Genomic DNA, 72089 nt, shown 5'->3' on the forward strand with positions numbered 1-72089 from the left:
GAACTATTTAGGTTTTTTTCTTCACGAAAATTTTAAAATAATATTTAGGGAAGAAAACAATTTCTCTCTTCAAACTTGATAGAGTTAATCAATTTTTAAAATAAAATTTCACTGTTATCCAATTAAATGAAAGACTTGTATAAGCTAACTTTTATGACATCTATTCACTAATTTTTTTTCCCAAAAAGAACATGGTAAATATTTCACATGACTACTAATTTTTATATAATTCAAGCAATACATTAAATTAAGTGAAGTTAATGTACAAGATTGACCATTTATTAAATCTTTCCAAACTTATAAATTTCAACAACATTAATGCATAACCTAATCCACCCATCAAATTCGTGTCCTATATGTGTTTTAATTCATTAAATGTATGTGAAATTATATAATTTTTTTAATGATTTTCGAAGAAAAAAATCTATCAAAAAATAAAAATTTATATTTTTAATTTAACCGGTGAGATTAGAAGATTCAAACCTCTCACCTTTTATACTATATAAGTTAGTGGTGATGTTAATTTGCAATAATAATTAGAACATTAAATTTTAATTTTATAGAATTAAGAGTTTGTCATGATTTTTTAAATGGTAATAAAAAATAAAGTTTGATACATTTTGCAAGGTAAAAAATGGCTCGTTTTCCCCTAATATTTATTTCTAAAAAAATCCACCATATAAACGTTGAATCATAAATTGTAGCCGTCAGTTTGAAGTCGTCGCATGGCTGCCGTTACGGGAGGACTAACTGGCACCCGTTTTGTCGTGGAAGTCCACGCGCATTGATTTTTCCTTTTTGGGTGAAAATTAAAAGTTGTGGAATTTATAAAGTTTTAAATTTAATATTTGCAAAAAAAAGAGGGAAAAAGATATTTGTTATGGTTTAAAATGTACATTTATTTTTTGTTTTACTTTGGTTAGTATTGGACCCATTGGTCATTGTACTTTCAAAATATTTATTTTGATCCATATATTTTCAATTTTAGTTCATTTTAGTCTATTACTTTATTTATTTTAGTTCTTGTACTTTCAAGTTTGATTCATTTTAGTCATTGAGTGGTCGTTTTCAACATTTAAAAATGAAAAATAAATGGATTAAAACAATCGATTTTTTAAAAGTACAAAAACCAAAATGAGTATTTTGAAACTACATGGTCCATAATGAAAACTTTTCGAGAGAGATAGACAAGACTTTTCATCATTGATACATTGAGAGAACAAGAGAGAAACGGAGAAGATAAAAAGATGGAAAATATTAGAGATTTTCATATTAAGAATTTACAATCAATCATAATAAGATTGAAATGATGCCCAATTAACTCGTACATATGAAATAAAGTTAAACTAAATAACATAACGTAACATGCTACTATACAATATTACATTCTAACACATAAAATAGAAGTATGAGAATCAAAATAAACTAAAAATAAAAATAGTGACTAAACTTAAAAGTAGTATTTGAAGTTTTTTTTTATAAGAATATGTAAGTTTGGATTTGGATGTTAAATAAAATTTTCCTTTTGGGGGGTTAAAACCTTGACTTGGGTAGGTCTTTGTGTGGACTTGGGAGCAACTAGACGTCTTCTTTTGAATTGTCATACACAACATGTACTTTCATTTTCATTAATTTCATCCTCATTCCCATCCTTATCTCTCACGTACTTTGCATACTTTTTCCATCCTTATATTATATTTTTATAACGTTAACGTCATTATTTTGTTCTTTTTCCCTACAAAGTTCTCAAGCTTTTTTCCTTCCAAGAATTAAATATTTCCTTATTTGGTTAATTGACTTCAAATAATCACTTTCGAACTATCTTCTTTTTTTACTTGTAATTTGGGAGGTAGGAAGAAGTTATTCAAGTTCAATTCAATTACTCCACGAAAATCGAACATTCAATCTTAAAGAAGACAGTAGATATCTTATCTTAACTAGAATTTGAATGATAAAAACACACACACACACAACAAGTTGATAATTAGGTTCTAATAATCAACTTTTCAAAGCATCCTTTATTTTTTCCCAAGCCTATTTTAATTTCAAAATATATTGTTGGAATTGAAATTGGGTAATAGACGGAGACTTCTATGGTGGGATTGAGTTGAACTTATTTTTAAAATTTTCGATGTGTTTAAAATCAATTTGAGATTCTATAGTTCAGTGGACTTAAAGTGACTAAATTTCAATTACTATGAAAGTAATTATGAGATTTTAATATGTTACTTGTATTTATAATTATAATATTTTTTTTATTACATTTTAAATTTGTAAAGTAAAAAATTATAGAAAATTATAATCAATATCAATTTTGTTTAGTATAAAAAATGTGACATGTGAAATTCGAACTATAGATCTAAAAATAAATTACTATGTAATGTTTAACTTATCGATTTTAAAAGAAAATATATATTTTTAAGAAAATGATTAAGACCATTTACTCCCAAGGAAAAAAGAACAGACAACTTTTTTTAGTACTTTTGTACTTATAATAAAGAAAGACTTCTTTCTCTGTCTTTTTTTTAATGGATAAAGAAAGACTTGGTCATTGTAAAAGAGGGAAATGAGAGTATGAAAGGGGACAGAAGCTGCGAAACAAAATGCAGAAACAGAGAAAAATCGATTTAATAAATGATATTAAGGTATTATCCAAGTTAGAAATATCGAGTCACTGATTTTATAGGAATATTGATAAAAATAGCAATATCGATAAAAATTTCGAAAAATTTTATGGAAATTGATTAAATTTATTATAAATAGTTAATGAAATTTTGATTGTGACTAAATTAGACTATAATTGACCATTTTTAATCATCATTTTCTAATTAAGATAATATTTAGATATATATTATTACAACTCGTTAATGAAATTTGGATTGTGGTTAAACATCCGGGTAAATGTGGATGCAAGAGTAGAAATTAAAAAAAGTAATCAAAAAGTAATTATAAAATAATATCAAATATTGAAAATTCAGTACAATATTAAAAGACATACTACATTTACGTATAAAATAATTGTAAATTATTTATTACAAACTAAATTGATACAAAAATGAAAAATCGTAGTACTAAACTGACATTAAAAAGAAAAAAAAAATTTACAAATAGATAGAATTGGAGAGAAAGTGAAAAGAATATTAGAGAACTCAGATTAATTTAAATTCGAGATGAAATGATGTGAAAATTTAATGGCAAAATATTCGAATAAAAATATATAATTTCTTAAGATAAAGTTTTTGTATGGTAAAAGCAACAATACTTCCTGAGCAAGAATAGCTAATCGCAAAAGAAAAAAAAATAAAATAAAATTTCACCATTTCAAAATTTCTATAAAAATATTGAAATATAGATAGAAATTTCAAAAATTTGTGAGAAAATCGAAAATTTTCACCATCGAAAATTTGAAACTATTGAAATTAAAAAATTTTGAGATTTGGACTAAAATTTTGAAGTAGGGGTATTATAGGAATAAATAAGGTTTAAAAAATATTGAAATAAAATGGTAAAAAGAGAAAAAGGGTTTTGACTTGAGGAAGGTAGCGTGGAGCAAAGGCGCGTGGGATCGTACAAAACGGGTGTCATTTGGAGTCAAGTCAATCGCAGTCGTGCCTCCCCTGCCTCACTTAAACTCCAAAAACCGCTTGTGCTTTGGGCTATTTTAAAACTTGAAATGATTTTTCTCCCCTACATTTTTATTTTGTATAACTAAAGTGATTTTGTAATTTCCAATAACTTAAAAGAAATTATTTAATTAGGTTAATTTTGTAAAAGTTTTACAAATCATATTAATATCTGGTTCATATTTATACCAGTGATTTAAATTTAAATAAAGATATTTTCAATGAATAAGGTTTATTATCATAAGTAATTTTAGAATCATCACATTACTAAAAAAAAAAAAAAATACTACATTCAATTTTTGAAAGATTAGAGCGAGAAAAAAAAAAGAACTAAATAAGAATTTCAAAGAGAACAAAATGTTTGAGGAGAAATTTAGAAAATAAATTCAATATAAACAACGAAAATTCGAAGAGAAATAAAGTTACATAGATATAAAAAAAATTTGGGGAGAATGGAAAAAAATAATAGAGAATAAATTTAAAAATATGAGAGAAAAACGTGGAAAGATATTTTTAAAAAATGTAAAATAAAATTAGAGATAAATATTATAAGAACTTTAGAGAGATAAATATGAAAATGGACAAAAATTTTAAAAGAAACAAATACTATGTTTCTAAAAAAAAATTAGGTAAAAATAAAGTGAAATAGTATGAGATTTCTTTTTAAGTATAAAATAATAATCTTTTTTAAAAAGAAAATCCCTCACAATTATTGAATAGAATCACTAGTGATTGATAGTGAATCATTTATAGGGATTTTTTTTCTCATCATTATCAAACATCACAATTTTAATTTTTAGGATAAAAATGATTGTAGGTATGTTAAAAGTGATTTGGTCATTTTAAAATCACTCCTAAACATGTCCTTAAAGAATTTGGAAAAAATTAATTTATACCTCAAATTTTAAAATGTAATGCGTTAAATGTGTCAATATCACATTTGAATAAAATAAATATCGAGGATATTCATATATAATTAAAAAGGCTTAGAAGAATTAATAGTTAGACCTAGATTAACAATGTGCACATATATTTTTTAGCGATTATGTATTAGGAGAACTCATAAGAATTTTCCTACGAAATAGGTGCTTGAGGACAAACATGATAAAAGAGTTTGTGTTGTCATCTAAGGGAGGTGTTTCTCTCACTAGCCTTTAAAACAAGTAGTGGCGGATCTAGGATTTTATTGAAGAGGGACACAAGTTCATTTACATATAATTAGTGGTGGATCTATAACTTCATGACAATACACATATTTATACAAAATTACAAATTTAACCCAAAAACTTCTAGATTTGTGTCTATACATAGTTCTTGAGCTTCAAAAAAACATTTAATAAGTTCATGAATTCTCGATTTTGTGCCTATTAGATTCTTAAAATACAAAATTTGCATCTAATGGAGTCTCTTGCATATATATAAATATATATAATAACAATTTTTTTTTTGAAAATTTAAGGTTTAATTAGAGATAAAAAGACAATTTTTTTTTTGTCTAATAAAATAATTAGTTTTTAAACATTTTCAATATTTTTTAAATCTATTATATATAAAATAGAAACCTAAGATCCATTAGACATTCTTTAGAAACTTATTAGAGTCAGAAATTAAAAGTTAGATTTATTAATCATAATTTTTAAAACTTAGAAACCATAAAAGATGGGTTAAGGTTCATTATACGTTAAAAAGTAGGAAATTACTGCTCTCTAATTGAAATGAAAACTAAAATAATAAATAAATATATATGAAAAAACAATCCAAATTGAAAAAAATATAATAAAAATGCATGACTATGGACTGAACTGAACCCTGGCGCCGGGTAAGTAAACTCCGCAATCGCCGACAAACCACTAAAGCAACCATAGTAATATGGTGCACCAATGAAACAAACTATGAATATAAATAAAATAAAGTTATGTATATTTTATATTTAAGAATAAAATACATTTTTAGTCACCGAAATTTGAGATTAGTGTCAGTTTAGTCGTTAAAGTTTAAAAAAATTACATTTTAGCCTATAAAATTTAACAAATAATTGTAGATGGTATTAGTTAACTAATGAAAACATATGTAGCATATTATGAACAGTTGATGCATATTATGAACAGTTGATGTGACAAATTCTAGATGAGAGGATAATTTGACCTAATTTTATATAATTTGAACCCCTTCATCTTCATCATCTTCCTCTTCCTCTTTTTCGACAGTCTTGAACTAAAAAACAGAGCATAAACCTAAAATGAAAAACCCCGAAATCACAGTCAGTGGGGAGTTCCAAAAACTTTGATTTGATTTGGGTTTTTAGTTTTTTACCCGAAGATTTCCGAAGACGTAGATGGTGATTCCAACGATGTGATGGGATGGGTGTTGTGTTGATTTGATTTGATTTTGGGGTTTTAGTTTTAGGTTTCTGTCTGTGGCTCAACTGTGTAAATAGAGGATTCGCAACACTTGACTTAACACCTTTAAACAGCTAACGAAAATGGTAAGTCTGAAAATCGAAACCCCAATTGGCCGCCAAAATTCACCAAATCTCCAATATGGTTTCACAAATTGAAACAGTCGAACATATACCAAGATCAAACAGTTTCTAATTAGAGAGACAGAAAGGGATGGTAACTTCTTATGGGATTATTAATCTTATTTGATTTTGTGTCTTTAATTAGATTGCTTGGTTAATAATTTGTTTGATTATGAAAAAAGAGCACTAATAGGCTGAAGAAATCGAAAGAAATACGGAATCTTGTTATCATATACGAGGATGTGGAAAATATGGTTTGTGTGTGTGTGTGTTTTTTCTCTAATCTTTCACTCCTTTTTAATTATTTGTCATGTAGTTGAATGATAGTCTGTTAATCAATTCATGTCGACACTTAATTGTATGGTCATCATTTCGTTAGTTTAGAATTAAATTAAGTATTATTCATCACCTCATTTGATAACTATTTTAATTTTTATTTTTATTTTTGAAAATTAAATCTATAAATATTATTTCTACATCCAAATTTCTTTTTTTGTTATCTATTTTTTATCAATGACTTTCAAAAAATTAATTTTGTTTTTAAAATTTGACTAAAAATTCAACCATTGTACTTAAAAGAAATGCAAATTATTGTAAAAAATATGGATGGAATAGACTTAATTTTCAAAAACAAAATTAAAAAATTAAATGGTTACCAAATGGGGTATTTACTAATCTGGGGGACTAAAGTGTATGTTTGAAAACTCATAGACCAAATAGATATAATTTTAAATGTGAATTATTAAAAATGTAATTTATAAAACAATATACATCGTTATTTCAAAAAACACCCCTAGTAGATTTGTCCCTATGTGACAAAGTCGAAAAAGGTTTAGGAGAATGCAAATCAATTAACTTCTACCATTCATAGTATATATATTTTTTCTCTCCTCGAAACATTACCATACATTAACATAACTGATATGTAAATAAATAGTCAAAAGGGTGCATATATATTTTCTAAAGAAGGGAGTGCATATATATATATATATATATGACCATTTCCATAAATTAAAAAAAAAGAAGATAAATCGTAAATTTAATCTCTAAACTTTAGAGAAAGTTAGAATTTAGTCCAGTAAAAAGTATTTATGACGATTTCATCAATTCATATGGACTAAATTCAAACTTTTAAAATTATAGAGACTAAATTTTTAGAGACAAAATTTATAATTTAACAAAAAAAAAATCTATGGACAAAATTCACGTGCCTTATAATTTTTAGGAATCATTGATGCGAAGAAATAATAATAATAATAATAATAATAAAACAAAAAAGAAAACAAAATACACTTTTGATCTCTAATATCTGGAGTTAATGAATATTTAGTCCTTAAACTTTGAAAAACTACACTTTAGTCCCTGAAGTATGAAAATTATTCTAAATAGTCCCTAAATTAACTTGACCTAACTAACGGAAAAATGACACAAAAAATTGAGGTGTCAAATTTTAAATAAGTTGGAAAAATTGTTTTATTTGTTCTTGATTTTGGATATCTTGAAAACAAACCAAATGAGGTTTTTAGACATTTGAATGAGAGGTTATTAAATAATAATAATAAGTGATTTCAATGGTTTCCTCTCACGATGGTAGTTGGCAACAATGATTTTAAGCATTGGAGAAAAGGAGGAAGGCGAGAGGTTAGAGATGCATAAGAGAAATGGGTAGAAATCTAAGATGATAAGTTAAAAAAGAGCAAATTTCTCCACTTCATCTAAAATTTGCTACGACAACTTGCCTTATGATTTTTTCGTTAGTCGCCAACTCAGAACTATTTAGAATCATTTTACAACCTCGAAAACTAGAGTGTAGTTTTACAAATTTCAAGTATCAAATAAACATAAGCTCTAAATGGAATTAAAAAGTGTATTTTGAAATAATAATAATAATAATGCGTAAATTTATCTGGGCCCAAAAGAAAAGCCCATGAAAGCGAGGAGGAGGAGGCGGAGGAGGCGATGTCCGGCATCCGCAGTCAGGAATTGGTAAAATCCGTAATGGAAGAATTAATCAAAACCCCCGGACCTATATCCAATTGCTATTCCAAATTAGCTCAACAACAAATTAAAAAAATAACAATAAAAAAAAAAAAAAAAAAACCACGACACGGTCACGACTCAGTTGGATTTGATTAGGGTCGGCTTGAGCGAGTCAAAATGGAGCGCGTGGGCCCACATCCCAAACAATCAGTATAGTATTAATACCCACGTTATCTAACTGGAATTAAAGGGGAACAAAAAAATACCCACAAAAACATACACAAGGGAATTCCAAACTCTACAATTAAACATTTTTTTCTCTCTTTTTTCTTTTCGATTTATAAACGACGACGACGACAAAGGGAAACGGCTCTCTTTGCCTTTTGTTCTTGCTTTGCTTTGATTCATCTCTATTGTTGTAATTGTATTGAGTGGCAGCAATCATTGTCGAAGACAGATAGATAGGCATCGGCCTCACAGGCTTTGTGTTCTTGGCCCTCGAATTCTTAGCCCTCGATTTTGGCCCCTTTCTTTCAATCTCTCTCTCTTCCACAATTATTCCCATTTTCTTCTCGATTAATTTCGGTAATTCTTAGGGATCTCTCTCACTTTCTCTGCATATTTAGAGAGAAGAACGAAGGATTAAGGAAAGAGAAACGCCTAAATACTTTCCGTTTCTTCTCTTCCGACTGAATCTGCTGATTTTCCGTGCCTTTCTCTGATTCTCGTTTAACTGAGAACCCTTGCCGCCGTTTTACCCTCGACTTGATTGTTTCGTCAATCCACGACAAACCCGATTCCATATCCCACGAAAGGAGACGACCCAGTTTTTTTGTTTTTGATTTTCTTTCACATAACAGAAATGTGGTGGATGATGGGTGAAGGTGGAGGCCATTACTGTTCCAAGAAATCCGATGATATCTGTGGCGAAGTTTGTGATCAGGTGCTTACTATTTTTGCCCTTTTGATCTGTTTTTCTGTTATTTTTATTATTTTTTTCTTTTCGGCTGGTTTCTGTTTCCGTCGTTGAGGAATTTTGTTTATGATTTTTGTTCATGATCGAGAAATCTAAGCTTTTAACCAATCGTTTGTTCTGACTGTTTCTTCTTCGGTGCTCGATTAAGTCTTTTAGTGTTAGGGCTTTGTTTATTTGATGGTTTTTGGGGGAATTTGTCTTATCAAACGCGAAGGCCATAGTTCTGCAACTTACTGTTTCCTTGCTGTTATGTTGGGTGTGTTTTATTTAGCCTCGAGATCTGATTGTGGGAACTTAGAGTGTCTTATCTAATGGGGCATTCCTACACAACATTTAACAGAAACTTCCCCAGAATAAAATCTGCCCTTTGTTGAAATGTATTTGCTGATGTAATTTTTTTAAAAAAATTTCTGTTTACTACCATAACTTTGAGCATCACACGTAGGCTGCCCTTTAGGTGATACATTTGAGATTGTTTCTCATCTTCAAACTTTTGGGTACTTTTGATTTTCAGAAATGCTTTCTTTTTTTATGGATAATGCGACTTAATTTTTTAGACACTTTGAGAATCTAAATTTGAGTTTTTATGTATTAAAGTACATAATATTCATTCCTGGTTTAATTGCTTGTTTGTTAATATGAAGGGAGCTTTTGAAGTTGTCCTTATCATTATCCCAAGTTTCTTGGACTTTTTTTTTTTTTTTTCCTATTTTTTTCTGATGTTTAAGATATTGACCAGGCTTCTTTTCTCTATGCAGGAATCCAATCGAGTATTAGGCATGTCTAGACTTCGCTGCATTTTTCGTGGATATGATGTGAAAACCTTCCTTATTCTTTTTGCGCTGGTGCCAACGTGCATACTGATCATTTACCTGCATGGACAGAAGATCTCGTACTTCTTACGGCCATTATGGGAATCCCCACCAAAAGAATTCAATATGATTACTCACTACTATGATGGGAATGTATCTATGGAGAATCTATGCAAACTACATGGTTGGAAAGTCCGTGAATTTCCACGGCGTGTTTATGATGCTGTGCTGTTCAGTAACGAGATTGAGATGCTCACCTTGCGATGGAAAGAACTTTACCCTTACATTACACAGTTTGTTCTTCTTGAGGCAAATTCAACATTTACTGGGAAGCCGAAGCCATTATACTTTGCTCGCAATAGAGACCAATTCAAATTTGTGGAGCCAAGATTTACTTATGGCACTGTTGGAGGGAGATTTAAGAAAGGGGAAAATCCATTTGTTGAGGAGGCATTTCAACGGGTAGCACTCGATCAGCTTCTCAGAATTGCTGGTATCTCTGATGATGACTTGTTGATAATGTCTGACGTTGACGAAATTCCAAGCAGGCACACAATTAATCTCTTGAGATGGTGTGATGACATACCAGAGGTTCTTCATCTACAACTTAGGAACTATTTGTACTCATTCGAGTTCCATGTTGATGACAATAGCTGGAGGGCTTCAGTTCATAGATACAAATCTGGTAAGACAAAGTATGTTCACTATCGCCAGTCAGATGACCTGTTGGCAGATTCGGGGTGGCACTGTAGCTTCTGTTTCCGTCGTATCAGCGACTTCATCTTTAAGATGAAAGCATACAGTCACAATGACAGAGTTAGGTTCTCTAGCTATCTGAATCCCAAAAGAATTCAGAGGATTATATGCAAGGGTTCTGACCTATTTGACATGCTTCCTGAGGAATACACTTTCAAAGAAATTATTGGGAAAATGGGACCAGTTCCTCATTCCTACTCAGCAGTTCACTTGCCATCTTATCTTCTGGAAAATGCAGAAGATTACAAATTCCTTTTGCCTGGGAATTGTGTACGAGAGAGTGGCTAATCTCTAATTTCGACGTGTACCTCTCCGTGAAGGTTAGTTGCACTGTAGCTTGTCTGACACCTCGTGGACCTTCCATCCCGAAAGTTATTGACCGACACATGGCCAACCTTGGCGACTCTTTGCCTCCAGATAAGCTAATGTTACTTCTTTTGGAAGTTGTAACTGCTTGGACAGTTGAACTAATTCCATGAGTGGAAGTTATGTGTAGATATCTGTTTTCTTTGAGTTGGTTTGGTTCAAGGAGTTTATCTATTCATTAGGTGGGTGAACTTGCTGTCACCGGAGCAGCAGCATATCAGACGAACCCCCATTGCATTGCCATTGTATTTGAGGCTGTTGTGCTTTCTTCCCCTACTGGGAAATTTTGTATACACGACTATTATTTATATCATGTAATTCATATTTGCTATTGACCTGATTTCTAATTCTTGTTCTAATACATTTTTCATTTTCGTCTTTATGACTTTGAAACCTGTTTAACAGTGACTTCTCAGTGTTTAGAAAGTTTTCTCTGATTTTGAACATTTAGAAGTAACTAAAGCTCTTATTTTTGGTTTTTTGATTGTTCTGGTTGAGTACTGCCGTAGTCGAAGAGTCTATATATATATAAAGATTCCTATCATAGGAGCAATTTATTGATATCAGAGTGATATTTATTAGGCAGCATGATGGGTAGGTTTTTTCCATCAATGTGGAAAGATTATGTTATTTTTTATGATGTCGACATTTACCGTCATAGTTGCAAACGAAGTGACCAAATTTACTCTTTGGACCCAGTTCAGACAAATCTGGTCAGATTTTTTTGGTATGTTGGAAACCTTGTAAGATTTTTTTCTTTGGTAAATGGGCTGTAAATACGAGAGAATTGTCTTGTTCTTCAAGTTGATTACCTCATAAAAAGGCTTTCATCTTTATTCTGCCTTTTCAAAGTCCTGGATATTCCAGAACTGAATAACTTTTACGCAAGCTTTTTAAGTGATGTCTCTTTCGTTTCCCAACTAAAATAAAAACTGCGTCGACCCCTTCTCTCAAAAGAAGGTATTAGATTCAAACCTCATCCTTGTGGAATAAAATTGTACTTTATATAGCACTTTGAGACATTTCAAATACACATTCACAAAAAAGAAACTATCATACTTGTTTCTGTAGCAGATTAGAAATGTCTTCTAGAAATTCTCAGCTCAAGTTCAATAACGATCTTGGTGCTCATTCCTCAGACAACTATGGTGGTTATATTTCTGACTCTGTGCTCATGACTCGAAAATACCACAAAAAGCAAAGACCTCATGTAACATTCAGCGATGACAACGACGAGATACCTGATGTTCATGAGACTCCTAAACATCGCCGTGCTCATTTCTACACCGAGGACATCAACGATGAGGCTGAGGAGTTCATTAGGCTGAAGCACAACCAGATGTCTCTTGACCTCTAATTGAAAGAAACTGTTCAAGTGGTGAAGTTAGTGCTTAATTATGCCCCAATAATGTTTTGATGCTTCAAAGCTCCTTGCAATTGTTAAAATGTTTGTAGTTCCCATGTGAACATTTCAAAGTTCCAGCAATAATACAGACTGTTTTTGTTAGTTTTTTTTTGTCACATTGAAAACTAGAAGAATTATATAAAGAATTCTCAGTTTCTGTGGAGTCAGTATATCTTTATATTATTTTTTTCTTTCTAATTTGCAAAGGTTTCAGGTTTGTCTGATTGGGTCTCATGAAGATGACAGGTTTTTTGGGTCATAGACAGTCACTCTTATCAAGATGTTATTTAACTTAAGATCTTCATTTAATTTACTGCCTGAAATGAGTGGCCAAGAATTTAAGGGCCCCAAAAATTTTGGATCTTTGCCATAAGGTTAAGAAATGAAGTATGACAGTGGAATTAAGTTACCTCCATATTTGGTTATATCAAATCAAATAAATACAAGAAAGACACATCTGGTTCATTGCAGATCCTTCTTCAAGGTTCAATATAACAGGTACAGACAAGTTTCAAATCTTTGTGATAGAAAGAGAAAGTAACAAACATTTGACACAAATTCTCTTCTCATTGTGTCCCCAAGGCCCCATTGCTGAACTTCTGGTCATCAATTTGGCCAGCACATAACATTTCTTGTGTTGAATCACGAATGAGTTCTGAACCAGATTTTTCACTGAAGAAAAAAAGGTCCCACTTTGGAATTGCTTGTAATATGACTGCCCAACTTCTCCAAGCCATTTAAAGCTTCTTGCTTTCACTGTTCTTCTTCTTCTTCTTCTTCTTCTATGGTACTGCCCAACTGCTCTAAGAAATTTAAAGCTGCTTGTTTTGACTGCTGTGACTACTCAATGGCTAATAAGCCATTTAAATCTGCTTGCTTTCACTAATTAATTCCCAGTTTTGTCCTCCTTCTACCACTTTTCCTATTTTTGGATTCTAAATTGGTGTTTTTGGGCACTTTAAGTTTCGCTAGGAGCTCAATAGAACAGTAAATGATTTATCTGAAAAGAAAAATAAAGAAACATTTCCACCATCCCTCATCTTTCATCATACACTACAAATACAAAAAGAAAAAGTGATGATAATACAAAACTTCATCCCCTTTCACTCAAAATAAAATATGGAGAGAGAGAGAGAGAGAAGTAATGTCAGAAAAAAAGAAGGAAGAAAAACTCCGTAAAATTGTTGAAACGAAAGCAGAAGTTTCCCATAAAAAAGCTGCACTGCAATTTAGCAGTGGGGAAGTTAAAATATTATTCAATGGAGCGACAGAGAGGGCAAGTAAAGTGCTTATTATTATCAAACCACTTAGAAAGACAAGCTTTATGAAAATAGTGCTTACAAGACAACTCACTAACTTCTTCATCAGCTTCAAACCCACAAAGACAAACACAACATTCTGCCATAACACACCTTGAAACGGAGTCCTCTGTTTCACCATTGAAGCTTTGTCCCAAAGATTTGAACTGAGTAATTGAGATTCTTCTTTCTCTTCCATTTTCCCAATCGTATTCTTCCTCAGAACTCGAAGTATTCCCACTTGCACTCATCATTTGTATCACAGATCTCACAAAATTCTTCAAAAACGCCATTGACATTACAGTGTTCATCACTAAAACTGGTAACAGCAACACTCCTTCAGCTGAAGGGGGAAAATTTGAGAGACCCATCTTCAAGAAAACCTCAAAATTTGAGTTTTTCTTTTTCTTTTTCTTTTTCTTTTTTTCCCTAATCCGTTTCAGGGTTTTGGTTGGAGTTGCAGAAGAAAACGAAGAGAAAAAGAAGAAAATAGGTTTTAAAGGCTTAAAAGAAAAGCCCAAAATGGTTGGGCTAGAAGATAATGTACCATTTATACATTGACTGAGGTTCTCTAACCACCAATCGTTAACCATGGTTTTTGGTTAACCATGGGTTGAAGTAGCAGGAAAACTACAGCTGCAGGTGATACGTGTGTTGTTTTCATTGAGTATTATAGTATAAAAAAAACACATTGGAAAATGGAGGGAACATCTGTACTGCCACGTGTCAGAAGGTAATTGCAATGACCAATTTGGAGGTGACACGTGGTGAAGATGATGATGACGTTTTTCAGCTTTCAGTGGAACTTTCCTGATTTTAGTAAGCTGCATGAAGGAGGAGTTGCTGACCCTTTGCAGCTTTAAGGAGTTAGTTTTGTTTATCTTAATTATTGATTGATTTTTGTAATATGTTAATTATTGATTGATTTAATATGACATGATTTATGACTAGTGAAGGAATGAAATACATAGATTGTTGAATGATGTGTTCTGTATCTAACCTTATAAATAAAAATAATAATGATTTTATTGTTTGTTTGAAATTATTTTGATCCATTTTCTAAATAAAATCTCTTAGTTATTATGAATTTCACACATTGCATCAATTTTCACCTCTAACTTAGTATATATTTGATTTTGAAAGGATTAAAATTATTTCTGTCATATTTAAAATCAATCTAAAATACACTTTCAATTATTTAATATTTAAGACACTTTTAATCGCATTTTTCACATTATAAAAATTGATTTTAAATGATCATTAACATTTTTCGAGTGATCTTAAAAATGAAAAATGTGATTTTAACAATTTTAGAATCACTCTCAAATATATCATTATTGAACTTGAAACTTTATTGAATATTAAACCTTTGTTCCTTCAATTTTAGTTATTACTCACTAATCCTAACAAAATGTAGGACTCACTAATTTTAACAAAAATCAAGTTCATGAATGCACAAGACTAACTATTGAATAAATCTCTCAAAAACTTACAAAAATTTAGCTCTAATATTGTTAACTTTATTTTAAGGTCTTATTAATTAGACACACGATTTTTTTTTAAAAGTCTTTTCAAACAAAAGTATATTAAAAGGCAAAAATTATAACAGATTTTCAAGCTTAAGAAGAAAGAACCTAACAACTATCTAGTTTAGGACAAAAAAATTATTCTTTTTCCTTTTCTTTTAAATGAATAGAATGTTTTTCTTCACTGACTTTGCCCAGTAAGTAATAAAGTAACATAATTTTATGAACCTATATGTAAGTATAGGATATGTTGTCTTTATCATATAAATACTTATACCCTTAATTATCATTCTGGCAATGGACAAAAGAGCAACAGCTGTGTGATACTTGTGGTCTTGTACCGTACTCTTGAATGTGAATATATACCATTTTCATCTTTCGGAATGCATTGCCTCATTTTTCTAGCCTAAAAGTGATTGCACAACAAGTTAAAAGATAATTATAATAGATTACACTTTTAGACCTAATAATTAAATATATAACAACATTTTTATAGAATTTCAAATACAGAAAAATATATATGATAGACTTTATCATTAATAGACTCCTTATCAACAAAATAGACTATTACTAATAAACTCCGACATCTTGATTTAAATTTTGTTATATCTATAATTTTTTTTGGATTGTGTTATATTTGTTAATACTTTGAGTCTAATTGCTATATTTGCAATAGCTCCCAATATTATTTGGAAAGAAAATAACGTTGTAGGAATTTAAACATAAGACTTCTTAGGCCACCTACTAAGATATTATGTTAAATCACTAATTGATTAAACAATTCTATAAATTTAATATTATATAATCTATCAATTAGATATCTAAATATAATGTATAAGTTCCATGTATGAAAGATTCTAAACGTAATGATTATTATAATGTTTAACGAATTTACACAACTCAATGAGAAATGGTAAGGGAACTATGGCTACTAATGGATTTGTATAGAATCTAATGGAGTCCTACTGTTTGGCTGAATTTGAAGAATCAATCCCCAAAGACTTGAAATACGCTTTCTCCGCATTTGCTAACCGACTTTGAAACATTGTCCACTCCTTCCGACATCTTTCTCTCACCTGATAACCAATATAAAAAATAAGCAATCACATAAACATTCAATCTATGGAAATTTGTCTTCAACTTTTATTTGATTGTGTGATGTGAATTCTACAAATCTAAACATCTATAAAAACAAATTTCATTTCTCAGCACTCTAAATGATTAATTGATTAATGACTTGCCCCTCTCAAACAAATGACATCTAACCTCATGCGCTTACATCAAAGCACATTATAGTACGTTTTATAACATATTGCATTAGAAATGGTTATGTGTATCGTAGTCCTAATGCGATGGTCATGTCTATCGCAATCTTCATTTTTCTCCACTCTACTACAATATTCATAGAAAACATAACAAAGTGTGAGAAAAATGAAGAACACGATAGACATGGCCATCGCGTTAGGATTACTAAATAAACATGGTCATTCCTAATGCGATACGTTATAAAACACAATAATGCGCTCTGACATAAGCTTATAAAGTTAGATTTCATATGCTTGTGGGGGCATGTCATTAATAAAAAAAATAAAAAAACACCCGTGAAAGGTTCATTCATACAAAAAAAAAAAAAAAAACTTGAAGAATTTTGGTAAGTGTGAAAGAAAGGAAGGAAGAGTACCCCTTGCCATGGCGCTTTCCCATTTTGAGTTTCTCCCTGCAGAGAAAAATAAGATTAAAACAAGAACTGAAGTATTTGAAGTATTTGAGCTTCTGTTTCACAGGAAAGCGGTTGAAGGAAAAGATTTTGAATTTACCTGGCTTCCGAGGGAGGGAAGACCTTGATGAACGATCCACTGAGCGTCTACAACTCCAATCTTCTCATGTGCAGGCTGATTAGAAAATTTTGTGTTAGAAAAAGTCCATGGCAAATTAACAAACATTAATACTATCAAAATATAGGAGAGGGTTGCAAGCTACTACTGACCTCTACACATTTTCTAACGGCAAAATCAAGACCCCAGCCATGGATTAAATCGTTCTGCAAATCCATGTCACATGAATTAGAAAGACCGTTTGGACTTTGGTAAAATTAAATTTCAACAGGAAAGAAGTCAGTTCTTACTTGAATCATATACCAGACACAACGCCAAGCTTCTCGTGAGAAAACTGGAGCCATGATCTCTACAAAACTGTAGAAGGAAACAAGGACAGACATTAATACTCGATCAGCTGAAGACAAGAAAAGATGGTGTAGCATTCACAGTCTTCTTTTGGGGGTATCTTACGCAGCACAGGGAGGCAAATTTGGCTCAGTACACCATCCTGGCCGTTCAACCGTATCTCTGCGCATAATTTCCCAAAATAAAAAATGTTATAATTCCAGGTTTAGTTAAATGATTTTCACAATACAGATAAAGGAAGTGAACATAGTTATTCCACGAGTCTTACTTATGAACTTCAAGACCATCCCTCTTCTTTGTCATCTGCCATGTTAACCCTCTGGTAGGTTCTAAACCAGGCTGTGAAATTTCCAAGCCATGCTTCCTCACCAACTTTATGTATCTGGATTGAAAGAGGATAACTAAGAATGTTAAACATTTGAAAAAAGTAAGATATCCTTTAAGCTAATCTGTAAATAAGTTAAATAACTCACTCTTCGGCGTCGAAGTTCTCAACTCCCAGGTCTTCATCCCACATAAAGATGTAGTCGTAAGGTGCCACAATGTCAGGGTGCAAAAATCGCTTGGCATACCACCTTCAAAGGAAGGAAGTTTTAAAATTTTCATCTAATATGCAGCAAAATTTTCTCCACATCCACTGTAACAGAACAATATTTACCATTTACTCTGCTTTCGAGCACTCACGTGAATTGCTCGTTTCGACCATTCAAATTCATCCCATTCTGTTGTTTGGCCATCATAATGAAACAGAAGAATCGTGAAGTTCTCTGAAAACTGTGAGAAATCATATTCAGTCTTGTATGATCACAAAGAGAAGGGTGATAGTATATATAGAGTTTGAGAATGAAAGGGACCTTTTTTACTGCTTTATCAATGTTCTCTCTCTGCTTATAACCGACAGTGAAGGTCACAAGGTAATTTGGTTTCGTAGTTAAGTCCTGCAAATATTTATCTGATTAAGTACAAGGCAACTATAACAAACCTGATGTATGTCAAGTATGGTGTTAAGTCATGTATTTTACAGAAGACATTCTCAGAATTATGTTGTGCAAAATCAAATCACACCTCATTGGGATTACCCCACAATCTGTGTAGATAGAAGTCTGACTCAGCTGCAACAATTCCTGGGGCTAGTCTTTCTGCTCCCCTAGGATTTGATGGAACCCAAATCTGCATCACATAATAATTAGAGGAAAGTAGGATGTATGAGTCTGAGGCAAATAAACTATAGAAAGCAAAACAATCAAGCACCAGCTTTAATCATATCAGTTTTTCAAGTCATCGAAGACCATATACAAACAATAGCCAATAGCCATATAGATATGCAATTTTTCTTTTTTCTTTAAAGAAACTTGTCTAGATCAAGAAATTGAAGTAACATATTCATTGAATGTCAATATTCTCATGCTCCACAATGCAAAAGAATTTTTAACAAAGGAGCCCAAACTCCAAAGTTGTGATATTATCATAAAGTTCGTGAATGAAAGGTCTCTTTATATTGAAGGGAAAGATTTCGAAAAGCAAGTCTAGCCATAGCTATTTAGTTCAGTAAGTATCCCAGCATAACTTTAGTCATCACTCCCCTACCATGTTTCACTAGAACCTTGAAAACCTTAAGCCAATAAACTAGTAACCAGAGGAAGGAAAAAGATGTGCAGAAGTACAATTTCAAACATGATGAGATAGCCACAGGCAGACAATGAGAAAAGGGATTCATTACTGTGATGTTAGGCCCCAAGGATAAGGGAGTGTTTCTATGGCCTAGCTTCCTTAAAGGCAGTGGTCAGCCTTTATCCTAACCTCTAGCTAATTTGCCCTCTAAAGCATTTACCATGTTCATGTTGTAGGCTTGCAGCCAGCCCGTCAAATCCAAACATTATTCTTCAAAGCCCAGCAGACAAATCTTGCAACTTAAAACAGGTAATGAAGTCCATAAAATTATTCGGAAGGATCAAACAGTAATAAGATCGCTTTTTATGAAAGTTATGGGTCTAACACCAAACATTTAATTAAGAAACCTTAAAATTTAGGACATCAACAGGCAAAAAATTATAATTCATGAAAACTTGCAAGTAAATATTGAGAAAAAACTATACCTCTGAGGTACCATTCAGATTTCGGGAATTATTCGAGTCTCCACTACCATTCCTTGTATTAGATGGAAAATTTTGAGGTGCTTCCGTAGATGAGCCAGATTTTAGGTCAGTATTATATATCTGGTCAATTTTCGGGATAAGGCCAGAAGGGATACCTAGCTGCCAATATCATTAAACAAAAAACACATGTTATTTAGTTTATACCCAAGAATCTATATCAAATAGTTATACAAAGGGAAAAGAAATTTAATGAGCATTAAGACTTCAACACCAACCTTTGTTAGTGATAATGTTGGGAAAGATATTCCTATCAAAAAGCCCAAAAATACTCCCATAAAAGTTATTATAATAAGCCTCATGCTCTCGTTTGGCTTTCTATTCACAGAACTGCAGCAAACAAAGTGCATGTTTACAGAAAACAAGTCAGTACACAAGAAATACGAAATAATAAGAATATATATGAAATAAATTATGACAGACAGACCTGCGATAAAGGATTCCCATGCTATCTACAATCCTCCAAGTTGTAAAGATGATCTTAGTCTCAGATGTACAAAATGAGAACGGCTCTGCATGATAGAGAAAAATACACTTACGGTTGGATACAAGATAAAACTAAGACATTACATGAAAGAGGATGGGAAATTTAAACCACATGAATAGGGAGGTGTCTAAATATGCTGCAATAGAAATCCAAAATTGAACATCATACAAAAATGAAAGACAAATTTATGGCTGCAGTGCATAGTCATGTATGGAAAGTAAACAAAGTTTGTTTAAGATCAAAAGAACTTATGGCTGCAGTGCTAAAACTCACACAACAAAAGCTGAAACAGCTCTGTAAATCAGGTTCTGTTATAAAATTTCACATGTACTTTATAAAGCGAGGATCTTCCCCTCCATTTAACGATTTCATTCTCTCTCTCCTACTCTTTGATGTTCAACACATGCAAGTAGAACTTCAAAGAAAAGTATGCAGCCATGTGGTCTTTCATGTCTAACTTATACTAGAGACTCTATTAAGCAAGCACGTGCTCCCTTGAGTAAATCAATAGAAAAGAAGAAGCAGACACCCAAAATCCGGCTTTCCAGATTTACACAATTACGTACAATGTTCACAACTTGCAAAAAAAGGATCACAAGTCTTGGGGCACATTTGTCAATTAATTTTTTAAAACAAAGAATTAGAAAGACAACGAATGAAAGAAAGAAAGAAATTAACCTTGCGTCCGATTAAAGATACAGAACGATTTAAAACCAAAAACTCGAACATAAAGTTAGCTCAAAATTGCAGAACAAATTCTTTGACATTCATAAATATCCAAAAGTCTCCGCAATTGGGAATAAATAAACTCCAATGAAATATCACCACAACCTACGGCCAGTACTCGCTAATCTAGCAATAGTTAGCTACAGCTAACTACTCTATATAATTAAGCGAGTCAACGATTAAACAAAAAAAAAAAAAATCGCAGAATTTCATACCTTAAAGTTGAAGTAACTTGAAGAGTTAAAAATGAAGAATCAACTTGAACAGCAATCACTCGCAAGTGCTTGTAGAACACTGAGTACTAGAAAACTTTCACCAGTCTACGTTTTCTATTTTACATGGGAAACAAATAGAAAAAGGAAAGTCAAGAAGCATAAAGAATAAATTGAGAATACAGGAGTGAACAGAGAGGAATACAAGAAGAACTCACCAGATATGAAGAATCAAAGATGACAAGATCTGTTCCGCGACCTCGGAATCACGAGGAAAACCAGTTCCAAAAGTGAAAAGAAATCCTTCTTCAGAGATCGCCTGGCCTTGTGGTGTGAATAAAGTTGAAGATGAACAAAAGCAACAGAGAAAAATTTTCAGTAGAAGAGGAAGAAGACGAATCGGTCTCAACAAAATGAATTGGAAGTTCTCTTCATATTTATTTTCATGTTAAAGCTTTTGAGGGCGTTTCTAATTAAGGTTTTGCCGTTACAGTAGCGGGACAGAAAAGGGGTTTTGGGGAAATTTTTATATTTATTTATTTATTTTTGGGTTTTTAGTTCATTTAATAAATCATATATTTAATGATTTATGTCCTATTTTTTTGGGGGAATAAATTTAGTTAAATAATGTTTTAGAGAGGTAATATTGACATCGATCGGGCTAAAAAAAGGCCCAATAAACTAAAAGGAAGAAATTAAAAAAATAACTTTTATTCTTATTAAAGCATATAAATATAATGAAATATTGAGAAAAGAAAAGGGAGCGCCGACTATCAATTAAAAAGCGTGTCGTCACGATTTTCATTCCCCCGTGGCCGGTTTTGTTAATTTGACTGTATTCGAAAATTAAAAGAAAAATGTCAATAACTATATGGATATTTGACTAATATTTTCTCATAATCAAAATTTGTAAATTCACGCTATTTAAACGATGAGTTAATAGTTATTTTTTAATATTTCTTGTATACTTTTTTACAATTATATATATAAATATTATATTATATTAAGAGGCCAAATCTTTCTATAAGATCTATTTTATATTCACAATCACATCTCTCTATTTTGTATCTATCTTTTTTAGTCTTTTCCTTTTTTTTCCCCTTTAATTAGTTTTACATCCTCTTCTTGTTATTAGCTTTTCTAATAATTTCTATTTTTTTCTCATATATTTTCATATATTGTTGTGTACCTATTCTATTTTCATTCTTTTCTGGATGGAACTTCTCAATCTTTTTTCTCTGTGTCCAATATTTATAATTTAAAATCCATAAAATTTATATTCATTCAATCATTTTATATCTTAAAAATTATGTTTTAAATATTTCCAATTACATGTAATACATTTCATAATCAAATTAAATAAATAAATCTATTACTTCTTTAATTGTTTTTAAATTTCTTGTCGAGATTTAAACGAAAATCTTTTTATATTTATTTACACACTTATTACTTTTTTTTCTAAAAAAAAAAAAAGATTTGATTTAATTATATAGTTTTAACGATTTTTCAACGGCGCCTAAAACTAAGGATTTGAAAAATAATATTTTAAAATTATTAAATAAATAATACGAATGTTTTAAAGTTTGAAAAAAAGAACATTTTGATTACTTTAAGTTTAAAATTAACTGAATAATTAGATTATTCAAATCAAAATTTAAAAAGTATATTTTTAATTATTAATTTAAAAACTTTGATACTTGAAGATTTAGATTTGTTATTTTGTCATGATATATTTTTATTATTTTAATGACATAATATATTTTAATAATGGTTGATTTACAATGATAACTAATTAATTACTTACTTACGATCTAAAATTTAATCTAAAGTTACTCCCTTCAATCAAATTCAGCTTGTTGATTTTATTTGTGATCTTTTTTTTCTTATGTCTAATAAAGATCTCATTTTAATTAACCGCAATTCGACAAGAAAAATTATGTCACTTATGAACTTATAATGCTTGAAGATTTTATTTTTTAGTGATTTGGTTCAAAAACCACTCTTTATAAGTAGATTCTATTTTGTTTGATATTTCCTTGGTTTCTTAAATTATTTTATTGTTTCATATAGTTGTACTTTAAAAAATGTGAATGGATCCTCATTTTGGGTGAGGTAGGAGCTATTTTACTTCTATGCTGAAATTCTATTCTTTAAAATCTTTCACTTTCCTTAATTTCAAACCCCTTCTCTAAATGTTAACTTGATTGTTGGAGTGGTTTTGGCAAAACGTTACATTGACATCGGATCGAATAATTTATAATCTTTTTCGTTTTTAAATTGGAATATTGAAAGTACTACAAATTTTTATAAAAATTTGTTTGATAATCATTTGATTTTTTATAAAATTATATTTTTTTTCTCACAGTTTCTTTATAGTAGTTTTCTTCTTCCATATGAAAAATATTTGAATTTATAGCCAAATTCAAATATATATATATATATACACACCTTTTTAGGTCATCGTTTACTAAACGATTTTATTTTATGGTTTTCTAAAATTGTGCAAGTTTTCTTATAACTTATTTAACATAGTTTTTTTCATCTTTCCTTAACTAACCATTGAATTCTTTGCAAAATTCCAAAAATAAAAACAAAATTTTAAAAACTAATTAGTCTTTAATGAAAAAACTAATTAGTTTTTAATAACACTCTTAAAAAGTAGATAAAAAAAAATCAATAGAAGAAAATTGCGTTTGTAAGTTTAATTTCAAAAATTAAAAACTAAAAACTAAGACCTTACTTGATAAACATTTTTGAAAATTTATGTTTGTTTTTTCACAATTTATTATCATAGTTTTTATTTTTCTTAAGTAAACCATTAAATTCTTAGATAAATTTTAAAAACAAAAACAAATTTTTTTTAAAAAAATTATTTTCTTTAGTTTTACTTGTAAACAAGAAAACAAAGAAATCTATAGGTACAAATATTGTTTATATGCGTATTTTTCAAAACAACAAACATAAAACAAAATAATCAAACAGAAAATCAGTTTTGAAAATTTTGCGTAGACTTGGATAATATTTTTAAAAATTAGATAAAATAACAAAGAATTTGAAAGATAAATTTGTATCCATAAGCTTAATTTTCAAAATCGAAATAGTTTGATAAATGTAGGCTCCATTTAGTAACATTTTCATTTTTTTAAAATGACTTAGAAACTCCTTCCATCCCTAAATTTCTAGCAAGCAAAATTTTAAAAACTAAAAGATGGTTTTTAAAAACTTATTTTTGGTTTTTGAGTTTAAGTAAAGAATTCAACTCTTATATTTAAAGAATAAATACAAATCATGGATAGAAATAGAGAGAAAATAAACTTAATTTTAAAAAATAAAAAACAATAAATAAATACCGTAACTATTTTGTTTTTGTTTTTGTTTTTGAAAATTAAGGCTATAAACACCACTTCCATCTCCAAAATTCTTCATTTTTTTAATCTAATTTTTACAAATGGTTTAAAAAACCAAGCCAAAATTGAAAACTAAAAAAATAACTTTTAAAAATTTATTTTATTTTAAATTCACTTAAGAATTATACCACTATACTTAGAAAAGATATAAATCATGAAAAATAGACTTAATTATTAAAAACAAAATAGTTAGCAAAAGACCATTTTGATTACTAAACGGAGGGAGCCGTAGCATAGGTTTTTATTAAAGCAGCTGGTGAAGATTTGTATGAATTATTAAAAGCAATTAAAAGAAATAGAAGGAAAATGAAGAAATAGTTTAAGAAGATTTTGTAATCCAATGGGTTGCTGTCGCATTCCACATGCCTATAACGGAGCACGAAGTCGGGCATTGCGCACAACGAGGCCCATTCGCCGTTCGGCCAACTGCCTATCACACCATATAATTCATTCATATATATATCTATAATAATAATAATAGTAGGAAAAAAAAAAAAAGAAATCAAATGAGGGGTGGGGTGGGTTTCCACTTTCATGTAAAATAATGACATCTTGATTTAAAAGAAATGGTCAATGGGTCTCATTGATTGCACCCAGAAATGGACACCCCAAAGTTGAATATTACACCAAAATAATAAATTAATTAGAAATGCAAAAAGAAATTAATCCTCAAATGAAGTTGACCAGAGAAGATCCAAAAATCCAAAAAAAAAATATTTTTTTTTCTTTATCTTTCTGCCAACAACAACATAGTTCAACTGGCATAATATTCATACTATCAATCTCGTAATTTGAGGTTCGATTTCTCTACCCTACACTTTAATTACATACCTCTTCAAAAAAAAAAATCTAAAAAAAAAAAAAAGACAGTTATGAAAATTAATTTGAACTTTAAAAAGAGGTGAAAGTGAAACTAGTCATCTATTTTTTTAATAAAGAATAAAATTCATTAAAACCCCAGCTAAGGGGGAAAAGGAGGAATAAATTCATTATAAATATCCAATTAACTTCCGAACTGGAAGAGGCCAGAGGATCAAAACCAAACAAAAACCCATATCGTCATGTACTTGAGATGATGCGGAGCCGTCGACATCATAAAAAAAGATTAAGTTTAAAAGAAAATAAAGAGTAATTTAAAAGAAAATAAGAAGAAGTCGTCACCAATCTTTTATTTACGATGTGATTGGACACCGAAAAAAATAAATAACTTTTAAGAGAAAAATAATAAAAATAGTCTGTAAAAACTAGAATTGAGTTCCGAGTCATTTATGTATGAGGAAGGTGTTAGCATCGATCCCACAACATCCATTTAAAATCAGTGACAAATTTTTAAATCTTGAATTGAAATCATTATTTAAATAATATTCATTTGAGAAAATAAGATTTTTTTTAAAAATAATATTTTATTTTACATCTCATTACTCCAACATTTGAAGCAATGATTTCATAAAATAAGTGGAACAATTTCCATCAATTTGACTATATTATAATTAGAAAAAAATTATCATCTCAAGAAAGTGAAAAATTATTACATTTTTTCAATGTGCGTTGTAGAATATTCTTTAAATAAAATTTTTTTTAAAACATTAATTAAACTTTTTTTTTTGGATCAAATCTCGAACTTTAAATATGTGATTCCTCATGTCAAAGAATTCTAAGAAATTGGACTACCAAATTTCCTAGATTCCGTCATAGGAATTTTTTTAAGAAAAAACGCGGTCAAAACAAATTATTATAAAACCTTTTGAAATAATATATTAATTTTTAAATGTTCCAAAAAGGTGTAATTTAAATGACCTTGAAATAGTTTAGAAAAAAATTTAAAAACTTAAAAGAAGTATTAATTAGAAATCGAAATTAATTTGATTATGAACATTATATAAGCAAAAGTGTAATTAAAGACACATAATAATAAATGAAATAAATATAACAGAACTATAAAAAATTTAACAAAAACATATTGGAGATCGATCTTGGATTCCAAAAAATTGATTCCTCACCCTAAAAATTCTAGAAAATCAAACTCTCAAATATTTCTAGAATCCATCATCGAAAATTTTAGAACAATGTCCATGAAACAAATATTTAAGAAAAGAGATTAAAATTTATTTAATAAAACTCAAAAAGAGTTAAAGAGTTAATTTCAAAGATTTAAAAATAAACCTAAAAGAGATTTTTAAAAATAAACTTCCAAATATTTTTGAATCCATCGTCAGATATTTTTTGAAAAGAAAATTAATTAAAAAATTAACAAATTTTAACAACTATTAAGAAGAACATATTAAATTGACCACAAAAAAAGGAAGAAAAATATAATACTTAAATATTCATAAAAATGAAAAAAAAATGCTAAAGAAACAATAATCAATGCTATAATGAAAAAATTAAATTAAAATACGAATTATAAATATAAAATAAAGATAAATATATAAAGAATAAGTTTAAGAATAAACTAACAAAGGAAAGAAATAATAAAGAAAAAATAATAATATTAACCAAATTGATTTTTTTTTTATTAAGTTGTCTTTTTTTCATCTATTATTTTGTTTTACTCCATTCTTCTTTCTCTCTCTAAACACTCTACTTTTTTTCATCCCTCTTATTTTGTTACTAAAAAGAAATTCACATAGAAAAGAAAAGAGAAGTAAAAACAAATGAAGTAAAAAAAAAATATAAACAACAAGATGAGATACAATATGTATGACTAAATAAAAGAGAAACTCACAAGACCATAAAGAAATAATTGTAATAGAAAGGAAAATGGAGAAATAAGAACAAGAACAATAACCAAATATCTAACCCTTTAGTATTTTTCTCCTTTTTAGGAGAGTTTGAAGAAAAAAAGAAAAAGAAAAAAGGTTGCAATAAAAAACATAAACTCTCTTATTGTTTGAAGTATGGATCTTTGGGACCAAAGCCCTACCAATACATCTTCAACTAAGTTAGAGTTTTTCTTGTGTGTTGGATTCTTGACATTATAAAGATTTTTTTTTATTTTGAACTCTCCCTTGATGTATATAAGGATGAAGACTCTAGGATTTCTAAAGAAAGGGGATTTGGGGTATAGTTGCTAGCTTTCGTTTTGGAAGAGAAATGGAGGATTTTGGGTTTGTTGTGGATGGAGGCTCTCTAGGGTTTCTAGAGAATGAGTTTTTTTTTTTTTTTGAAATGGTGGATTCTAGTTAGGGTTTTTGGGGAGAAAGTTGTGTATTTAAAACCTAAACACTTTACTCCATTTGCATTTTTCATTTATTGGTTTTTATTTCAAATTTGAAATTTTACCAAACTTGTCGTATCCTTAAAAGGAAGGACATTTTTTGGATAACTAAAACTAAATTCAATTTTTTTTCACATTTCCTTTGTTTTTTTTACCCTAACTAAAATTGGTTACTTTAAATAAACTAAAATAAAAGTTAAATAGAGGTAAAAATTAGCACAAAAAAAATGGAAAACCATCAAATAAAATCAACAAAATTAAGACAAATTAAAGTAATAATTAAATTTATTTTAAATAAGGTCGGACAAAAATAGGTGATTACAACATGGCCCACTCATACATCCTTGTAAAATTAGAAGGTGGATGAAGGTGTAGCTACTATTTCGTCGAAATAAAACACTTCATACGTATTAATGATGTCAAGGGCTATGATAAACAAGCGCCACATGATAAAATAAAAAAGAGCTAAAGGCCAAGGATAACCAAGCATCATCGCAGAAAAGAGGTATCAAGGACTAGGGATAAACAAGTGCCACATCACAAAATAAAAAAGTTGGAGGCCACGGATAAACTAGTGCCATCGCAGAAAAAATAAAACGTTGGAGACTAGGGGTAAACAAGTACCACTGCAGCAAAAGGTGTTAAGGGTCAGGGATAAACAAGCTCCTCATGACAAAATAATAACGCAGGAGGCGAGGGATAAACAAGCGTCATCATAGCAACAAGGTGTCAAGGGCCAAAGATAAACAAGTGCCTCATGACAAAATAAAAATAAAGCTGGAGGCCAGGGACAAACAAGCGCCATCATAGCAAAAATGTTTAAAGGCCAGGAATAAACAAATGTCACATGAAAAAATAAAAATGATAAATAAGCGCCATGGAAGCAAAAATAAAACGTAGGAGCCAGGGATAAATAAGCACCACCACAGTAAAAGGTGTCAAAAGCCAAGGATAAACAAACATCTCATGACAAAATAATAACGCTGGAGGCCAGGGATAAACAAACGTTATTGCAACAACAAGGTGTCAAGGGTTAGGGATAAACAAGCGCTTAAGTAAAAAAGAGTTAGAGGACAGGGATAAACAAGTGCCATCGCAACAAAAAAGTGTTAAAGGCCAGGGATAAACAAGTTCCTCATGACAAAGTAGAAAAGAGCTGGAGGCCAGGGATAAACAAGCGCCATCACAGCAAAAAGGTGTCAAGAGCCAGGGATAAACAAGCACCTCATGGAAAATAAAAACGCTAGGATAAACAAGCACCATCGCAGCAAAAAGATATCAAGGGTTAGGGATAAACAAGCGCCACATGACAAAATAAAACATTAGAGGTCGGGAAAAACAAGTGCCATCACAGCAAAAATAAAATACTAGGGCCAAGGATAAACAAGTACCACTACAACAAAAGCTGTCAAGGGCCAGGGATAAACAAGCACCTCATGAAAAAATAAAAATGCTAGAGGCCAGGGATAAACAAACGCCTCATGACAAAATAAAAACGCTGGAGGTCAGGGATAACAAGTGCTATTGTAGCAAAAATAAAACACTGGGGGTTAGGGATAAACAAACACCTCCACGACAAAAGGTGTCAAGGGCCAGGGATAAAAAAAAGTCTCATAACAAAATAAAAACGCTGGAGACCAGGGATAAACAAGCAACATCATAGCAAAATAAAACGTTGGGGGCCAGGGATAAACAAGCACCACCACAGCTAAAAATATGATGATAAAAGACATTTATGAATGTATGTATGCATGTATATGCTTGCTAATATATGCTTATTTTAATGTTTTTTTTACCTTTCTCTAGATTCTTTTCAAAAGAAGAAAACAAGTTAAAGCATACAAAATAGCTCGTTTAGATACCATAAACTTGAGTTATAATCCAGCTTCTATCTTGCCTCGAAGAACAACAATCCTTGCTCCGAACTTCTTTACAAACGACTCAAAACTCAAAGTAACTTTAAAATTACAGACTCGATAGCAATTAATTATGCCAAAAAACGCAGGGACCTTTACAATTAACTGAAAATGTAAAAGAATTTAACAAACCGAGGTTGCATCCCAGAAAACTCCATTAATCCACACATCCATAAACGATTTAACAATTAAAACAGAGAGTACGCATGCTGCACCCACCGAGAAAGTATATGCAATTCTTTGCATTAATGAAATTGGAATATCAGAAACCTGGCTCTGATACCAATTGAAGAAACTCTTAAACAAGAGTACCTATGAGTGGAAGTGGATCTTTCCAATTTCATTGTGACAGAATTTCCACACATACATTCTAACATATAGATATGCATTGAAAACACTAATTACTGGCATGCTTTAACAGATAAAAACAAAAGACCGAGAGAACATACCAGTTGAAGACTTTCTTCAGAAAACTCGATCCAACCATGAACGAACTCCTTTTGCTCCTACTCGTCCAACAAGCAATCGTCTAGCACCACCACGGTCGTCTACACAAACAACAGCGCACGTACAAAAGGCAACAGGGACGACACCACCACTCGAAGCCCTCATTATTCTTAGAGTGAGAATCCAAAGGGTGGACTTTGATGGAATTGGTAAAGGGGATGAGGAAAGGTTATTGTGTACTACGAACAAGCAAGTGGGAGATAGGGAAGACTATCGTATAGTCGGGTGCTTGATCATTTAAAGTGGGGTACACGATCGTGTAGTAATTGCTAAGCGATCGTTTATGAAAAGGTAAGTGATCATTTAGTTACGCTCAGATGCTAACGATCGTCTAATAAAGGTAAGCGATCGTTTAAGAAATCGTAGGCGATCGTTTAGGAATGCGCGGGTGTGCGATCATTTAGTAGGCGAGCGTTATTGTATAGACTCTCAACACTAAGCGATATAAGACTTTCACACTACAAGAAATTTAGCGTGTCTTGTGCAAAAATTAAAACAATTTTCATTTTATTCTTCAGTTGCTAGAACTGAATTGAACTTTCCACTATCGCACGAATTTGTAGAAAACTTTGGCCAATTATCTCATAACTGCCTAATTTAAATTAATAAACATAATCATATCATATTCATAACCTATAGTTTGATATCATATATCAACTATAGTATTTTCTCCTCTACTTGATATAGATCATATTTATATCCAATTTCCTCCAAAATAATGTATCTCATACATTTAATCAATCATATCATATATAATTAACCAGTTTTATTATAATATATATAATCAAACTCCCTTTTGTCAATTTGAACATTTCAAACTGACCCAAAAACTGATTCTCAACTTATATCTAAGCTACCAAGGGGACCTTATGAACCTATGGCTCGAAGCTCCAACGGTACGTGAATAGCTGACTAAACTCTTTAGCCATGAGATCCACCATTCGTTAACTGCCAGGCATTCTACTAAAGACCGACAGCTGAACTCTTCTTACCATAGATATATTTTCGTGTCCATCGGATATAACCAATCATGAGTATGATAACCCTTCATAGATGCTTGTAAGTACAACTGGACCAATTTACTGTTTTTCCCCTGTAGTTACATCTCACTCCTTAAGTACCACTGATCCTTCTAATGAACAATACAACATAGTTCAACTATGTGTGAACACCTCTCGGTCCATGAGAAGGTGTGTGGCGCCACATCGTTCAAGCCTTGGAATCATCCCTTAAAGGAGCTATCTATCTACTTGCCCCTGCTTTGGGGAAGGAGTGAATTCCATCTTGTGTAGCTGAGTTCCCAGCTCCTAAATTAGACGAATCCCCAAAATGGTAGGTTTGAGTCGGCGACCTGGCCATTCGCACCCATACAAATCAAAGGACCTCCCTCAATGGCAGGAGTTCCCAACTCACTTAGGATTGAAGTCATGTTACCTATGGTCATCTTAGTGAAGTGAAGTCTCTATCATGAACGGTGTTATATAACGAGACGTTAACACTTCGTAGTCAGGTCTTATACAAACTCTTTGTATAGGACGCCACCACTCGCAGGTCCCCTATACGAATGATCAGGATCAGACCATCTGTGACAAGTCACAACATTTGTAACTATTCCATAAAGCAGGCCGCATCCGTAGTGTTACCATGATAAGACATGATCCACTTGTATATCACCACATACATGCTTAAGTTACATAAAAACAATTAGGGATTTTAGGTTTATTGGTTTATGGTAAAGCAAAAAAACAATCAAATGAGAAAAATCAAGAAGTGAAGTAAATATCATATATTATACATCACAAACGTTCGTACAAACTGAAGAATCTCATACCGAGAGTTCCATGAGCAGGCTTAGATCGCTCCGATTTCACAGTAACCGAAACATAAACGATATACATTCCATACTAACAGTTATACATATTAAACTCATCAACGGCATGCTCAGAATACAATAAAATATAGGGAAAGAGGTTCATACCAAAGGAAGACTATCTTCGTATGTGTGAACCCAAAGCAGTGGAAAAACTTCCCACCGATCTACCAGCACCCGGCGAGTCCGTCGACTGTTACTACACGATCTGAATGTACACAAACAAGGCCGCGGGGCCAACACCACCACAAGGGAAACCCAGGTATCCTCGGTGTTAAAAACCCAAAGAGTGGACTCTAGTGAGTTTGGTACAGGATGGAGGAGAAGACGTCGTGTAAATGATAAGTACGCGCGAGAAGAACTCTACTATTGTATAGCGGAGATGCTTATCATATAGTAGAGCTACATGATCGTTTAGAAAAAACTGAGTGATTGTTTAGGAATGAGGTATACGATCGTTTGGAGAATGCGTAAACTAGACGATCGTTTAGACGAATGAGGTTCTATCGTATAGGCTCTCGCGATCGCTCTTTCATGGATTCTTTTTGGGTGCGGACGATTAGATTGCACGACTGAATTATATCTTCAATTGAAAATGATTTTCAAAACCTTAACCCACCGGTTACCATAATCTTCGCGGCCCCATCTTCCCACATCCAAACATGGATTAATTGGTTAATTATTAAATAATTAATCAATTAATTTAATTAATAAATATAATCATATTATATTTATATCCTATAGTTTGATATCATATATCTACTATAGTAGTTTTCCTCTACTTGATATAAATCATATTTATATCTAATTTTCTCCAAAATAATGTATCTCATACATTTAGCCAATTATATCATATATAATTAATCAGTCCAATTATATCATATATAATTGAACTTCTTCTTGTCAATTTGAACATTTCAAATTAACCCAAACACTGGTTCTTGACTTTATCCAAGCTACCCAGGTGATCTAATGGACTTGTGGCTCGAAGCTCCAACGGTACATGAATAACTGACTAAACTCTTTAGCCACGAGATTCACCATTCGTTAACTGTCATTGATTCCACTAAAGACCAACAGCTGAACTCTTCTTACTATAGATATATTTCTGTGTCCATTGGATATAACCAATCATGAGTACGATGACCCTTCACAGATGTTCGTAAGTACAGCTGGGTCAATTAACTGTTTTGCCCCTGTAGTTACATCTCACTCCTTAAGTACCACTGATTCCTCTAATGAACAATACAACATAGTCCAACTATGTGTGAACACCTCTCAAGCCAAGAGAAAGTGTGTGGTGTTGTATCGTTCAAGTCCCGGAATCAGCCCTTAAGGGAGCCATCTATCTACTTACCCTTGCCTCGGGGAAGGAGTGAATTCCATCTTGTGTAGTTGAGTTCCCAGCTCCCAAATTAGATGAATCCCTAAAATGGTAGGTTTGAATCGGCAACTTGGCCACTCGTACCCATACAAATCAAAGGACTACCCTCAATGGCAGGAGTTCCCAACTCACTCAGGATTGAGGTCATGTTACCTATGGTCATCCTAGTGAAGTAAAGTCTCTATCATGAATGGTGTTATATAACGAGATGTTAACACTTCGTGGTCAGGACTTATACAAACTCTTTGTATAGGATGCCCCCGCTCGCATGTCCCCTACATGAATGATCAGGATCAGATCATCTATGGCAAGTCACAACACTTTGACCATTCCACAAAGCGAGCCGCATCCGTAACATTACCAGGATAAGGTTTCCTTCCTATATCCATATACTACAGACCATTTTGGTTATCGCTCAAGACATGATCCACTTGTATGTCATCACATACATGCTTGAGTCACATACAGATAACTAGGGATTTTATGTTCATTGGTTTGTGGTAAAGCAAATAAAACAAATAACCAAGCAAAACAACAAGATGTGAAGTAAATATCATATATTAACAATCACAAGTGTTCATATATACTGTTTACAAACTACAGGAAATGAGACTTTAGGGCATCAACCCCAACAATCTCCCACTTTCCTAAAGCGAAGTGAGGTGTACAAACAAAATTTAATACAAAACAATAAACTAGGGCACATAAAAGCCCAGTACAATAAAATCTCCCACTTGCCCTAGTTCAGCTACGGGCGATCCTGTAGACCCATGCTCATAGGTGTCCCTCAAGCATTGTAGCCGTAAGAGCCTTCGTAAACGGGTTAGCAACATTGTGCTCCGAAGCGATCTGTGTGACGATCACATCACCTTGATACACTATCTCACGAATTAGATGATACTTCCGCTCTATGTGTTTACCGCACCGGTGACTCCTTGGCTCCTTGGAGTTTGCCACTGCCCCACTATTATCACAATAGAGGGTAATGGGCCTAGACATATCTAGAACAACTTCTAGGTCTGTCAAGAACTTTCTAAGCCAGACGGCCTCCTTAGTAGCTTTGCAAGCCGCTACGTACTCTGCCTCCATAGTGGAGTCGACGATGCACCCCTGCTTAGTGCTTTGCCACACTACAGCTCCTTTGTTAAGAGTAAAGGCTGACCTTGATGTGGACTTGCGAGAGTCCTTATCAGTCTGAAAGTCAGAATCCGTATATCTTGTAAGGATCAAATTCCTCGAACCATACACGAGCATGTAGTCCCTAGTTCTCCGAAGATACTTGAGGATGTTCTTCACTGCCGTCCAGTGACCCTAGCTTGGGTTAGACTAATACCTACTGACTATGCCCACAACGTAGCAGATGTCTGGACGAGTACAGAGCATCGCGTACATCAAACTGCCAATGACAGACGCATATGGGACCCATCTTATCTCCTCAACCTCTTGAGGCGTCTTAGGACACATTTCCTTGGACAAAGTGACTCCATGCCTGAACGGCAGTAGGCCCCTCTTGGAGTCCTACATCGAGTACTTGAGCAACTCTTGTCAATGTACGATGCCTGAGACAGTGCTAGCACTTTGTACTTACAATCTCGAAAGATCTGGATTCCTAGAACAAATTGAGCCTCTCTCAAATCTTTCATTTGGAATTGGGTTGCTAGCCAGTTCTTAACTGCAGTCAGTAGACCTACATCATTCCCAATGAGTAGGATATCGTCTATATACAACACTAAGAAGACCACTGAAGCGTTGATGATCTTCTTGTAGACACAAGGTTCATCAACGTTTTGGTCAAAGCTATACGACTTGATCGCAACATCAAATCATATGTTCCAAGATTGAGACGCTTGTTTCAATCCATAAATGGACCTATTCATTTTGCAAACATTTTTCTCTTGACCTTGGGCTATGAATCCCTCAGGTTGTACCATGTAAATGGTCTCCTCAAGATTGCCATTAAGAAAGGCCATCTTGATGTCCATTTTCCAGATCTCATAATTATAATAAGCTGCAATGGACAGGAGGATGTGGATCAACTTTAACATGGCAACAGGCGAGAAATTCTCCTCATAGTCGACTCCTTCTACCTGGGTATAACCCTTTGCCACAAGTCGAGCCTTGAAGGTTTGTACCTTCCCATCAACACCCCATTTGTCCTTGTAGATCCATTTACAACCTATAGGGTGAACCCCATCAGGCTGATCTATAAGATCCCATACTGAGTTGAAGTACATTGACTCCATCTCGAGATCCATGGCCTTGATCCATTCATCCCGGTCAACATCCTCCATTGCCTTCTTATAAGACAATGGATCCTCAATGTCGCCATCTGCTACCATAGTAAGGTTTTCCGTGAAACCTAAAAAACGAACAGGTGGGTTCGCAACCCTCCCACTACGTCAAGGTTCCCTCAACTCTTGAGGTGGAACCGACCTACTGGATGAACTCCCATCAACAACCATTGTTGATGTAGCAGGCTCTTCAACAACTCTTGTTGAACTTTCAGTAGTTTCATTGGAAAGCTCACGTAACATGATTTTGCTTCATGGATTGTGCTCCCTTATATGATCCTCCTCCAAGAAAGTAACGTTTGTTGAAACACACCCTTTTTTTCGTCGGATCATAAAAATAACCCCCCCCCCCGTGTACCTTTGGGGTAGCCTACAAAGAGGCACAACCTCGACCGTGGTTCCAACTTCTTGGGATTAGCATCAAGCACATGTGTAGGGCAACCTCAAATGCGAAAATTACATAAACTAGCTTTACGCCCATTCCACAACTCCATAGGTGTTCTTGCAATACTCTTGAAAGGAACATAGTTGAGTATGTACACCGCAGTCTCCACTGCGAAACCTTAAAACGAGTCTGGTAAGGAAGCGTAACTCATCATCGAACAAACCATGTCTAACAAGGTCATATTTCTCCTCTCTGCTACACTATATTGCTGAGGTGTACCCGACACCGAGAGTTGGGAAACGATTCTATGTTCTATCAAATAGTCCTGGAATCCAGAGTCCAAAAACTCTCCATCTTGATCTGATCGAAGTTTTTAATCCGTCTATCCAATGCGTTTTCAACTTCAGCCTTGAACTCTTTGAACTTTTCAAAGGATTTAGACTTCCATTGTAAAAGATAAACATACCCGTACCTGAAGTAATCATCAGTAAAATTGATAAAATACTCATAGTCACCTCGGGCTCGCATATTCATAGGACCACAAAGGTCAGAATGTACTAACTCAAAAGGCTTTTTGGCTCTAAAACCTTTTCCAGTAAAAGGTCGTTTAGTCATCTTACCCTCAAGGCAAGATTCGCACACAGGTAAATAATTTTTTTTCTAACTCACTTAGAAGTCCATTCTTCACCAATCTCTCAATCCTATTGAGATTGATGTGCCTTAAACTTAGATGCCAAAGTTGGGCATTTTCTTTTGGAGAAATTCGTTGACATTTTGATTGAGTTACGACAGTTCTGAACATTTTAGTATTATGAAGGGAATTAATGGCTAACGGCCTTAGCACATATAAATTCGATTCCAGATTTGCTGTGTAAATAAAAACACCATCTTTATGAATAAACGTTTTACTCAAATTGAAAGAAACAATGTATTTACATTGCAATAAGCACTTTACAGAAATAAGGTTCCTTTTTAATTCAGAAACAATATATACATCATTTAAAATTAGAAACCTATTCTGTAAAGTCAACTAGAGCCCTCCCACTACCACAGCTGAGATGACGTGCCTGGTGCCTATTCGCATCATCATCTCACCAGTCTCCAACAGTCGCCAAGATCTAATCCCCTGAAAAGAAGAACAAACATGGTTAGTGGTGCCTGAATCAATTATCCAGGTCGAATCATCATTCTCCATTAAACAAGTTTCGAGCACAAGTAAATCATATTTACCTTTATCTGCCTTGGCCTTAGCCTTGGTTGCTTTCTTCTCCTTCAGATATCGAGGATAGTTCCTCTTCCAATGTCCATCTTGGTTGCAATGGAAACACTTTCCCTTAGCAACTGGTGGACGCCTCCTTGGGGCAACAGGTGGTGGGTTAGCAGGTGCCTTCCCTTTTCCCTTACCACCATTCTTCTTCTTCCCCTTTGTAGAGTTAAAAGTAGAAGGTGCAGACTTCATTCCTAAGGTCGAACCTCTATGGAACGTCCTTGAGGATGAAGCAACATTTTCCTTTCCTTACTTTTCAGTAAAGATTGGTATGTCTGCAACTCGTTGAGGAGAGTTGTAAGGTTCTATTTCACTTTGTTAAGAATCACATTGCTAACAAAGTGCAGGAAGCTCTCCGGCAAAGAATGCAGGAATATGCTAACCTGTTTGCCCTCATTGATGGTAGACCCATTCAACTCCACCACATTGAAGTGGATTATCATGTTCAGCACATGTTCACGAATAGAGGTGCCTTCTTTCATTTTGGAGTTGAATATATATTTAAGAGCCTCATGCATATGCCGTTCAGACGGTTGTCCAAACATCCCCCGAAGGGACTCCATGATCTCATGAGCTGAGACCATAGGCTCATGCTTCTTGACCAAGACGTCAGAAAGACTTACCAAGATATAGGCTCGGGCCTTCTCATTCGCCCTTGTCCATCGCTCGTATGCCTCCCGAACATTTCGAGCAGCATTTGGAGTTGGAATAAGAGGACAAGCCTCCGGTGAGAGCGAACATGAGATCCTCGATGATTAGAATCGTCGTGAACATATGTTTCCATGTTGAAAAATTGTCGCCAGTTAATTTTTCGGTGCTTAACAATGATAAGGTGGCTGTAGCCATTTGAAAACGTTGTTGAAAATACGAACAAATCTTGATTAGTTTTGCTAAACCACTTTTAAACCAATTAATTTTGCAAAACAGTTTCAAATACCCTAAGTTATAGACTTCTATTTTGCAATGATGCCCCAGTAAGTCAAGACAAATGCCACTAGTGGGGTGATCAGTTGCCCTTTCACTGGGATGAGACATTCTCAACCATTAGGCAGAACCAACTCTTGGAACTGAACCTAACAGCCACCAATTTTTTGGTCCAGATTTGTTAACATTTAACTATTCCGTGTAAGTGTAATCCCTCGTTTTCGGTGCCAGAGTCCCGCCCTAATGCGCTTACCATAGGGAAAAGATAGTTAGGACAAGAGACTAAGTTACCTTATCCTCTTACAGGAGATCAAATAGAGAAATGCGCAAAACTCCCATCCTATAGGGGGACACTCCCAGGGTGCCTTGAGGCGATGCGTAGTAACTTTATTCAACCTAACGAGGGAGATCGAGGGATATGCTGTCGCACTTCCTGCTCCCACTTACTATGAACATTCTCTCCATCCACCTTGATATTGACCTACCCAAACACCATCCGTTGAGGGGAAACGCCAAAGGTTCCATGAGGCCGAGGATAGGTCTCACGGTGTGGACTTTAGGAGAAAAGTGAAAGGTTTAAGTGAAACATCTTATGCCCCAAGTGCTTCCCACTGAATGTTCTACCTAGGGATTCATTAACCTAGACAATCGACTACTGATTTTAGTCTAAGTGGTCTTTTTAAAGCCTGCTCATAAACAACATTTGTTTATGAAATATAAACAAGTTCAAGTAGTCACATTTAAACACTTTAATAGACTGTCCTTAACTTGCATGCATGCATCAAATCTATCTAATTCACCTTTCCAGGTAAGTTCCTAGGTAAAGGTGTAACGTTTCTGTCAACTTAAATACCCCAACCTAGACAGAACCCACCTTAGACAAAAGGTCCCTTATAGATAGATTTGCTACACTTTAACCTTTTATTAGTCAATTTAATCCTATTAAACTGATTAAAAAATTAAAGTCTTAGGGTTGCTAATCATATTAGAACTGTGATCTTAGGTCTATGTGATCCAAGTTTTAAACATTTTAAAACCATGAATTAAACCTAAGTGAGCATGCATGTCTTTCTTATTTCTTTTAGTTCTAATTTCTCTTTAACTCTTAAAAAGAAACAACTAAAAAAATTTGCGTATAACGAGGCGTTTATAACAATTATAAAGTAACCTATGTGTCATGCTTCATTCAATGTCCAGTCATTACTATATAACTTTTATATAACGCGTAATAACCAAGCAAACATGCTATCATTCACCCTTATACTATAACAATTATAATATAAAGATGATGCATATCAGTGCTTTTCATGCATGCATAAATATAACTCTTATATTATATGATGCATGAGCATGCTCTTACATAATTAAAATCATGCTTGTCTAAATTATAACAATTACAATAAAGAGATGATGCAGGATCAAAATGCATAACCTAAGGTGAGATTTACTATATGTGCATACCATATGACATATAAAACATTCATTGCATGTATTAAACAAATAGATTAATGGACCAGGATGAGTCTTTAAAACAAAAAAGAACCAGAATGAATAACCCTATCTATTACATTTTTCAATGAATAAACCGATTCATAGGCAAATCAAGTCTTGAACCACCAGAAGATCTCCATCGTGTAGCAATCTTTAGTAGGTAGATGATCATTCAGTGCGCACTAGATGATAGGAACATCAGCAAACGATCGCGTAGATGACAACGAGGCTGCGAAGCCTGATCATCCATGCAATCGCGTAGCGCGACAATAGGTAAACGATTTATCTTGAGTTACTAAGCGATCGTTTAGTCAGTTACTAAGCGATGAAGCTTGCTGACCTAAACGATCGTCTAACGCGCTTTAAACGATACGCGAGTGTCTGATCGTCTAACTGATGCATGCAACTTGGTAAACGATTTACCTTGCGATGCTAAGCGATTGTTTGGTCAGTTACTAAGCGATGAAGCTTGCTGACCTAAACGATTGTCTAGCTCACATGCACATTAAACGATACTAAGTGATCGCATGCCCGATCATCGTCTCGATACGACAAACTCTTGATCGCATAGCCCATCGTTCAACTGATGCGTTCAACCACGATCGCATAGTCCTTCATCTTCATGATGCGATGGACAGCAATTACATAGAACCTTTTTCTATACGATGCGATCAACCCTAGATCATCTCCTTCCTCGAAGAGCCGTAACCTTTGCCCAGAACTTCCACGAACAACTTAAGACTTCAAACACTTTGAATACAGACTTGTTTACAATTATATATGCCCAAAAACGTAGAGGCCTTTACATACAACTGCAAATGTAAAAGGAATTAAACAGACTGAGACACTTCATCCCAAAAACATCCATTAATTCGGCACATCCACAATAGTATTAACACTTAAAAACAACGTAGAAATGCACCCATCATGAATGTAAACGTTATTTCGTTGCAACAAATGAAATCGGAGTATCAGACGAATCTCCAAAATGGTAGGTTTGAATCGACGACTTGGCCAATCGCACCTATACAAAGCAAAGGACTGGCCTCAATGGTAGGAGTTCCCAACTCACTTAGGATTGAGGTCATGTTACCTATAGTCATCCTAGTGAAGTGAAGTGTGTCATGAACGGTGTGATATAATGAGACATTAACACTTCGTGGTCAAGTCTTATACAAACTCTTTGTATAGGATGCCCCCGCTCGTATGTCTTCAACACGAATGATCAGGATTAGATCATCTGTGGCAAGTCACAACACTTGTGACCATTCCACAAAGCGGTCCGTAGCATTACCAGGATAAGGTTTCCCTCCTATATCCATATACTATAGACCATTTTGGTTATCACTCAAGACATGATCCACTTGTATGTCACCACATACATGCTTGAGTCATATACAAATAACCAGGGATTTTATGTTTATTGGTTTGTGGTAAAGAAAATAAAATAAATAACCGAGCAAAACAACAAGAAGTGAAGTAAATATCATATATTAACAATCAAGGTGTTCGTATATACTATTTACAAACTACAGGACACAAGACTTTAAGGCATCAACCCCAATAATATTGTTTACAAACTTCAGGACACGAGACTTTAGGGCATCAACCTCAACAGTATGTAGACGATATCCTACTCATTGGGAATGATGTAATTTACTGACATCAGTTAAGAACTGGCTAGCGACCCAATTTCAAATGAAATATTTAGGAGAGGCTCAGTTTGTTCTTAGTGTTTAGATCTTTCGAGATCGAGAAGAAAGTGTTAGCGCTGTCTCAGGCATCGTACATTGACAAGATGTTGATCAAGTACTCGATGCAGAACTCCAAAAGGGGCCTACTGCCTTTTCGGCATGGAGTTACATTGTCTAAGGAACAGTGTCCTAAGACACCTCAAGGGGTTGAGGAAATGAGATGGGTCCTCTATGCTTCTGCCATTGGCAGTTTGATGTGTACTACATCAGACATTTACTACGCTGTGGGAATAGTCAGTAGATATTAGTCTAATCCAGGATAGGGTCACTGGACCGCAGTTAAAAACATCTTAAGTATCTTCAGAGAACAAAGGACTACATCCTCGTGTGTGGATCTAAGGATTTGATCCTTACTAGATACACGAACTCTGACTTTCAAACTAATAAGGATTCTCGACAATCCACTTCAGGCTCAGTGTTCACTCTTAATGGAGGAGTTGTAGTATGAAGAAGCACTAAGCAGGGGTGCATCGTTGACTCCACTATGAAGGCCAAGTATGTAGCGGCTTGTGCGACTGCTAAGGAGGCCGTTTGGCTCAGGAAGTTTGTGACTGATCTGAAAGGTGTTGCAGACATGTCTAGGCCCATCACCCTTTATTCTAATAATAGTGGTACTGTGGTGAACTCTAGGGAGCCTAGGAGTCACAAGTGCGACAAACATATAGGGAAATATTATTTCATCTGCGAGATAGTGCATTGAGGGGACGTGATAGTCATGAAGATTTCTTCGGAGCACAACGTTGTTGACCCGTTTACGAAGACTCTCATGGTTACAGTTTTTTAGGGTCACCTTCAGAGCATAGGTCTACGAGACCGTTCGCGACTGGACTAGGGCAAGTGGAAGATTTATGTACTAGGCCTTAGTGCCATAGTATATTGTTTTGTACTTGTTGTTATCTTGTACACTCACTCGCTTTAGGACAAGTGGGAGATTGTTGGGGTTGATGCCCTAAATCTTGTAAGGACTTGTAGTTTATAACCACCTTCGAACAAATGCTTGTGATGTCATAATATGAGATATTTTCTTCACTGTTGTCTATGATGTTGGGGTTGATGCCCTAAAGTCTCGCGTCCTGTAGTTTGTAAACAGTTTGTACGAATGCTTGTGTTGTATAATACATGATATTTTACTTCACTTCTTGATTTTGCTCAGTTATTTGGTTTATTTGCTTTACCACAAATCAATAAACATAAAATTCCTAGATATCAGTATGTAACTTAAACATGTATGTGGTGACATACAAGTGGATTATGTCTTAAGTGATAACAAAAATGGTCTGTAGTATATGGATATAAGAGGGAAACCTTATCCTGGTAATGCTACGCATGCGGCTCGCACTTTGTGGAATGGTCAGTGTTGTGACTTGTCATAGATGGTTTGATCCTGCTCATTCGTGTAAGGGACATGCGAGCGGGATGTCCTAGACAAAGAGTTTGTATAAGACCTGACCACGAAGTGTTAACGTTTCGTTATATAACACCATTCATGACAGAGACTTTACTTCACTAGGATGACCATAGGTAACATGACCTCAATTCTGAGTGAGTTGGGAACTCCTGCCATTGAGGGCGGTCATTTGATTTGTATGGGTGTGAGTGTCCAGGTTTTCGATTCAAACCTACCATTTTGGGGATTCGTCTGATTTGGGAGCTGAAAACTCAGCTACACAAGATGAAACTCATCCCTTCCCCAAAGCAGAGGCAAGTAGATAGATAACTCCCTTACGTGCTGATTCCAGGGCTTGAACGATGTGGCACCACACACCTTCTCATGGCCCGAGAGGTGTTCACATGTAGTTGGACTATGTTGTATTGTTCATTAGAGGAATTAGTGGTACTTAAGGAGTGAGATGTAACTACAGGGGCAAAACAGTAAATTGGCCCAACTGTACTTACGAGCATCTGTGAAGGGTCATCGTACTCATGATTGGTTATATCCGATGGACACAAAAATATATTTGTGGTAAGAAGAGTTCGGTTGTTGGTCTTTAGTAGAATGCCTGGCAGTTAACGGATGGTGGATCTCGGGCTAAAGAGTTTAGTCAGCTATTCATGTACCGTTGAAGCTTCGAGCCACAGGTCCATAAGATCCCCTAGGTAGCTTGGATAAAGTCAAGAATCAGTTTTTATGTCAGTTTGAATTGTTTAATTGACAAGAGTGAGTTCGATTATATATGATATAATTGAACCGGTTAATTATATATGATATAATTGACTAAATGCATGAGATACATTATTTTAGAGGAAATTAAATATAAATATGATTTATATCAAGTAAAGAAGAAATTACTATAATAGATATATGATATCAAACTATAGGTTAAGAATATAATATGATTATATTCATTTTTAATTAATTGGTTAATTATTTGATAATTTACCCGTAACTTCTCCTGAATCGTGCGTTAGTGGGAAAATCAAATTCGATTATTGTAATTGAAGAATAAAATGAAAATTGAATTCATTTTGAAAAGCGTTTGAAAATATCGCTCGAGGTGTGAAAACATAATGATCGTTTAGCTGAGAGCCTATACGATAGTGCCTTATCGCCTAAACAATCGCACGCGTAGCGTACTAAATGATCGCACGTATTCTCTAAACGATCGCTCAGCTTTTCTAGATCGCTTAGCATGCCGAGTTTTCTAAATGATTGTTTACTAATTACTAGACGATCGCTTAGTAAAACCTACACGATCATGTAGCTTTCTCTAAACGATAAGCATCCATTATACGATAGCCTTCTCTCACTTGCTTATCGTTCTACACAATCATCCCTTTCCTCCTTCCTCTACCAATTCCATCAATCCTTCCTCTACCAATTCCATCAAAGACCACTCTTTGAATTCTCACTTCGAGAATACCAAGGGCTTTAAGTGGTGGTGTTGTCCTCGGTGCTGCTTGTTTGTTTGCTGCCGTTCGTGTAGATGACCATGTTGCTGGTAGCCGGCTGTTTGTTGGACGATAAAGACCGTAGAGGGTTGCTTCCGCTAGGTTGAGTTCGAAGTGAAGACAGTCTTCAACTGGTACGTGAACTCAATCTTTTGTATTTTATTTGTCAAAGCATGCCTATAATTAGTGTTAAATTGCATATCTGTTTGTTAGAATGTGTGTGTGGTAATTCGGTCACAATAAAATAGGAAAGATCCGAACGTGCTCATGGATGCTCTTGTTTAAGAGTTCCTTCAATTGGTATCAGAGCCAGTTCTGATATTCCAATTTCATTGATCCAACGAATTGCATGTACATTCTTGTTGGGTGCATATCTACTATGTTTAATTGTTAAATTTTTGTGGAAGTTTGGATTAATAGAGTCTTATGGGATGTATCCTTGATTTGATTTAATTCTTTTGCATTTTTGGTTAATTGTAAAGGTCCCTGCATTTTTTAGCATAATTAATCGTTATCAAGTCTATAATTCAAAGTCAGCTTGAGATTTGAGTCGTTCGTGAAGAAGTTCGGAGCAAGGGTTGTTGTTCTTCGAGGAAGAAGACGATTAAGGGTTGATTGAGTCATGTAAACAATGGAGTAAGTGATCGTTGAGTATCGAATGCTTGGGTATCGTTTATGTACGTGCGCATTAGACGATCGTTTAGCTCAACAAGCTTTATCGCTTTATAATTGACTACGATCGCTTAGCAACGCACGGTAAATTGTTTACCTTTCACCGCATTAAGCGATCGCCTAGATGATCAGGCTTCGAACCTCGTTGTTATCTAAGCGATCATTTAGCTTTTGCACTATCGTCTAGTGTGTGCTGAGCGATCGTTTACCTTCGGCATTTACTAAACAATGGAGTTTTCCTAGCGACTCAAGACCTAGTTTTCCTGTGAATCGGTTTGCTCGATGGAAAGTGTAATAGATAGAGCTATTTCATTCCGATTTTTAAAGGTTCATCTCGGTCCTTTAATCGTTGGTTTATTACATGAGATGTATGGTTTTTATATGTCATATGGTATGCACATATAGTAAATCCCACCTTAGGTTATGCATTGGTCATGCATCATCTCTTTATTGTAAACGTTATAATTTAGAGAAGCATGATTTAATTATGTAAGAGCATGCTCATGCATCATATAATATAAGAGTTATATTTATGCATGCATAAAAGCATTAACATGCATCATCTCTATATTATAATTGTTATAGTATAAGGGAAAGCATGTTTGCTTGGTTATTACGCATATGTAAAGTTATGTATAGTAATGACCGGACATTGCATGAAGCATGACACATAGGTTTCTTTATAAGCATTATAAACACCTAGTTGTGCACGATGTATTTTAGTTATTTATTTTTAAAGGTTAAAGAGAAATTAGAACTAAAAGCAATAAGAAAGACATGCATGCTCACTTATGTTTAAGTCATGGTTTTGAAATGTTTAAAACTTGGATAACATATACCTAAGATCATGGTTCTAATATGATTAGCAACCTTAAGGCTTTAATCTTCTAATCAATTTAATAGGATTAAATTGACTAATAAAAGGTTAAAGTGTAGCAAATCTATCTATAAGGGACCTTTTGTCTAAGGCAGGTTCTAGCTAGGCTGAGGTATTTAAGTTGACAGAAACGTAACACCCCTACCTAGGAACCTACCTGGAAAGGTGAATTAGATAGATTTGATGCATGCATACAAGTTAAGGATAATCCATTAAAGTGTTTAAATGTAACTACTTGAACTTGTTCATAATTCATAGACAAAAGTTGTTTATGAGCAGACTTAAAAAGACGACTTAAACTAAAATCAGTAGTCGGATTGTCTAGGTTAATGAACCCCTAGGTAGAACATTCAGTGGGAGGTACTTGGGGCATATGATGCTTCACTTATACCTTTCACATTTCTCCTATATAGTCCACACCATGAGATCTACCCTCAGCCTCGAGGCACCTTTGGCATGTCCCCCTAACGGATGGTGTTTATGTAGGTCAATATCAAGGTGGATGGAGAGAGTGTTCATAGTAAGTGGGAGTGGGAAGTGTGACAACACATCCCTCGGTCTCCCTCGTTGGATTGAATAAAGTTACTGTGCATCGCCTCGAGGCACCTGGAAGTGTCCCCCTATAGGATGAGAGTTTTGTGCTGTTTCTTTATTTGATCTCCTGTAAGAGGATAAGGTTACTTAGTCTCTTGTCTTAATCTACTTCTTCCCTATGGTGGGATCATTAGGGCGGGACTCTGGCACTGAAAGCGAGGGGTCACACTTACGCGAAATTGTTAAAGGTTAATAGTTCTGGACCAAATAAATAGTGGTTGTTAGGTTCAGTTCCAAGAGTTGGTTCTGACTGATGGTTGAGAAAGTCTCATCCCAGCAAAGAGGCATCTGATCACCCCACCGGTGACGTTTGTCCTGCCTCACTGGGGCATCATTGCAAAATAGAAGTCTTTCACTTAGGGTACTTGAAATTGTTTTGCAAAATTAATTGGTTAAATTGTGGTTTAGCAAAATCTTATAAAGTTTTGTTCGTATTTTCAGCAACAAGTTTTGAAAAATGGCCATAGCCACGTTAGCTTTGCTTAACGCCGAAAAATTAATTGGCGATAACTTTTCAACATGGAAACACATGATCACGATGATACTTATCATCGGGGATCTCATGTTTACACTTATGGAGGTCTGTCCTCCTATTCCAACTCCCAATGCAGCTTGAAATGTTTGGGAGACATATGAGCGATGGACACAGGTGAATGAGAAGGCCCGAGCCTATATCTTGGCAAGTCTTTCTAAAGTCTTGGCCAAGAAACATGAGCCCATGGTCTCAGGGCGTGAGATCATGGAGTCCCTTTGGGGAATGTTTGGACAACCGTCTGAATAGCTTATGCATGAGGCTCTTAAGTATATATTCAACTCCAAAATGGAAGAAGGCACCTTTGTTCGTGAACACGTGCTTATCATGATGGTCCACTTCAATGTGGTGGAGTTAAATGGGTCTACAATCGATGAGGGCAGCCAAGTTAGCATAATCCTATATTCTTTGCCAGAGAGCTTCCTGCACTTTGTTAGTAATGTGATTATTAACAAAGTGAAATATAACCTTACAGTTTTCCTCAACGAGTTACAGACCTACCAATCTTTACTGAGAAGTAAGGAGAGAAAGAAGGGTGAGAAAAATTTGCTTCATCCTTCAGGATGTTCCATAGAGGTTCGACCTCAGGAACGAAGTCTGCACCTTCTACTTCTAACTCTGCAAAGAGGAAGAAGAAGAAGGGTGGTACAGGAAAAGGGAAGGTGCATGCTAACTGTTGATGATAACGCTGATAGGTATGATTGATGACGTTCTATGCTCGAATGATGCGATACTAATTCTAGATATGCGTTAATCATGGATGTTCACATAGTATGCCATGCGTTATCACAAGTTTCCTTACGATGGAACCAAGTGTATTTCGCCGCAAGTTTCTCAGTGTGATCTGAGGTTGAACACGGGGACTGATTTAGGTTATTGTGGTATGTTCATGATATATGCGACCAAGTTTTTCAATCTTTAAATGTGTGTTTGTACAAGTATTAAAATTGCGATAAAGTAAAGTAAAGTAGTAAAGGTGCGATAATAAAATAAAAATACAGTAAACCTAAGCTAGATGATACAGGATACATGCTTCATGTTACAAGTGCTAGGGTCAAGGCTGGCTGTGAAAGTTATGCAAAGAACGTGGAATGCGGCGGTAAGTCTTATGAACAGAATAGAGAGAAAGACAATTAATATAAACAGTGCAAGTTTTCAATTGCATTGATGCTATAAATACTGTTCCACTCTTCTTTTGGCGTACACCTTTCAGTGATCGGCTATGCTCCTACATGTCTGTGGTGAGACAGAGACTATCGTAATGAATGTAAGGTTGCTTCCATGTCTGGAAGTACTACTCGCTTTAGTTAATGCATTCTTCTGACCTTCTCTCGATAGATCAGAATGTCATCTTCGCTTCTGCTTTCACAGGTGAAGATGCCGTTTAGCATGCCTTAGCTAAATGCATTTTATATCTTTAACATAGATTAAGTCCTTGTTTGATTCATATTAACTATCAGGGGATAAAAAAAAGACATCATGGAGAAAGTGATTAATGGAGGAACAGAAATAGGCAGAGAATAGTATATAAAAGCTATTGAAGCATTTAATATGTCTATTAAGTGTTTGATACATGGTGTGTGAATGTAGAGATAAAGAGAAAGTGAAATACAACGATGAAAGAAATAGAAAAGATACAAATAAGTGTCAATGTCTTAGCACTGATTCGATGGAGATCTGCTTGTTGGATATGATGGATTTGATGGTAGGAAGAGCTTCCCTCTCAGGCTTGCTCCACCGGTAGCAGAGATCTATGCACAGAGCTTTCGATCGGGTATTCGGCAGGTTGGATCTGAGATTCACCTCTCGGCCTTATCTCGTCTTCTTCCCGGATTTCTTTACTTAAGCACTCAGCTTAGCCTTTTCTCTCAAAAGTTTAGCAACACTTAGCCCCGTATCAAGTAGCATAAATTTTCTCTGAAATCTATGGGGTATTTATAGGTGCAGGCCTTTGACTCCGACCTTGTGGTCCCCACTGATGGTTATGGAAATTCCGAAGATTGAGGGATATTATTCCTTCTGTTATGCAATCAGACCGTCAATTCTGCATAATCGTTAGTTGTACACGTGTTTCAATCCTCCGCTTTTGCGTTGCTCAGCTGCATCTTTCGATCAAGAGTTTGCATGCGGTGTTGTTTTTATTACCGCATGCGGTCAAAATACAGTTCTGGATCGACTGTCGCATTACGTCATCATTGCGGTAATCGTCTCTTCATTGTTGATTGACGGGTGTAATGTGACAGAAATTCGTTGATCAGTATCTCGTGAGCCTTGATTGCAAGAGGTGACTTGGTTTCCTGTAAACAGAGTAAAATTCGGCTTGTCTTCCATCTTTATGGTGTTAGTGGGTGTAATTGCAAACATTTATAATTATTGTAATTCTAGGCTAATTTTCATACAATCGGTGCATATTCACTATCTTTAGGTTACAATATCTAGATAAGGTGACATAAATAACTTGTATTTCTATAAGTTATCACTAACCCGCCGTCTTTCGCCCCAAGAAGGTGTCCACCGCCGGTTGAAAAGGGATAGTGTTTCCACTGCAACCAGGATGAACACAGAAAGAGGAACTGTCCTCGCTAGCTGAAGGAAAGGAAGGCCCCTAAGGTTGATAAAGGTAAATATGATCTACTTGTATTTGAAACTTGTTTAGTGGATAATGATAATTTTGCTCGGATAATTGATTTGGGTGCCACTAATCACGTTTTTTCTTTTTTTCAGGGGATTAGATCTGAGCGACAGCTGGAGGCTGATGAGATGACGATGCGAGTAGGCACTGGGCACGTCATCTCAGCTATGGCAGTGGGAGGGCTTCAGTTAGCTTTACAGAATAGGTTTCTAGTTTTGAATGACGTATATATTGTTCCTGAACTTAAGAGGAACCTTATTTCTGTAAAGTGCTTGCTACAATGTAAATACACTGTTTGTTTTAATGTCGATAAAGCGTTTATTCATAAAGATGGTGTTAATATTTGTACAACATATCTGGAAAGTAACTTGTATGTGCTAAGGCCGTTAGCCATTAGTTCCCTCCATAATACAGAATTGTTTAAAACTACTGTAACTCAAACTAAACGTCGACATATTTCTCCAAAAGAAAATGCCCAACTTTGGCACCTTCGATTAGGGCACATCAATCTCAATAGGATTGAGAGATTGGTGAAGAATGTACTTCTAAGTGAGTTAGAAGAAAATTCTTTACCAATGTGTGAATCTTACCTTGAGGGTAAGATGACTAAATGACCATTTACTGAAAAATGTTATCGAGCGAAATAGCCTCTTGAGTTAGTACATTCTGACCTTTGTGGTCCTATGAATGTGCAAGTCCGAGGTGGCTATGAGTACTTTATCAGTTTTACTGATGATTACTCTAGGTATGGGTATATTTATCTTATGCAACAAAATTCTGAATCCTTTGAAAACTTCAAAGAGTTTAAGACTGAACTTGAAAATGCATTGGATAGACGGATTAAAACACTTTGATTGGATCGAGGTGGAGAGTTTTTGGACTCGGGATTCCAGGACTATTTGATAGAACATGGAATCGTTTCCCAACTCTTAGCATTGGGTACACCTTAGCAGAATGGTGTAGCGAAGAGGAGAAATAGAACCTTGTTGGACATGGTTTGTTTGATAATGATTTATGCTTCCTTACCGGACTCGTGTTAGGGTTTCGCAGTGGAAACTGCGGTATACATACTCAACTGTGTTCCCTCCAGAAGTGTTGCGAGAACACCTATGGAGATGTGGAATGGGCGTAAAGCATGTTTACGTCACTTCTGCATTTGAGATTGCCCTACACATGTGCTTGAGGCAAATCCGAAGAAGTTGGAATCACGATCGAGGTTATGCCTTTTTGTAGGCTACTCAAAAGGTACACGAGGGGGTTATTTTTATGATCTATCAAAAAATAGGGTGTTTGTTTCCACGAATGCTACTTTCCTGGAGGAGGATCATATAAGAGAGCACAGTCAAAGTCATGTTGCGTGAGCTTTCCAATGAAACTACTGAAACTTCACATAAGAGTTGTTGAAGAGCCTGCTACATCTGCAAGAGTTGTTGATGGGAGTTTATCTAATAGGTCAATTCCACTAAAAGAGTTGAGAAACCTCAACATAGGGAGAGGGTTGCGAACCTGCCCATTAGCTATCTGGGTTTCACGAAAGTCCTTGCTATGGTAGCAGATGGCATTTAGGATCTGTTGTCTTAGTAGAAGGCAATGGAGGATGTTGACCAGGATGAATAGGTCAAAGCCATGGATCTCGAGATGGAGTCGATGTACTTCAACTCAGTATGGGACCTTGTGATGGGGTAAGACCTATAGGTTGTAAATGGATCTACAAGCACAAACGGGGTGCTGATGGGAAGGTACAGACCTTCAAGGCTTGACTTGTGGCAAAGGGTTATACCCAGGTAGAAAGAGTAGACTATGAGGAGACTTTCTCACCTGTTGCCATGTTAAAATCTATCCACATTCTTTTGTCCATTGCAGCTTATTATAATTATGAGATATGGAAAATGGACGTCAAGACGACCTTTCTGAATGGAAATCTTGAGGAGACCATTTACATGGTGCAACCTAAGGGATTCATAGCCCAAGGTCAATAGCAAAAGCTTTGCAAGCTGAATCGGTCCATTTTTGGGCTGAAACATGCGTCTAGATCTTGAAACATACGGTTTGATACTACGATCAAGTCGTATGGCTTTGATTAGAACATTGATGAACCTTGTGTCGACAAGAAGATCATCAATGCTTCAGTAGTATTCTTAATGTTGTATGTAGACGATATAATACTCTCTGGGAATGATGTAGGTCTACTGATTGCAGTTAAGAACTGGCTAGCGATCCAATTCTAAATGAAAGGTTTGGGAGAGGCTCAGTTTGTTCTGGGTATACAGATCTTTCGGGATCGTAAGTACAAAATGCTAGCACTGTCTCAGGCATCTTATATTGAAAAGATGTTGCTCAGTACTCGATGTAGGACTCCAAGAGGGGCCTATTGCTGTTCAGGCATGGAGTCACTTTGTCTAAGGACATGTGTCCTAAGACGCCTCAAGAGGTTGAGGAGATGAGACGGGTCCCATATGCATCTGCCATTGGCAGTTTGATGTACGCGATGCCCTGTACTCGTCTAGACACCTGCTACGCTGTGGGCATAGCCAGTAGGTATCAGTCTAACCCAGGCTAGGGTCACTGGATCGTAGTGAAGAAAATCCTCAAGTATCTTCGGAAAACGAGGGACTACATGCTCGTGTATGGATCTAGGGCTTTGATCCTTACTGGATAAATGAATTTTGACTTTCAAACTAATAAGGACTCTCGTAAGTCCACATCAGGGTCAGTCTTTACTCTTAATGGATGAGCTATAGTGTAGCGAAGCACTAAGCAGGGGTGCTTTGCCGACTCCACTATGGAGGCGGAGTACGTAGCGTCTTTCGAAGCTGTTAAGGAGGCCGTCTGGCTCAGGAAGTTCTTGATAAAACTGGAAGTTGTTCCAGATATATCTAGGCCATGCCACTATATTGTGATAATAGTGGGGAAGTGGCAAACTCCAAGGAGCATAGAAGTCATAGACGCGGTAAACACATAGAGCGGAAGTATCATTTGATCCGCGAGATAGTGCATCGAGGGGATATGATCGTCACAAAGATCGCTTCGGAGCACAATGTTGCTGACCCGTTTACAAAGTCTGTCACGACTATAGTGTTTGAGGGTCACCTTCAGAGCATGGGTCTACAGGATCGCCCGCGGTTGGACTAGGGCAAGTGAGAGATTTTCTTGTACTAGGCTTTTATGCCCTAGTTTATTGTTTTGTACTAGTTTTATGTACACCCCACTTCGCTTTAGGAAAAGTGGAAGATTGTTAGGGTTGATTGATGACGAAAAATTAGCCGTCAAAGACTTGATGACTAAAATTATGTGGACGCACCAGATATTGTGTTTCCTTCAAGATTCACCAGATATTGTGTTTCCTTCGGGATTCACCAGTTTGTGTTTCCTTTGGAATTCACCATATTGTGTTTCCTTCGGGATTCACCAGAGGTAGTGGGCATATTTAGCTATAGTAGGATATAACTCAGTTTTTCATGTATGTATGTGTCCCATGAGGACTAGGACAGTTTATATGTTTCACCAAAGGTAGGCATCTAGAGGACATAGATGCCTAACCTGACCCTAGTAGTGGAGTTACTTACTAATTTTATACTCATTCTTTCTCATGTTGGATTTTCAGGTAAGGGAAGAGATGCACTGGCAATGGACAAGCGGAATTCATTATTGAGCCATTAGGACTAGTTTTATGCTTTTGCTCATGAGATTTAGATTTCTTTTCAGTTTTTCTTAACTTTTAGTTTTAATGTTTGAAACTTACTATTAAGAATTGTTTTCAGACTTATTTATTATCATTTATGATTTATGGGTACCCTATTGTTGTTTTTAATATTTGAATTTAATGAAAGCCTTTACACTTACCTTATTTATTTAGCATTTATTTCACCATAAAAGAGTGTCGTTTTAAGTTCCATGCATGCATGTATTTAGTAACGGCCTAACTTAAGTCCTAGGGGGTCGGGTCGTTACAAATTGCTCCCTTACAGGTTGATTCTGGGGCTTGAAAAATGTGGCGCCACACACTTCCTCATGGCCCGAGAGGTGTTCACTCATAGGAGGGCTATGATGTATTATTTATTAGAGGAATCAGTGGTACTTAAGGAGTTAGATGTAACTATAGGAGCAAAAAGGTAAATTGGCCCAGTTGTACTTACGAGCGATCAGTGAAGGGTTATCGTACTATTGATTGGTTATATCCAATAGACACAGAAATATATCTATAGTGAGAAGAGTGCATCTGTCGATCTTTAATGGAGTGCCCGACAGTTAATGGATGGTGGATCTCGTGATTAAAGAGTTTAGTCAGTTATTCATGAACCGTTGGAGCTTCAAGCTATAGGTCCATAAGGTCCCCTTGGTGGCTCAATAGATTCAAGTTAAGAATCAATTTTTGGGTTAATTTGAAGTGTTCAAATTAACAAGAGGGAGTTTGATTATATATGATATAATTAAACAGGTTCAATTATATGTGATATAATTGATATGATGTATGAGATACATTAATTGGAGGAGTTGATATAAATGTGATTTATATAGTAAATAAAGAAGAAAGGAACTATGGTTTAAATATTACATATGATGTGTAAAACTATAGATTATAAATATAATATGATAAGTTAGTTATTATATTTATTTATAATTTAGAAAATAATGAGATAATTGTGTTTGGATATTTTCTCCATTAACCATGAAAGTGGGAGATTATGTTTAGTTTTCATAACTGACGGATAAAATGAATTTTTTTTTTTAATTTTGTCATGCGATCGCTTCGTTATGTGCACTACTAATCGTTTAGCTGATGAGAGACTACACGATAGCCTTCTAAGCAACAACCTAAACGATTGTGTAAAGTGCCTTTTCTAAACGATCGTGTAGACGATCTAAAGTGATTTACTAAGCGATCGCGTGCCAAGCGAGATTTACTAAACAATCGCGTAAACGATCAAGAGTGTTTTACTAAATGATCGTGTACCTAGCAAGTTTTACTGAACGATCAAGCATCTCAGTCTATTGAATAGACAGTATCTCCTACCACTTGCTTGAGCTTATAGTTCGATCGTTACCTTCCTCCATCCCTCTACCAAATCCAGCAGAGCCCACACCTCCTGGATTCTCACTTTGAGAATACCAAGGTTGTCGAGTGGTGGTGTCTAAGGGTGTTTGTTCGTGGAGAAGACTTTTCGTGATTACCAGACGATTGGGTAGACGATCTAAATGACAGCGAGAGGTTATTGTTCCAGTGATCACAAGAGTGGGAGAAATCTAGAAGAAGAGTTCTTCAAATGTATGTCTCTCATTCATTTTGTATTTAATTACTAAAGCATGCTGTAATTTGTTCTAATATGCATAACTGTTCTGTATGTTTATGAATGCACTTAATTCTGTCATAATGGATTTGGATAGATCTTGCTTCCACTCACTGGTTCTCTTGAATAAGAGTTCCTTAAAAAAATGTGTATATTTAATGCTAAACATATTTTCAAAACAACTTTTGAAAATATGTCTAATTACCAAAACTATTCATACGTTATGAAATATTTTAGTAATTTTCCTTGGAGAAATTGAATGTCTCTCATGGTGATAAAAACACCACATTTAGCATAAACAAACATAATTACATTTTAATGCACAAAAATGCATTTAATTAAAGCGTGTTTTCAAAAATGACTTTTGAAAAAACATAATCACTAATTATTCATACACTATGATTTATTTAGTAATAAAACTTGGAGAAGTGAAATTTCTCTTATGGTGATAAAAGCACCATATTCAGCAAAATTAAATAACATTTGATGCCTTATACTACTTTAACTAAGATGAGCATCCTATTGCCAATTAGTATAGCTATTCCATTTATATAAGTATTCGCCAAGATTTACAATCTAATTGTAATGAAGAAAAATTATGATAGTGAATCATTATTCAACTATCAAGGTGTGAATTTGTGTTCTCTACCATGAATGAATTTGTATTCTCCACCATGAATTTAGTAAATTAGATTTACTTGTTATCATTTTGCTTCTTTTTGAGACATTTCCAAAATCCCTTTACAACTGACATCCCAAACTAATTAGGAAACTTTTCCTCATTAGCTCTAGTAATTATAATTTTCTTGGAACCCTGATGATACTTAACTTTGTAGATCATTTAGCTTCTCATGACTCCAACATACTATGTGTTTTGCCATGTTCTTATCTAGACACATCATATGTTATGTAGATAATTATAATAAGCTATCGTTGCAAAGTTTATTCATGAACACTTCATGAAATGGCATAGTTCTTTTGAGAATATTTTCCAAATTTAAAAACAAAATTACAATGCTCTTATGTATTGATAAAAATTTCAATGTAATATATTCATCAAAATCTTTGGCTTATATTGGTAATTAAAACTTATAGAGAAATAGACATAACTTTGAATTATATAAAATATGTTAATCGATTATATGCAATCATTATCCATTCTAATTGAACAAAGAGATTTAAAGATGAACCCATGAATTTGAATATGAATCCAATTCATATAAATGCAAAATTTCTATTGCTATGATACTCCAATGAGTCAGAAAAAAAGCCACCATAGGGTAGTCAGTCATTTCTTCACTGGACCGAGACATTCTCAACCAAATGTTACACCAGAATAACTCTTTATTCCTATAAAATCTAGTTACCATATTTTGGTCAAGAAACCATTAACTTACTTAACAATTTCTTGTAAGTGTAACCATTCATTTCAGATTCTAGAGTTTCGCTCCAATGAGGCAACTGTAGAGAAAAATCGATTGGGGTAAAAACTAAAGCAATCCTATCCATTTCTAGAGTTTGGGTAAAATTTCATGCAAACACCATCTGTAGGGGGACACAAGCAAATGTATCTCGAGGATGAGCATGAAAGTTTATTGCAAACCAATGAAGGAGACCATGGAGTGTGTTGATATACTTCCCTCTCCCACTTACTATAAACATTCTCTCCATTTATCTTGATATTGACCTATGCAAACACCATCCGTAGGGGGACACAAGTAAAGGTGTCTCGAGGTCGAATATAGATCTCATGGTGTGAACTATTTAAGAAGAAACGTGAAAAGAAAATTGAAGTATCATATACATCATTTTCCTCCCACTGAGTGTTTTACAAATGAAGGTTCATAACTTAGGTAAATTAGGCCAATAAATTTGTCTAAGTGAATTGTTATCATGGTCCAATATAATAATTATATTGGATAGTTTAAAATGTTGATTCTTATTTATCAAACAGTTTAATAAACCTAAATCATTCATTGCATGCTTATAATATTATTGTCTAATTCATCTTCTAGGTCGGTTCCTAGGTAGGGGTGTTCTATTTCCGTCAGCTTAAATACCCCAGCCTTAAACTGAACCTTCCTTAGACAAAGGTCCCTTATAGACAATTATGTTATAAAATTAATTTTTTTTATTTACTCCAATTTCATTCTGTTAAAAAGGAATTAAAAGATTAATCCTATTTCTAATCATAGTAGAAATATATTAAAATAGGTCTAGATGAAATTAATTTTAAAATATTTAAAATAATTTTAACCTATATTTGTATGCAACTCTTGATTATAGATTTTAATTTTAATTTCATTTAACTTATAATTATTATAAAGTTTAATGAAGCAATTAAAACCTAAGCCATGTATCTAATAATGTACACAAAAATATAACACTAATATTTATAAGGTAATATCATGCTTCATGCATTTTTATTTTCATTAAACAAACATAATGTAACTCTTATATTAAGACATTAATGAAAATCATATAATAAACATACATTACTTTAATATAACTCTTATATTAAAAATAATACATGCATACTATATAGACATGTCATCATATATTATAACTATTATAAACATGATGCATGATCATGCTTTTCATTAATAAAATATAAGTCTTATACTAATCAATGAAACTATATAAACATGCATTTAATTATAACTCTTATATTAAAATGCATGAGCATACTTAATCATGCAACTTTTATATTAAAATGATACAAGATTTATGTTTATCCTATGATGGAATTTATACTATATGACAAACAATATGACATAAATAATTAAAATCATACATCATATATATAATTAAATAAAACAACAATATTGGACCGGAATTGCCATCCTAAATATTAATTAAATTAATATAACACTTATATTAATTTAATTAAGAAAAATATAATAAATAATTAATTATTACAAATAAATAACTTAAAAAACTGCAAAGAAACCGTTGGGGAGGCTCGAATACAATTGAAGGCATTGAATTCCCTGCAGCAGAAGCAATTGGACGCATTAATCTCTAAATTTTGTTTACAAAACGCTAAAACTTCAGAGTGACGGAAACCATGGAAAAACATAAACCTAAGCATGTTTTCTACAATGCAAATTAGAGAGGAAGGGATTAAGAAATCACTTACCCGTTGAAGACCAATTCTTTGTGCTCCTTTCCAATTCGCGTCGTCTTCTCCCAATCTCACGAACACCGCAATCGGACTCCACCATGAGGTCTTCCTCGTTAGTCTCAAAGACAAGAACCATGCAGAGTTGTAGGCTTGCATATAAGTTTGACAAGAGGGAAGGAGAAAAAAATCTTCTCTGAAAACAATACAAAGAGAAGGAGAAGAACCATAAAGAGAGTGAGAGAGAGAGAACTTTCTCTCCCCACATTTGTTAAATGAGAGAATGAGAGATTAAGGGGTAAGGGAGTTATAACTCCCCCCTTTATTAAATTTGAAATAATTAAATTCAAATTCTAAATTTGAATTGAATATATATATTGACCACTTTAATATATATTTAAACTATATGTTATATCACATATAACATATAATCTATAGTTAATATTATATCATATATAACATAAACTATAGTTTATTATTCTCTCAAATAACCTAAGGTAATAATATGAATCAAATTCATTTTAATTTTAACCTATAGTTTTTATATTCATATAAATAATAATTGAATCATATTCTCTCAATAAAATATATAAATTTAATATGAATCATATTCATATAATTAATATTTGTATCATATTCAAACATTTATTTCTCTCATAAAACTATATAAATTTATTATGAATCATATTCACATAAAATTATTAATATAGTTTTTATATGGATCATATTTATATAATTAATATTTGAATCATATTCAAATATTTATTTCTCTCATAAAATTATATTTAAATTTAATATGAATCATATTCACATTAAATTTTAACATATAGTTTTTATATGAATCATATTCATATAATTAGTATTTGAATCATATCCAAATATTTATTTCTCTCATAAAAATGTATCAACATACATTATATTATATAATGTATCAATTTACACTATTTAACTGTATCTTATACAATTAATTCCCTTTAATTAATTTGAACAATTCGAATCACAATAAAATTAATTTGATTCCCATCAGTCCTCATTGAGCTAACGAGGGGACCTTATCGACCTATAAATTGAAGCTCCAATGATATGAGATTAATTGATTAAACTCTTTTAATCAAATTAATCGACATTCATTAACTATCGGCCACTTCATTAAAAACTGACAGCTGAACTCTTCGCACTATAGATATATTTATGTGTCCATTGGATATAACCAATCAACAGTATGTTGACTCTTCACAAATTGCTCGTAAGTACTGCTAGGTCAAATTACCGTTTTACCCATGTAGTTACATCTAACTTCTTAAGTACCACTGATCCCTTTAATTAACAATTAGTCATAATCCAACTATGACAAAACCCCTCTCAGTCCAAGAAAGAGTGAGACGCCTCATTGTTCAAGCCCCAGAATTAGCTCTTAAAGGAGTGACTTATCTTCTTACTCTAACTATAGGAAGGAGTGAATTTTTTCTTGTGTAGCTATGTTCCCAACTCCACAATCAGACAAACCTCCCAAAATGGTAGGCTTATTGAGTTGAAGAATCTGGCCACTCTCACCCATACAAATCAAAGGATCGCCCTCATGGGCAAACATTCACAACTTATTCAGGATTAAGGTCAAGTCACATATGTTCATCTTAGTGAAATGTAAGTCTCTTCTAGTAACGACGTTATAAAGAGAGACTTAACATTTAGTGGTCCGGTCTTTATACAAATTCTTTTGTATAAAATACCCCCACTCACATGTCTCCACAAGAATGATCGGGATTAGATCATTTATAGTACTTTACAACCATTATAACAACTACAAAGCGGGTTGTATCAGTAGTGATACCAAGATAAGGCACCCAATCTTACCTATATACTACATACCATTTAGGTTACCACTTAAACATGATCCAACTATATGTCTCCACATACATGTTTAAGTTACATCAGATAACCTTGAATCTTAGGTTAATGGATTATTGCACAAGTAATATAAAATTAATCAACCATCGATTCAATTAATATAAGACTACGAGGCTTTAGGGCATACACGCCAACACCTAGATTTTGGGATCTCCAACCAACTAGGTTAGGTTACCACCATATAACTCATTTCATAGGCTTTAACCCTATTTCCTTTGATGTATTGCTCTCTTGAAAATCTTTTGTTCAAAGGATCTACAATATTCTCTTTTGATTTCATATAATCAATGGAAATTATTCCATTAGAGAGTAGTCACCTTATCGAATTATGCTTACATCTAATATGTCATGACTCGCCATTATAGACATTATTCTTAGCTCTCATAGAAGGCGCTAAATTATCACAATAAATACTTGCACTTATGAGCTTTGGCCACAATGGAATATCTTCAAGAAAACTTCAAAACCATTTATCTTGTTCTTCTACTTTAGTAAGAGCTATAAACTCTAATTCCATAGTAGAACGAGCTATACACGTCTGTTTTGAAGATTTTCATGATACAACTACTCCACCTAAGGTAAAGATATATCCACTTGTTGATTTAGTTTCCATGCTTCAGAGATCCATATAGCACCATTGAATCCTTCCAGTACATGTGGATATCTCGTATAATGCAATCCATAGTCTAAAGTGTACTTCAAGTACCTTAGAACTCTAACTAACACATTTCAATGAACATGCCCAGAATTGCTGATGTATCTTACTAACCTTCCTACTGAATAAGCAATATCAAGTCTTGTACAATTCATTATGTATAATAAGCTACCAATAGCTCTAGAATATTTTAGAGATGACACACCTTCATCATTATTTTTCTTCAACTTATAATTTGGATCAAATTGAGTAACAGTCGACTTAATCTCAAAATGATCAAATTTTCTCAAGACTTTCTCTATATAGTGAGATTGAGAAAGTATGTATCTATTTAGATTTCTTATTATTTAAATTCCAAGGATAACATCAACAAGACCAAGGTCTTTCATATCAAAGTTTAATTTCAACATCATTTTAGTGGAATCAATGATACTTCTATTCATCATCCACGTACAAGCAAACAATGATATACTCTTGAAGTATAGTTTTAACAAAGACACATTTATCACACTCGTTTATCTTAAATTCATTTGATAACATAGTGTGATCAAAATTTTCATGTCATTGTTTGGGTGCTTATGTCCACCCATAAATAAGCTTGATAAGCTTTATCTTCAAGTTCTTTAACAACAAACCCTTCAAGTTGTTCCATATAGATTTCTTCATCTAAATCTCCATTTCAAAAAATAGTTTTTACATCCATTTGGTGTATTTCTAAATTTTGTAAAGTTGCTATTGCAATTAACATTCTTATAGATGTAATCCTCGTCACTAGAGAATAGGTATCAAAGAAATCTAGCCCTTTTTTTTGGTGAAAGCCTTTATCTACCAACTGGGCTTTGTACTTATAAATAGTGTTATCAGCCTTTAGCTTTCTCTTAAAGATCCATTTACTCCCAATTTGTTTATTTTAAGGAGGTAAATCAACCAATATTTGTGTAGTGTTCTATAAAATAGATTCTATCTTACCACTAATAGCTTCCTTCCAACAAGGTGCATCAAGAGATGACACTACTTTGTGAAAAGTCTAAGACTCATCTTCTATCATATAAGTTATGATATCAGGTCCAAAAGAAGCAACTTTATTAGATCTTTTGCTTCTTCTAGGTTTAGACTCAGTTTTTTTATCGTCTTGACCTTTCGAAGAGCTAGCCTCACAAACTCTTTTGGCATCAATAATTTTGTGTCTTTCCTCTTTTAAAGAAAATATATCCTTAAAGAATTTAGCATCATAGATTCCATTAAGATATTATTATTAAGATCAAGTATTTCTGATTTAATTATCTTCAATCTATAAGTTGCACTATGGTTGTATAGCCTATAAAGGAACAGTCAATTGTCTTACGTTCAAGTTTGGTCATTTTTTGTAAAGGAACTTATACCCTTGCTAAACACCCTCACATTTTTAGTATTTTATATGAGGGTAATTTTTTATTCCACACATCATAAGGAGATTTATTAGTCTTCTTATGTGGAATTTTATTTAGTATAAAATTTGATGTCAGCAAAGCTTCCCCCCATAAATTGTGAGCTAAACTTGAACTATTTAACATGCAATTAACCATGTCCTTTAAAGTTCGATTCTTTCTTTCAGCTGCACCATTTTGTAGTAATGTATAAAGTATTGTAGTTTTATGGATTATACCATTAACTTTACAGAGTTCATAAAGTGATAATGATTGACCACCTTTATCTAATCTAAGCACCTTTACTTTCTTTTCAAGTTGATTTTCAACTTCTACCTAATATATTTTAAGAACATCAAAGGTTTCATCTTTACTATGTGATAAATATTCTGGTGTTTTTCTTTTCCCCAATTTGAGATTGGTTCCCACAAACTATTAACCCTAATTTCTCAGAGAACATGGAGGTTTCCAATTGGTAGTGTTCATATATTCCATCCAAGGAGAATTGGTCTTTTCATCTGAGTCGTCAACGAAAGTAAGTAACATTTTTCCATTCTCTGTAAAATTAAAATCCCAAATGTAAAGCATGTTTAACCTAATTTATACAATAGGTTGAGTTTTCTTTCCTCTGTGTTATTCTGTATGTGTTGCTAGTGTATTGGTGTTTTGGATTCTAATTAATTTCGAGTTGGATCTTGGTTCTTTTGTTGCATTAGGGCTTTTATCCTTATAATTGGTATCAAAGCAACTCATATAATTATTTAGAAATTTCAAAATTTGCATTGGTTTGGTGGGTTAAATTGCATTCGGGAATGTGGTTTGCGAATGAATCTTTACAGTATAATTTGGCCTTAGATTTACATGTTTTGATTGGATCAATTTATAAATTCCCCTGCGCTTTTGGATGTAAATCAAGTCTTTTGTAAGTCCATGTCTAAAATTGGGCTATTTGCAATGAAGACCGAGACCAATTTTGGCCAAAATGGATGAACATATTGCATAATTGCCCAGAATCTACTTCCAGACATTGTTGCATTTTTGTGAGGGTTAGGATTTGCGAAGTGCGCATGATGACACAGTTTGGGTTAGTCCACGGTCCAGTTCAGCTGGGTTCAAGTTGGTTGGGTCCGGTTCGTGCTAGGTTGGCCTGGTCCGGGTTGGTTTGGTCTAATTCTGGAGCGGCAGAAGATGTTTTAGGATAATTTTAGCAAAATTAATGTAATTTATTGTTTTATCTTATTCTAGGAGCCAAATTACCGGTTCATTTGCTATTTAAATGTTTTATAGATGTCATTATATAAATCCCACCATAGGTTAAGCATGTTCATGCATTTTAATATACTATAAGAGTGACATTATGCATGATACATAATTTTATGAGTTATTTAAATTATTTTGTTATGTTAAATATATAAAATTGCAAAAGTACGATGCATGACATTACTTAGGTAAATATAAAGAGTTATATTTATTATTGTCTTGTGTATGCTTGTTAGATATTCATGAATTGATTGATATAAGTGTTATATTAATAAAGTTGATAATCAATTTGCATTGAGCATGACATATCTATAGAATAATATATTTGTTATATTAAAGTCATGAAAAACATGTGACGTTGTTTTCTAATTAATTAGAATTTGATTGTTAATTAATTAAATCATAGAAAGCATGACTATAGGGCTAATCATTAAATTTTATAATAGTTATAAAACTAATGATTAGTAACCGTCAACCTATAATAAAGAGTTGCATGCAAATGTAGCATCTTAGGGAATTGGAAAAATTTAACATATGTAAAAATAATTTAGACTTAAGAGCACATTAATTCCAATAGGATTAGAATTAAGTCTTGCTTAGTTTTTTTCTAATATATTTAATTATGACTAAGTAGAATAGAACTTCAGATTATAAGGGAACTCTATTGATGAAGTTTTATCTAGGTTGGGGTACTTAAGATGTTTACGACACACCTCCTACCTTGGAACTGACCCGAAACTTGAGTTGAATTAACCTTAGTCCTATTAACATGCAATGTTACTAGGTTAATTAAAGGATTTAATTCACCTAGAATATTAGAGTAAAGATCTCATTATAAGAGTTAAAATAGGCATAGACTTAGATAGATTCATTAATTGAAATTTAGCTAAGTATAATAAAACCTAAAAAACAGAAGAACACTTTAGTAGAAGAAAATGATATACGTGATATATCAATTTTGAGCTCTCACGTCCATAAGAGTTCACACCATGAGGTCTATACTCGGCCTTGTGTTGCCTTGGATGCGGCCTCCCTTCGAAAAATGCTTGCATGGGTCAATACCAAGGTGAATAGGAAAATTGTTCGTAGTAAGTGGGAGAAGGACGTGTTTGGTTGATGCCTTAAATCTCGTGGGTTCTATAGTTTGTAATTGTAATATAGAAACATTTTATTTATTTAATAAAATATGAGATGCTTTGTTCGAAATTTAGTAGCATTAACCCACAAACTAATAAACTAACATCCAAGGTTATCTTCTGTAGCTTAAACATGAATGTAGAAACATACAAGTGGATTATGTTTAAGTTATAACCTAAATGGTCTGTAGTAGATGGATAAGGTTGGGTACCTTATCCTGGTGACACTACGAATACGACCTATTTTGTAGATGTTACAATTGTTGTAAAGTGCTACAAATGATCGGATCCTAATCATTCATATGGTGATATGTGAGCGAGGGTATTATATACAAAGGGGTTTATATAAGACTGGACCACGAAATGACTAGTCTTATTAGATAACATCGTTCATAATAGATACCTACATTAGAGGGATTAGTGGTACTTAAGGAGTTAGATGTAACTACAAGGGAAAAACGGTAATTTTGTCCTAGCTAGTAATTTGTTAAAGGCCATAGCATTGTTGACTGGTTATATCCAATGGACACAGAAATATATCTGTAGTGCGAAGAATGAAACTATCGGTCTTTAGTGGAGTTGAGAAGAAAATAAGTGGCAATGATAAGAAGCTGACCATCATAGGAGAATGTGGGGTTTTACAAGAGAAAAATGAAGCTCAACAAGCTCAATTCAGCTCAATCGAAGCTCATACTGAAAATCCAAGGGAGAGCTTTCCAAGTCAATGTAATCATGAGGCAATCATTATGACCCAAAAACTAATGATGAACTAGAGCTAAAAGACTTTTAGAAGAATTAAATGTTTTCTTTGAAGATAAGTTTCCAGCCAATGGTGAAGAGTTGTAACCATTGAAGCTGCAAGATCATTTGGTCATCCAAAAGCCATCATGAATCTAAAAATTCATATTCATTTACATTATTAACATCCCATCGTGTCCTGTAGTTTGTAAATATAGTTTTGAACAAAATGCTTGTGGTGTATAATATATGACATTTTCTTCATTTTTGTCTATGAACATTGGATGTTTTTATTTGCTTTATCACAAACCAATAAACTAAGATCTATGGTTGTCGTTTGTAACTTAAGCATGTATGTGGAGACATACAGGTAGATCATGTCTTAAATGATAATAAAAATAGTCTGTAGTATATGGATATATGAGGGAAAGCTTATCTTGGTAACACTGTGGATGCGGCTCGCTTTGTAGAATAGTTACAAGTGTTGTGAGACTTGCTACAGATGGTCTGATCCTGATCATTCATGTGAGGATGTGAGAGGGGGCGTCTTATACAAAGGAGTTTGTATAAGACCAGACCATAAAATGTTATAGTCTCGTTATATAACGTCGTTTATGACAGAGACTTCACTTCACTAGGATGACCATAGGTAACATGACCCCAATCCTAAGTGAGTTGGGAACTCCTACCTTTGAGGGAGGTCCTTTGATTTGCATGGGTGCGACTGGCCAGATCGCCGACTCAAACCTACCACTTTGGGGATTCGTCTGATTTGGGAGCTGGGAACTTAGCTACACAAGATGGAATTCACTGCTTCCCCAAAGTAGGGTAAGTAGATAGATTGCTTCTTTAAGGGTAGATCCCAGGACTTAAATGATGTGGTGCCACACACCTTCTCAAGGCCCGAGAGTGTCCACACATAGTAGGACTATGTTGTATTGTTCATCAGAGGGATCAGTGGTACTTAAGGAGTTAGATGTAACTACAGGGGAAAAATAGTAAATTGGACCAGCTATACTTACGAGCATCTGTGAAGGGTTATCGTACCGTTGATTGGTTATATTTGATGGACACAGAAATGTATCTGTGGTAAGAAGAGTGCAACCGTTGATCTTTAGTGGAATTCCTGGCAGTTAACGGATGGTGGATCTCATGGCTAAAGAGTTTAGTCAGCTATTTACGTACCGTTGGAGCTTCGAGCTATAGGTTCATAAGGACCCCTTGGTAGCTCAATAGATTCAAGTTGAGAATCAGTTTTTGGGTCAGTTTGAAGTGTCACAAGAGGGAGTTCAATTATATTCATATAATTGAACTGGTTAATTATATATGATATGATTGACATTATGTATAAGATACATTGTTTGAAGGAAAATGATATAAATATGATTTATATCTAGTAGAGGAGAAAAGACTATGGTTCATATGTTGCATTTGATGTGATATTAAACCACAGGTTAATGAATATAATATGATTATATTTATTAATCAATTTGGCAATTATAGGATAATTGTGCCGGCGTTTTCTCCGTAACCGAATGATAGTGGGAGGTTACATTTAGTTTTCGTAACTAAAGAATAAAATGAAAATCGTTTTCATTTTGCAAAGTGATCAAACATTTGCTCACGTTTAGTGTATACTGTTTATTACATAGCAAACTGAGAGCCTACATGATGAACGCATTATTGATGCGACGCTTAGATGATGTGCTACAAGTTCATGTTGCCATAAGCTTGTTGCCATGAATTGAGATATACAATGCAAGCACGGTTCAAGTCCAAAGATATACAATGATGACTTGACTTTATTCAATTTATGTGATACTACTCTAGATATGCATTATTAATGGATGTTCTTGTAGTATGCTGTGCATTGTCACAAGTTTCCTTGCGTTGGAACCAAGTATAATTCCATCACAAGTTTCTCGGTGTAATCCGAGGTCGAACACAGGGACTGTTTGAGGTAATTGCGTTATGTTTGTGATACATGCGACCAGGTTTTTCAATTTATAAAAGTGTTTGTGTACAAGTATTAAAAATATGCGATAAAGTAAAGGAAAGGAATAAAAATGTGATAATAGAATAAAGTGCTATAAACGTAAGCTAAGATGATACAAGATACATGTTTCATGATACAAGATACTGAGGTTGAGGCTGGCTGTGAAGATTATACAAAGATCGTGTAATGTGGTGGCAAAGCTTATGTGTGAAGTAGAAAAGAAAAGGTAACTAATATAAACAGTGCAAGTTCCTGAATTGCGTTAATGATATAATTGCGGTTCCGCTCTTCCCTTAGCGTACACCTCTCGGTGATCGGTTGCGTTCCCCCATTTCTGTGGTGAAACAGAAACGAACGTGATGAACGCAAGGTTGCTTCCATGTTTGAAAGTACTACTCGCTCTAGTTAACACATTCTTCTAACCTTCTCTCGATAGATCAGAATGGCATCTTCACTTCTGCTCTCACAGGTGAAGATGTCGTCTAGCATGCCTTAGCTAAACGCATTTATCTCTTTAGCACATATTAAATTACTCGGTTAATCCATATTAATTACCAAGGGATTAAGAAGACTTTATGAAGAAAATGATAGATGGCGGAATGGAAATAGACAAAGAAGGGAATATGAAAATGATCGAGACATTCAATATTTCTATTCAATGTCTGATACATGATTTGTGAATGAAGAGATAAAGAAGATGAAATACAATGATAAATAGAGTTAGAAACAAATACAAATAAGTGCCAACGTCTTGGCGCCGATCTGGATGGAGATTTGCTTGCCGGTGTGGATGGATCGTACAGAAGGATGAGCTTCCCTCTCGGGCTTGCTCAACCGGTAGCAGGGATCTGAGTATAGAGCTTCACGGCGGGGATCTTGCAGAATAACATTGAGACTCACCTCTCGACCTTGTCTCTTCTCTTCCCGGATTTATTCCGATCAGTACTCAGTTCAACCTCTCTCTCAATAATCTAGCATCAATTAGCCTTGTTTCAAGTATATCTTTCACTAAGGTCTATGGGGGTATTTATAAGTGAAAAGCTTTGATTCTTGTTTGGTGGACCCCACTTTTTGTTATGGAAATTCCGAAGATGGTGGGATAATTATTCCTTATGTTATGCAATCAGACCGTCAAATCTGCACAACCGTTGGTTGCACACATGTCATAATCCTCCGCATTTGCGTTGCTCAGCTACATCTTTCGATTGGGTGTTGGCATGCAGTGTCGTTTTTATTACCGCATGCGATTGAAATTCAGCTCTGGATCGACTGTCGCATTGCGCCGTCATTGCATTGATTGTCTCTTCATTGTTGATTGACTGGCGCAATGTGATAGAAATGCGTTAGTCAGTTTGTCTTGAGCCTTGATCGCAAGTGGTGACTTGGTTTCCTGCAAAATAGAGTAGAAATCTCCTTTTCTTCCATCTTAATGATGTTATTGGGTGTAATTGCGATAATTCATAACTATTATATTTCTAAGCTAATTTTCATACAATCGATGCATATTTACTCACTTTTGGCCGCAATATCTAGATAGGGCAGCATAAGTAACTTGTATTTCTACAAGTTATCACACCTCCAAATTTAGATATATGCTTATCCTCAAGCATATCTTCTACTAAGGCAATAATGCTCAATTCCTATCCTATATTTCTGTGTCAATTGGTTGTTCCAAATGTTACACTTAGGCATATTACTTAACATCGCAATTTCTTCCTATCCTTGCTAATTCGTAACAAGCCCTACTTTATTCTTCTATATAACAAAATTATGCTCAAAGATGTTTTTCTAGTTTTCAAAATAGAATATTGATCTCTTCTTGGAAAACAACTTGATATATCTACATATAGTGGTCACAACTTTTGCGTTATTTACTAGAGACTGTTAATCATGGTTACACTCTTCGTTTTGGTTTGTTCTCACGGGTATCATGCGAACATCCCACTATGGTTGTGTGCCAATCTCAACTTTAACTCATGATATTCAGAGGAGTTGTCTCTTGCATTTATTTATTTATTTATTTTTTCTCTCTTTCTTTTTTCATACTGCGTTGATCTTCGAAACTCACCTTCATTTTGGCTTGCGCCTACGGGTGTCATACGAACATCCAACCATGAGCAGGCTCCTTTCACAACTAAACTCTTATCAGGTTGGGAACGTTTTTAAGGTTTTCCCTTACACTGACATTGGAGTTTTGTAAAACTTTTTTTTTCACAGAAAATGAATGCACTTTCTTAAATACTACATACTTTTGATCTTATCTGCTCGGACCTTCCCCACCCCCAAATTTAAAGATGAGCAAGGTCCTCATTGCGTTGTTTGGATAGACTAGACAAACACTTAGTAGAAAAATTTCAAAAAGAAGGTTTGAGCAGAACTTTGAAAGATAAAAGGTAAAGTACTGCTAAACTAAGAATTAACTAAGTGTTAGTCAGAATTTACAGAGTGTGGGAAATGTTTCTAAATATAAACATATAATACATCATGGCAACGCAATGAAGAACGCAAAAATAAAAGATTAAGAACATTACAAATATTGATAAAGGATGATAAAGAGAAAGACATAGGCAAAAAGTGGAGTGAATATGTACTCATTTGTATTGAATACTAACAAAGTATAAATAATTACAAATTAACGCAATACAAAATTTTGTTGTCTGGTACAAGAATCAAAGAATTTTGATTAACTTACAAAAGAATAAATGAATTGAAAAAAATACATAATAGTCGCATAAAATAAAGTAAAGGAAAAATCAATGTTGAGGGGTAGGAGGATCTGGAGGAGGGTTTTGAGGTGGTGCAGGAGGATCTTCTTCAAAATTCAAGTGCTGCCGGAGATGCGGAGGCATCATCGGACCATGAAGATATGTGGTGAGAAAAGTGAAATACTCCTTGTTGCGCTCTGCAATCTGTCGTTGGTACCAATGGATCTTATAAATATTGCGCTGCATGTTGATAAGCTCCTCCTTTAATGTTGCAGCACTGCGTTGAATATCATCAATTCGCTCCATTACCACTTCAAATCTCTGGTTGAAGAAGTGTTGTTGTTGAGAAAGAAGTTATTGTTGCTAAGAGAAGAGAGATCTGATTTCTGCTAACTCAGCAGCCATGGAAATGAAGGAGGGTTGTGCCTGCGATGTCTTGCCAGCATCGTTTTGGGGTTGAGCAAAGGTGCCTTCACCAAATCGTGTGGGTCATCAACTTGTGGTGGTGGGATGAAAGGTTGCGATGATGATGCTACTGGTGAGTAGATTGGTGGGAATGCGGTGGGAGAGCTTGAAGTTAGGAGAAGGTTGGTGAAATGCTCATGGAGTGGAGAAGAAGGTTGTGCGGGTAGGCTTGGAGGGCAAATGACTAAGGGAAGAGGGTCCATAGGTTCTGAATTTTGTGTTGGTGACTCTTGAACCTTTTCTTTTCCCTTGTCTTCTCTACGTTGTCTTTTGGGCCTGGGTTTTTTGCGGCAAATTCAAATCGATTGCGAGCTCTTTACAGGTAGCTCGGGGCAGTGTGGGGAGTCTTTGAGGAGCAGCCTCAAGATCTTAATGTTGATGAGGTCGTGGACTTCAGGCATGGGTTCTTCATCAATGCCTACGTCCATGGATAGGCACAGACTTGAAACGATCCATTAGAAGAAGTATTGCCCTCGGATATGCCCCACCAGTGATCTGATCTGCCTTGTGATCAACTGCCCTACATCGATTGGAATACCGCGTGCGATGCAGTATGCAGCCATGACCTGATCCCTTGATACAGTTCTGTCATGCGTTGTTGGGATCAGCCGCTTCTTGACCAAGTAGACCCAAAGCCTTCCCTTAGAAAGCAAGGACTTAGATTCCAGGGTGCGAATGCCTTAGAGTGAAATCGACCACTTCATGCCCTGTTGCGTTAATATGCTCAACGCGTCCTCCATCTGCTGCTCCATGGGATCATCAATAATTTTGTTCCCTGGTGCATCAGGGTTGTCCTTCATTTGATATATCTCATTGATATCCCTTGCGTTGAAGGACACCGTTTCTCTTCTGAGGGTCACCGCATCCCTGTTTCCATGTAGACGCCCATGGTAGAAGTCTTACACTACCTATGGCACCATGATGGATGGGCACTGGCAAAATGTGTCTGAGCCATGTTCCACAATCACACTTATGATGAGGTTAGGTAGTTGCGTTGGCATAGGAAAGAAGCCATCTCTATCAGCATATCATCATTTTCCTTTCTCTTTGATGAACGCTTCTTGGCCGATGCGGGCTCGCTACTTTCTGCAATTGCCTTGCCTTTTTCTTTGGCCAACGCAAGGTGGGCTTCTTGCCTTTGTCTTTTCTCCCGTTCTTTGCGTTGCTCTTCCTTCTCGCACTCTGCGATTTCTTTGCCCTTCTTCTTATATAAGTGTCGCAAATTAGCTTCACATTTCTTCTCCTTCTCTTCCAACAATTTCCTCTCCTCTTCTTCTTTCTTCTTTTTCTCTTCCACTTCCTCTTCTCTTTCTTCTCTCTCGAACTCTTCTACAAACTGCTCAGAGGCCAGCAATAGATGTTGTTCCTCCTCGCGCCTCCGTATTCCTTCAAGCCTTGCGAGCTCATTATTACTGCGCATTTTCTCATCTTGTAGTCTTCTTCTGCGATTTCCTTCTGCCATGATGAGTTTTGCACGCTCCATTTTCTCCTGTTTTTCCTCCTCTTCTTTTTTTTCTCTTTCTTCTTCTTCCAATGCGATGATCAGCCTATGAGGGTCAATAGTAGACCCTTGCAGTGCATTCTCCCTGCGACGCAGCATCTAGGAGGGTTCGTTCTCCTTCTTTTCCTTCATCGGCTGTAACCATTTGTGTTGTTTCGGGTTGCGCCAGCTTCATTAACTACGTTGTTTCCCCTTATCCTCCCTCACGGAGGTTGATTCTTCATCCTTTTCCGAGCTAGCAGCCCTTTGCTTCTTTTCTTCTTCTTTTCTTAGGTGC

At 34.4% G+C, this 72089-nt stretch overlaps 4 protein-coding genes across 4 annotated transcripts; 2 read left to right on the top strand and 2 right to left on the bottom strand.

Annotated features, from left to right (window-relative positions):
* Window positions 1-8208: 8208 nt before the first annotated feature.
* LOC120081333 (uncharacterized) lies at window positions 8209-11416 on the top strand. The gene is made up of 2 exons (XM_039036088.2): window positions 8209-9067; window positions 9859-11416. Exons 1-2 carry the CDS (start codon window positions 8987-8989, stop codon window positions 10954-10956), a joined length of 1179 nt encoding a protein of 392 aa, XP_038892016.1. The 5' UTR covers window positions 8209-8986; the 3' UTR covers window positions 10957-11416.
* Window positions 11417-11658: 242 nt separating this feature from the next.
* On the top strand, window positions 11659-12541 carry LOC150035292 (uncharacterized). The gene is made up of 2 exons (XM_090315806.1): window positions 11659-11761; window positions 12054-12541. The coding sequence occupies exons 1-2, from the start codon at window positions 11659-11661 to the stop codon at window positions 12389-12391; spliced, it is 441 nt and encodes a 146-aa protein (XP_090171932.1). The 3' UTR covers window positions 12392-12541.
* Window positions 12069-14323, bottom strand: LOC120081334 (uncharacterized). Its single transcript, XM_090315805.1, has 2 exons — window positions 13781-14323; window positions 12069-13492 (listed from the first exon to the last, which is right to left on the bottom strand). The coding sequence occupies exons 1-2, from the start codon at window positions 14106-14108 to the stop codon at window positions 13476-13478; spliced, it is 345 nt and encodes a 114-aa protein (XP_090171931.1). The 5' UTR covers window positions 14109-14323; the 3' UTR covers window positions 12069-13475.
* A 1709-nt stretch (window positions 14324-16032) lies between these two features.
* On the bottom strand, window positions 16033-21562 carry LOC120080853 (uncharacterized). The gene is made up of 16 exons (XM_039035505.2): window positions 21243-21562; window positions 21028-21141; window positions 20027-20111; window positions 19818-19929; window positions 19543-19701; window positions 18512-18616; window positions 18301-18384; window positions 18105-18220; window positions 17920-18021; window positions 17715-17828; window positions 17552-17608; window positions 17389-17455; window positions 17251-17304; window positions 17081-17155; window positions 16945-16980; window positions 16033-16339 (listed from the first exon to the last, which is right to left on the bottom strand). The coding sequence occupies exons 3-16, from the start codon at window positions 20044-20046 to the stop codon at window positions 16226-16228; spliced, it is 1215 nt and encodes a 404-aa protein (XP_038891433.1). The 5' UTR covers window positions 20047-20111; window positions 21028-21141; window positions 21243-21562; the 3' UTR covers window positions 16033-16225.
* Between the last annotated feature and the right edge of the window lie 50527 nt (window positions 21563-72089).

The sequence above is a fragment of the Benincasa hispida genome, chromosome 7, assembly GCF_027475165.1.
Source record: "Benincasa hispida cultivar pf3 chromosome 7, pf3_genome.v1.1, whole genome shotgun sequence".
Classification (NCBI taxonomy): domain Eukaryota; kingdom Viridiplantae; phylum Streptophyta; class Magnoliopsida; order Cucurbitales; family Cucurbitaceae; genus Benincasa; species Benincasa hispida.

Bases quoted from the DNA above. Each gene is read 5' to 3' on its own strand.
- LOC120081333 (XM_039036088.2), top strand. From the start codon at position 8,987: ATGTGGTGGATGATGGGTGAAGGTGGAGGCCATTACTGTTCCAAGAAA. The intron at 9,068-9,858 runs GTGCTTACTATT...TTCTCTATGCAG, and splicing joins GTGGCGAAGTTTGTGATCAG to GAATCCAATCGAGTATTAGG.
- LOC150035292 (XM_090315806.1), top strand. From the start codon at position 11,659: ATGTTATTTTTTATGATGTCGACATTTACCGTCATAGTTGCAAACGAA. The intron at 11,762-12,053 runs GTATGTTGGAAA...TAGCACTTTGAG, and splicing joins AATCTGGTCAGATTTTTTTG to ACATTTCAAATACACATTCA.
- LOC120081334 (XM_090315805.1), bottom strand. From the start codon at position 14,108: ATGGGTCTCTCAAATTTTCCCCCTTCAGCTGAAGGAGTGTTGCTGTTA.
- LOC120080853 (XM_039035505.2), bottom strand. From the start codon at position 20,046: ATGGGAATCCTTTATCGCAG. The intron at 19,930-20,026 runs GTCTGTCTGTCA...TGTTTGCTGCAG, and splicing joins ATGGGAATCCTTTATCGCAG to TTCTGTGAATAGAAAGCCAA. The intron at 16,981-17,080 runs GTAAATTCAAAA...TTTTCTCTGCAG, and splicing joins TTCCCTCCCTCGGAAGCCAG to GGAGAAACTCAAAATGGGAA.